Here is a 70,842-nt window from a genome sequence, read left to right on the forward strand (position 1 = left end):
CCCAACAAGTTTGTTATAGCGATGAGGATGTTGACAGTGGAACAGAGGTGTCATGGTTAGATGAAGTTTTCATGTCCTTAGATGATGATCTTGATGAGACAAGCCAACCTAATTAATTTATTAGCTTCAATATTGTATATTATATCACTTTAATATTAATTAGGATCTTTGTACTTGAAGTTTTAATTTCTGAGTTATAATTATTTTGAGAACCATATAATTGGAGAGTCTCTAGTACATGCAAGAGTACAAAGATGAGTTTCAATATATAAAGTAAGCACATAAATAAATGCACAATGATCAATCTATAGATGGTAATGGATATCCACTCACACTAATAGTAGTCACATATGATATCTTTTCCGTTAAATAAAAAATAATCATCTTATCTTATTAATATATGTGCGGTTGCAAAACAAATATTTAGCAAGTATTTACAGATATTATTTTTTAAATAATAAAACATCTATGTGTAAAATTTATTTATTTTCTTTCAATATCTATGTAGAATATGTAATCCACTTTTGTCAACACCAAAAATAGTAATAAATAAAAATACTAAAATATTAGTATATAATTAACATGTATTGCAAAATTTCATCATAAAAGTATTAACAAATTAACACATAAACAAAATTTAGTAATTTTATTAGTTTATCGATGGATACATATACACGAGCATACATACTATTACATCCATATCCATATTTATATTCATTAACCGACAATTAGTCAAAATATCAATTTATTTTATCAATATTTATCAATTGAATTACCGTTTTATATTCATTATAAATTTTATATACAAACACCCGTAGACTCATAATAATTTTGTCATTTTTATTTACAACTAGGGGTGGAAATAGGCTAAATCAGACTTTAAAATGTCTGAGTATGGCTTACATTAATTTTTTAGGTTTAAGTCTGTCCTACGACCTATCATAAGTTTTTTTTTTCGACATATTTTTAAAAGTCTAACCTGACAACCTATTTAAAAGCATTATTCACATTAAAATATTTAAATGTTATATTTTATTTTTTAAAAAAAAAAGACTTAACTAAACGTTTATATACAAAGAAAATTAATAAAATTATAATTAAATCTAATAAAATAATAACTAACAATTCTCCAATGCAACAAGATTTCAAGAAAAAAAAATGAACCTATAATTAACGAACTCTAAAAAGTCCTTCAAAAGACTACAAATAAAACAAAATAAACTCATTATTACCTCTAAAAAAAAACTTAGACATATTTAGTAATAATATAATTAATATTATTATCAACTTTAAAATACTTCTAAAGAGACTGCACTTATTTTATGCATTTTTTTACTATTTTTTTTTTACAAATTCACATATATTGTTTTGATTTAAGATTTATTTTTATTTATGAAACCTAAAATTAGAACAAGTTCAATGGAATTTCCAGAAGATTTTTAAACGATTTTTCAAATGCTAACTTTACTAAAGAAATACAAAGATAAAAGAAAAAAAAAATTTAAAGTAGTAAATATTGAAATCTTACATTTATCATAAGAGTCTTGAACCGATTCAATAGGACTTTTGTTTGTCCTGTTTTCTTAGTCGATTATAATTGTAAACAATAAACAATTAAAGTTTATAAGTTTTATATACTAATAATATACATAAAGGTACAAATAAATAATATTAGTTTTTTTTAAAAATAATGTTGTTAACGTACCTCTTGGAATTGAAAAGAACAAAGGAGGACAATTGGTAATAAGTTCCATAGTATAATAATCAAATAATTAGTAATTCAAGTAGGATACAGGAGAAGAAAATGAGGGGAGAATATGAAACGACTATTGAGTAATAGTATAATTGATAGACTTTATCTATCTGTCATTAAAATAATATCACAACTATGTTTTGGATATCTCAAAATAAGATGTTCCAAATTGCTTTCATAACAGATACTTACAGTTCAATTTCAATCCTTCAACCAACTAGATAAATCACCATAAATATAATTGTCATAAGAGGTAAGAGCTAGCATATAGCCAATCATAACACACTCACACACTCATAAGTAGTAGTCACATCTCATAAAATATCCATTTGCAAAATCACTTCATATGCAATTGGAAAGAGACTAGGGTCATCAAAACACAAAACACAATATATCAAAGTATTCATCCTTGTTTTACATAACGGATAAAAACTCATTAAAATTGCCTTAAGGCAACAACTAGCTTTCACATGAAGGCCTCATCCATCATTTTTGGATCCCTTACAAAAATCATGGAACAAAGTATATCCAACTTACATTCGAAATTGGGGTTATTGCACTCATGTATATTACCATCCCCCATCCCTCATATTTAGATAATAAAAAAATATTTCATTTCACTTATCAATTGCATTTTTGCTCTACCATTATTGAGGCATCAATCCATAACAAACCATCATCAACAGAGCTTTAGAGTTGGTACACCCGGTTAAATATTTATTTGCAAAATGGAAGGTTCTCTATATTTTGAAGCAGAAGATTGAAGATTCTTGAATATTGAAAGTCCTAATATGTATCAATTATAACCAAACACTCAAATTTATTTAAATGAAAATTCCAAAATTATGTGAAACACCATTATTGTAGTAAACTCAAAAATTCTTTGAATATATTGAGAAAGAACAAATTTTCTCAATTAAGATTTTTTTTTCCTCATGCAGAAGATTGAATGTTCTTCAATAATTAAGAATGAAAAAATAGATATCTCATTTATAAACATATAGGCAAATATTGTTGGCATGAAATTCCAAAACCGTGTATAAATCCAGTATCCTAAAAACAAATTTCTTTCAAAATATTAATACAAAAAAAGGGTCTTGGGATAGAGCATGTTTGCTCAATTAAAGTTCTATTTTTCTCAAGCAGAAGATTGAATGTTCTTGAATAATTAAGAATGAGAAAATTGGTATCTCAATCATAAATCATACTGGAAAAACAGAGTTGAAATAAAAATTCCAAAATCTTGATACCAAATAGTATCTTGCGTCATAAAATTCTTGAATAATCATAAATGAGAAAATTGATATCTCAATCATAAAGCATACAGGACAAACATTGTTGGAATGAAAATTCCAAAATCTTGATACCAAATAGTATCTTGGAACATATCATGTTTGCTCAATTAAAGTTCTAATTTTTTTTTTCTCAAGCAAAACATTGAATGTTCTTGAATAATTAAGAATGAGAAAATTGGTATCTCAATCATAAACCATACCGGACAAACATTGTTGAAATGAAAATTCCAAAATCCAAATACCAAATAGTATCTAGGGACATAGCATTTTGCTCAATTAAAGTTCTTATTTTTTCTCAGACAGAAGATTGAATATTCTTGAATAATCAAGAATGAAAAAATTGGTATCTCAATCATAATCCATAAAGGACAAACATTGTTGCAATGAAACATCCAAAATCTTGATACCAAACAGTATCTTGGACATAACATGGTTTCCTCAATTAAAGTTCTAATTTTTTCTTAAGCAGAAAATTGAATGTTCTTGAATGATCAACAATGAGAAAATTGGTATCTCAATCATAATCCTTACGGAACAAACATTGTTGCAAAGAAAATTTCAAAATCTTGATACCAAATAGTATATTGTGACATATGATGTTTGCTCAATTAAAATTCTAATTTTTTTTTCAAGCAGAACATTGAATGATCTTGAATAATCAAGAATAAGAAAATTGGTATCTCAATCATAAAGCATACGTGACAAACATTGTGGGAATGAAAATTCCAAAATCATACCAAATAGTATCTTGGGACAATGAATGTTTGCTAAATTAAAGTTCTAATTTTTTTCCAAGCAGAAGATTCAATGTTCTTGAAAAATCAAGAATGAGAAAATTGGTATCGCAATCATAAAGCATACGGGACAAACATTATTGGAATGAAAATACCAAAATCTTGATACAAAATATTATCTTGGGACATATGATGTTTGCTCAATTAAAATTATAATTTTTTTTTAGAGCAGAAGATTAAATGATCTTAAATAATCAAGAATGAAGAAATTGGTATCTCAATCATAAAGCATACAGGACAAACATTGGTTGAATGAAAATACCAAAATCTTGAAACCAAATAGTATCTTGGGACATATGATGTTTCCTCAATTAAAGTTCTAATTTTTTCCAAGCAGAAGATTGAATGATTTTAAATAATCAAGAATGAGAAAATTGGTTTCTCAATCATAAAGCATACGGGACAAACATTGTTGGAATGAAAATACCAAAATCTTGATACCAAATAGTATCTTGGGACATATGATGTTTGCTCAATTAAAGTTCTATTTTTTTTCAAGCAAAAGATTGAATAATTTTGAATAATCAAGAATGAGAAAATTGGTATCGCAATAATAAAGCATACGGGACAAACGTTATTGGAATTAAAATTCCAAAAACATGATACCCAATAGTATTTTGGGACATAGAATGTATGCTCAATTAAAATTCTAATTTTTTATTTCAAGCAAAAAATCGAATGTTCTTAAATAATCAAGAATGTGAAAATTGGTATCTCAATCATAAAGCATACAGGACAATAATTGTTGGAATGAAAATTCCAAAGTCTTGATACCAAATAGTATCTTGGGACATAGCATGTTTGCAAAATTAAAGTTCTAATTTTTTTCAAGCATAAAAGTGGAATGTTATTGAATAATCAAGAATGAGAAAATTGTCATCTCAATAATAAAGCATACAAGACAAACATGGTTGGAATGAAAATTCCAAACTTTTGATACCAAACAGTATCTTGAGACATATAATTTTTGCTTATTTAAAGTTCTATTTTTTTTAAACAGAAGATTGAATGACCTTGAATAATCAGAATGAGAAAATTGGTATCACAATAATAAAGCATTCGGGTCAAACGTTATTGGATTGAAAATTCCAAAAACATGATACCCAATAGTATTTTGGGACATAGAATGTCCGCTCGATTAAAGTTCTAATTTTTTTTTCAAGCAGAAAATTAAATGTTCTTTTATAATCAAGAATGAGAAAATTGATATCTTAATCATAAAGCATACAGGACAAATATTGTTGGAATAAAAATACCAAAATCTTGATACCAAATAGTATCTTGGGACATAGGATGTTGGCTGAATTAAAATTCTAATTTTTTTTAGAGGAGAAGATTGAATGTTCTTTAATAATCAAGAATGAGAAAATTGGTATCTCAATCATAAAGCATACGAGACAAACAGTATTGGAATAAAAATACCAAAAATTTTATAGCAAATATTATCTTGGGACATAAAATATTTGCTCAATTAAAGTTCTATTTTTTTTTCAAGGAGAAGATTAAATATTTTTGAATAATCAAGAATGAGAAAATTGACATCTCAATCATAAAGCATACAACACAAACATTGTTGGAATGGAAATTCCTAAATCTTGATGCCAAATAGTATATTGGGACATAGCATGTTTGCTGTATAAATGTACTAAGTTTTTTTCAACCTGAAGATTGAATTTCCTTGAATAATCAAGAATGAGAAAATTGGTATCTCAATCATAAAGCATATGGGACAAACATTGTTGGAATGAAAATACTAAAATCTTGATACCAAATAGTATCTTGGGACATATGATGTTTGCTCAATTAAAGTTCTAATTACCAAATAGTATCTTGGGACATATGATGTTTGCTCAATTAAAGTTCTATTTTTATACAAGCAAAAGATTGAATGATCTTGAATAATCAAGAACGAAAAAATTGGTATCGCAATAATAAAGTATACGGGACAAATGTTATTGGAATAAAATTCCTAAAACATGATACTCAATAGTATTTTGGGACATAGAATGTCTGCTCAATTAAAGTTCTAATTTTTTTTCAAGCACAAGATTGAATGTTCTTTAATAATCAAGAATGAGAAAATTGATATCTTAATCAGAAAGCATACGAGACAAACATTGTTGTAATGAAAATATCAAAATCTTGATACCAAATAGTAGTATATTGGAACATAGGTTGTTTGCTCAATTAAAATTCTAATTTTTTTTAAAGCAGAAGATTAAATGTTCTTTAATAATCAAAAATGAGAAAATTGACAGCTCAATCATAAAGCGTACGGGACAAACATTGTTGGAATGAAAATTTCAAAATTTTGATACTAAATAGTATCTTGGGACATTGGATTTTTGCTCAATTAAAGTTCGAATTGTTTTCAAGTAGAAGATTGAATGTTCTTAAATAATCAAGAATAAGAAAATTTATATCTCAATCATAAAGCATACGGGACAAACATTGTTGGAATGAAAATACAAAAATCTTGATTCCAAATAGTATCATGGTCCATAGGATGTTTGCTCAATTAAAGTTCTAATTTTTTTTCAAGAAGAAGTAGAATGTTCTTAAATAATCAAGAATGAAAAAATTGGTATCTCAATCATAAAGCATATTGGACAAAAATTGTTGGAATGAAAATTTCAATATCTTGATACTCAATAGTATCTTGGGACATATGATTTTTACTCAATTAAAGTTCTAATTTTTTTTTTCAAGCAGAAGATTGAATTTTCTTTAATAATCAACAATGAGAAAATCAGTATCTCAATCATAAAGCATACGGGACAAATATTGTTGGAATGAAAATACTAAAATCTTGATACTAAATAGTATCTTGAGACATAGGATGTTTGCTCAATTAAAGCTCTAATTTTGTTTTCAGGCAGAAGATTCAATGTTCTTAAATAATCAAAAATGAGAAAATTGACATCTCAATAATAAAGCATACGGGACAAACATTGTTGGAATGAAAATTCCAAAATCTTAATACCAAATAGCATCTTGGGACATAGGATTTTTATTTAATTATAGTTCTAATTTTTTTTTCAAGCAGAAGATTGAATATTCTTGAATAATCAAGAATGAGAAAATTGATATATCAATCATAAAGCATACAGGACAAATATTGTTGGAATGAAAAAACCAAAATCTTGATACCAAATAATATCTTGGGACATAGGATGTTTGCTCAATTAAAGTTCTAATTTTTTTTTCAAGCAGAAGATTGAATGTTCTTAAATAATCAAAAATGACAAAATTGATATCTCAATCATAAAGCATACAAGACAAATTATTGGAATGAAAATTCTAAAATCTCGATACCAAATAGTATCTTATTGGATGTTTGCTAAATTGAAAATTATAATGTTTGCTAAATTAAAATTTTAATTTTTTTTTCAAGTAGAATATTGGATGTTTTTAAATAATCAAGAATGAGAAAATTTTTATCTTTATCATAAAGTATACGGAACAAACATTGTTAGAATGAAAATTCAAAAATCTTGATACCCAATAGTATTTTATAAAAAAAACAACACACAAAATTTTCCTCTCAATTTCTCCTTTTCAATTTATCTATGATACTCAAATCACACATTTTATTTTGTTTCAATTTTTGCATGCAAAACTCATTCATAAATGTTGAATGCACAATTTCCGTTGGTAATAACAATAAGGCATTAATGCATATTTGAATCATGAACAAAAAAAGCATCTAATCCTATACATTGCGATTAGATATAAGAGAAAGTAAAAGTGGTGACAATATATAGCTTAGCGAGATCTACACATATATTATTATAAGAGTTGGTGATTGGATTAAGGAAAAAGAAAGAAAAAAAATGACAGACTCAACAAACACAATTTCTTCTTCTAAGTCACCATTTGAAAAGGTTGTTTTAACATCTATATGGTGTAACACCAGTTTATGAATAGCCGCAAGTGATATAAGCACCCTAATTGATGTTATTCTAGTGACTGGTGAAAAAATGTCGAAGAAATTTATATTTTATCTTTGTCTAAAACCTTTGGCTACAAGGTGTGCCTTGTATTTATTAACAGTTCCATTGGATTTTAGTTTCATTTTCAAGATCCATTTACTACCTATTGTTTTGCAACCAGTAGTCAAGTCTACTTAATGCAAGGTCTTGTTAGACTCTAGAAAATTCATTTCATAGTTTATTGCTTTTTGCAATAAATTTGCATCAAAGATGACAAAACTTCTTAAAGATTTGTAAGATCCTCTTCTAAAGTATAGGTCGCATATCCGGGTCCATAATTTTTAGCAACTCTTACACCTTCGAGTTTTTGTTTCGCATTGTTTGTCGCTTCAAGTGTTTCTTGTCACATTAACTTGACTAGGTTTGCTGCCCCCAATATTTCTCGATTTGAAAGAGAATTTATATTCATAGAAGTCAATATCATTTGATTTTATGATCACGTTCGCATTTAGGTCATAAAACATATACGCTTTATTGTTTACTACATACCCAATGAATACACATTAATAGACTCTACTAGCGAGTTTAATTCGCTTGGGATTGGGGATTCTGACATGTCAGACAGCCCCATGTTCGAAGATAAGACAAATTGTGTTGTCTTTTCCTCATTATCTCATACGAAAATGTTTTGTTTTTAGATTTAGGAACTATATTCAAAACATAGCAAACAGTCAAAATAATTTCTCCCCACCAGTGAAATGCAGTACCAGAGTTAAGCATAAAAGCAACAACTAGTTCAGTATGAGTTATATTCTTTCTTTCAGCTTTACCATTCATTTCAGGTGAATACAGTGCAGTAGTTTCATGTATAATTCCTTGAATTTTATAAAGCTCATTAAATAAACTAGAATCATATTATGTTTCTCTATCACTACGAAACCTCTTAATCTTTTTACTAAATTAATTTTCAATTTCAATTACAAAGATCTTAAACATGTCAAACGTTTCATTTTTATTTTTCATTAGATATATAAAAGTATAATCAGAGCAATCGTCAAAAAAAGTGATGAAATAACGCTTCCCATTTATGATTAATGTCTCATCAAGTTCACATATATCAGAGTATATTAAGTCTAAAGGTTCAGATTCTCTAACTATTGATTTATGTGAATGCTTAGTTATTTTAGATTGACTGCAAAAATCAAATTTTTCAAAATCATTTAAAAATAACTCAGAATTAAACATAAGTTACTTAAGTTTGAAATCAAATGTGTTCACATCACATAGTCTAACATGTCAAAAATTAAAATCACACAATATGTAAACAGAAAGAGACATTTTATTGATTTCAACATTCAAACAGAATGAAACATATTAAATTTCAACATTTAATTTAAATATGTCATGAGTGACGTACCTAAATAGATGATCTCATGAGTTATCTTCTGAATTTTACGGTAGTGTGCCTCCACAAATCTGTCATTGGTCATCTGATACTCTAGGTAACAACTCACAACATACTTATTCAGAACATCTCAAACATCTCTAGTCGTATTGTTGGAACTGTATTAGTCATACAAATCATCAGCAAGTCCATTAAAAATATAATTTTATCATTCTTCTCCCATGGGTTCATTCTTCAGCTTTCTTATCATTTTTTGTTTGCTTCAAACTCAAACAGTTTATTGAAATCAGAGCCAACATTACTAAATCCAACAATCTCTTCGATTGACATAGCAGAAAGAAACGTCGAATTGTTGTTTTTGAGTTTCGAAAAAATGTTTAAAAATCACTTTATGTCATCAAAGATATTATTGGGTTGAGTCGCATACTATCTCGTTCTATTGAAGACGTTTCACAGCACAACCCTAATTGTGCAAGGCAGACTATCAATCACAAAGTCTCTAGGATAAAACAGTTCAGATTCACTGTATCGAAGTTCAACTGCACTATAGTAAATCGTTCTAGAATTATACCATCAATATGGCGGTTAAAGGCACTCTCAATATGACGATTAAAGTCACTCACAATATGGTACTATGACCACTCATAAATTGATGGAACTACGGCATAACAACCGTTTTAGAAACCTATACAAGTACGGTAAAAAAAACGCTCTAAAAATCGAAGTGACTATAGCATAACAACCACTCTAAAAATCGAAGGGACTACGACATAACAACCGCTCTAAAAAACGAAGGGACAACGATACAAAACCGCTTTAAAATATTGAAGGGACAAAACCGCTTTAAAATATCGAAGGGACATAAAGAAATGGGAGAAGTGACTCGTAAATCAATCGAGTAGAATATAAAAAGGAGAAAAGAGAAAAGTGACATAAATTTGATGTATCCATAATGTAAAATATGAAACAACAAAAAGAACGGCATTCTCTCTTTTTTTCTTGGTATATATTTGTAGTCAGTAGCTTAGAAAAATTAGAAGGCCTCAAATAAAATAAGAAAAGCAAAAGAAAGAGAATGCAGAAATCAGCAATAGATGAATCAAGTGTTTTATGAAAAGGTTGAATGATATGCATTAATCTAGCATGTTGGGAAAGTAGCTGCATTACCTGATAGTATACTCAATGTCAAGAACTCAAGTGTCAGGTAAAATGTCCAATTCGACACAAATTGAATGGATTACAGAATTCAAAATCCTTCAACTGATAAATTTGACAGCATATTCAAAGTTCTTAGAGTGTACGCTAGCACATGCAAATTGCCAATGTATGCATTCTTCCAAAACACAAAACCCAAACTATTCATCATTTGGTAGCTGCAGGTTCTTTTTGTAGTCTATCTTTCAGTTTTCACATGGTTCCAATTCTCTTGTTTCATCACATATGACAAATATATATCTATCTATCTGTCATTAAAATAATATCACAACTATGTATTGGATATCTCAAAATAAGATGTTCCAAATAACTTTCATAATAAATCTTGCAATCAAAAACATTTAGAGATAAAAACAGCTCCTGAAAATATTTGATAATGTCAAAAATACCAGTCTAGTTACGACAATCAAACAATAACAGATACTTCCAGTTCAATTCCAATGCTTCAACCAACTAGATAAATCACCAGAAATATAATTGTCATAAGAGGTAAGAGCTAGCATATAGCCAATCATAACACACACTCATAAGTAGTAGTCACAGCTCATAAAATATTCATTTGCAAAATCACTTCATATGCAATTGGAAAGGGACTAAGGTCATCAAAACACAAGATATCAAAGTACTCATCCATGTTTTACATTATGGATAAAAACTCATTAAAATTGTATTAAGGCAACAACTAGCTTTCACATGAAGGCCTCATCCATCATTTGGATCCCTTACAAAAATCATGGAAAAAGTATATCCAACTTGCATTTGAAATTGGGGTTATTGCACTCATGTAAATTACCATCCCTCATATTTAGATAATCAAAAAATATTTCGTTTCACTTATCAATTGCATTTTTGCTCTACAGTTATTGAGGCATCCATCCATAACAAACCATGATCAACAGACCTTTAGAGTTGGTACACCCGGTTAAATTTTTATTTGCAAAATGGAAGGTTCTCTTTATTTTGAAGCAGAAGATTGAAGGTTCTTGAATATTGAAGGTCCTAATATGTATCAATTAGAACCAAGCACCCAAATTTATTTGAATGAAAATTCCAAAATTGTGTGAAACTCCAATATTGTAGTAAAGTAAAAAATTCTTTGAATATATTGAGAAAGAACACATTTTCTCAATTAAGGTTTTTTTCCTTAAGTAGAAGATTGAATGTTCTTGAATAATCAATAATGAAAAAATAGATATCTCATTCATAAACATACAGGCAAAAATTGTTGGCATGAAATTCCAAAACCGTGTATAACTCCATTATCCTAACAACAAATTTCTTTCAAAATCTTAATACAAAAATAAGGTCTTGGGATAGAGCATGTTTGCTCAATTAAAGTTTTATTTTTTCTCAAGTAGAAGATTGAATGTTTTTGAATAATTAAGAATGAGAAAATTGGTATCTCAATCATAAATCATACTGGACAAACAATGTTGGAATGAAAATTTCAAAATGTTGATACCAAATAGTATTATCTTGGGACATAGGATTTTTGCTCAATTGAAGTTCTAATTTTTTTTTCAAGCAGAGTATTAAATGTTCTTGAAAAATCAAGAATGAGAAAATTGATATCTCAATCATAAAGCATACGGGATAAAAATTGTTGGAACGAAAATTCCAAAATCATGATACCAAATAGTTCTTGGGACATAGCATGTTTGCTCAATTAATGTTCTAATTTTTTCTCAAGCAGAATATTCAATGTTCTTGAATAATCAAGAATGAGAAAATTGGTATCTCAATCATAAACCATACGGGACAAACATTGTTGAAATGAAAATTCCAAAATCCAAATACCAAATAGTATCTTGGGACATAGCATGTTTGCTCAATTAAAGTTCTAATTTTTTCTCAGACAGAAGATTGAATGTTCTTGAATAATCAAGAATGAGAAAATTGGTATCTCAATCATAATCCAAACGGGACAAACATTGTCGCAATGAAAATTCCAAAATCTTGATACCAAATAGTATCTTGGGACATAGCATGGTATGCTCAATTAAAGTTCTAATTTTTTCTCAGGCAGAAGATTGAATGATCAAGAATGAGAAAATTAGTATATCAATCATAATCCATACGGGACAAACATATTTGCAATGAAAATTCCAAAATATTGATACCAAATAGTATTTGGAACATAGCATGTTTGCTCAATTAAAGTTCTAATTTTTTCTCAAGTAGAAGATTGAATGTTATTGAATAATCAAGAATGAGAAAATTGGCATCTCAATCATAAATCATACGGGACAAACATGGTTGAAATGAAAATTCCAAAATCTTGATACCAAATTGTATCTTGAGACATAGCATGTTTGCTCAATAAAGTTCTAATTTTTTCTCAGTCAGAAGATTGAATGTTATTGAATAATCAAGAATGAAAAAATTGGTATCTCAATCATAATCCTTACGGGACAAAGATTGTTGCAATGAAAATTCCGAAATCTTAATACCAAATAGTATCTTGGGACATAGCATGGTTTGCTCAATTAAAGTTCTAATTTTTTCTCAGGCAGAAGATTGAATGTTCTTGATTGATCAAGAATGAGAAAATTGGTATGTCAATCATAATCCAGACGGGACAAACATTGTTGCAATGAAAATTCTAAAATCTTGATACCAAATAGTATCTTGGGACATAGCATGGTATGCTCAATTAAAGTTCTAATTTTTTTCTTAGGCAGAAGATTGAATGTTCTTGAATGATCAAGAATGAGAAAATTGATATCTCAATCATAATTCAAACGGGACAAACATTGTTGCAATGAAAATTACAAAATATTGATACCAAATAGTATCTTGGGACATAGCATGCTTGCTCAATTAAAGTTCTAATTTTTTCTCAAGATGAAGATTGAATGTTCTTGAATAATCAAGAATGAGAAAATTGGTATTTCAATCATAAACCATACGGGACAAACATGGTTGAAATGAAAATTTCAAAATCTTTATACCAAATAGTATCTTGGAACATAGCATGTTTGCTCAATTAATGTTCTAATTTTTCCTCAAGCAGAAGATTGAATGTTCTTGAATAATCAAGAATGAGAAAATTGGTATCTCAATCATAAACCATACGGGACAAACATTGTTGAAATGAGAATTCCAAAATCCAAATACCAAATAGTATCTTGGGACATATCATGTTTGCTCAATTAAAGTTCTAATTTTTTCTTAGACAAAAGATTGAATGTTCTTGAATAATCAAGAATGAGAAAATTGGTATCTCAATCATAAACCATACGGGACAAACATTGTTGAAATGAGAATTCCAAAATCCAAATACCAAATAGTATCTTGGGACATATCATGTTTGCTCAATTAAAGTTCTAATTTTTTCTTAGACAAAAGATTGAATGTTCTTGAATAATCAAGAATGAGAAAATTGGTATCTCAATCATAAACCATACGGGACAAACATTGTTGAAATGAGAATTCCAAAATCCAAATACCAAATAGTATCTTGGGACATATCATGTTTGCTCAATTAAAGTTCTAATTTTTTCTTAGACAAAAGATTGAATGTTCTTGAATAATCAAGAATGAGAAAATTGGTATCTCAATCATAAACCATACGGGACAAACATTGTTGAAATGAGAATTCCAAAATCCAAATACCAAATAGTATCTTGGGACATATCATGTTTGCTCAATTAAAGTTCTAATTTTTTCTTAGACAAAAGATTGAATGTTCTTGAATAATCAAGAATGAGAAAATTGGTATCTCAATCATAAACCATACGGGACAAACATTGTTGAAATGAGAATTCCAAAATCCAAATACCAAATAATTTCTTGGGACATATCATGTTTGCTCAATTAAAGTTCTAATTTTTTCTTAGACAAAAGATTGAATGTTCTTGAATAATCAAGAATGAGAAAATTTGTATCTCAATCATAATCCAAACGGGACAAACATTGTTGCAAAGAAAATTCCAAAATCTTGATACCAAATAGTATCTTGGGACATAGCATGGTATGCTCAATTAAAGTTCTAATTTTTTCTCAAGCAGAAGATTAAATGTTCTTGAATGATCAAGAATGAGAAAATTGGTATATCAATCATAATCCATACGGGACAAACATATTTGCAATGAAAATTCCAAAATATTGATACCAAATAGTATCTTGGGACATAGCATGGTATGCTCAATTAAAGTTCTAATTTTTTTCTTAGGCAGAAGATTGAATGTTCTTGAATGATCAAGAATGAGAAAATTGATATCTCAATCATAATCCAAACAGGACCAACATTGTTGCAATGAAAATTCCAAAATATTGATACCAAATAGTATCTTGGGCATGTTTGTTCAATTAAACTTCTAATTTTTTCTCAACTAGAAGATTGAATGTTCTTGAATAATCAATCATAAATCATATGGGACAAACATTGTTGGAATGAAAATTCCAAAATCTTGATACCAATTAATATCTTGGGACATAGCATATGCTCAATTAAAATTCTAATTTTTTTTCAAACAGAAAATTAAATTTTCTTGTTTAATCGTGAATAAATGAAAGGGACATCCCAATAAGTCCAAATTCAAATATGTTGCAATGAGAATTCCAAACTTACAGTATCATACGAAAAATTAGTCTTTCAAAAATGTATCATATCAATCATGCAAGTCTGCGTTACAGATCATGTATTCCACCCCATTTTTGAAAAAAGATTTCATCTTGTAGTGATTCACACAGTCTTTTAGGGTTTGATACCCTGTTAAATTTTGATTTACAAAATCACAGGGTCTCTCTTTCTTTTTCTTTTTAAGCTGAAGATTGAATATTTTTTAATACTCAAAAATGAAAAATGGGTATCTAAATTATAACTCAGTTGAGACAAAATTAGTTGGCATGAAAAATTTCAAAATTTGTATAACTGCATCATCGTAACAAAAATAAATGTATTTCAAAATATTGTACCAGATAGGGTCTTGTGACAGTATTGAATGCTTTTGATCTTTCTGTTTCAGTATTTTCTTGAAGAAAAAGAACATGCCAATGATAATAACCGGCACAACGTTAATCAGTGTTATGGTTGAATGAGAGAAAATAAGAGTATGTGTTGTTTATAAAGCCTGTCTTTATGGGCTTTTTATTTTAGTGGAAAGCTGGACTTTGGCCCACTACCGACTTATACTCATATGTTGGTCAAAACAATTAATGGTTAAATAATGTTATCATTATTATTATTATTATTAATTATTATTATTATTATTATTATTATTATTATTATTATTATTATTATTATTATTATTACTATAGTTGTTCTTCATTTGAGAATTTTTAAAAGAATAAAAAAAACTTGTAACAAGGGTGTTGAACTAAAAAGTATTCAATCAAGTTCTCTAAATTTTAAGTAATTTATATATAAATTTCTTAATATTGTTTTTTCTAAAACATAATAACAGAACATATGGAGTGGATCCCAATCCCACATGTGACATGTAGGAATTACCAATTAGGATACACTTGACCTCTTTTGTGCCTCCACTAATTAACTAGCATTATTCATTTAATTAATTGATTAATTAATTGTTCTTAAAATAGAGACTCATATGGACCACATAAAGCCATTGAAATGAACTAGAGTTCCCCCCACTTGGAGTGGACAACCATCAAAACAAAACCAACGTGCACTTCTTTTCGATTCCCCTTTCTCACATTCCAAATTTTCCTCCCCCAAGAAAAAAAACAACACACAAGATTTTCCTCTCAATTTCTCCTTTTCAATTTATCTATGATACTCAAATCACACATTCTATTTTGTTTGAATTCTTGCGTGCAAAACTCATTCACAAATGTTGAATGCACAATATTCCCTTGGTAATAACAATAAGACATTAATGCATATATGAATCATGAACACAAAAAAGCATCTAATCCTATACATTGCGATTAGATATAAGAGAAAGTAAAAGTGGTGACAATATATAGCTATAGCGAGATCTACACATATATATTATTATAAGAGTTGGTGATTGGATTAAGGAAAAAAGAAAGAAAAAAAATGGCAGACCCAACAAACACAACGGTAGCTGCAATGGTATGTTATTCACCAAATATGATAACAACAAATGGAATATTTCAAGGAGATAATCCTTTGGACTATGCACTTCCTGTTTTTATATTACAAGTTATTTTAGTTGTTATTGCCACACGTTTGTTTGTCTTCATTCTCAAGCCCATTCGCCAGCCACGAGTTATAGCTGAAATCTTGGTTAGTTTTTTTTCTTCTTTTTCTATCCCTACAAAAATATATATTTTTTTATATATATGCATGACATTATTATGATCAAAACACAAAAGCTTAATAATAATAATCATGGTGATAATAGTAGAGTTTTTCTTTTTGTTTTTAACCCTATAGTTACCAGCAAAATGGACTCTAATAATTTGGAGTTTAGCGGGGAGATGAATAAAGTCGGACAAATAATTTTTTCAGTCAGAACTCGAACTAGGTTCTTTTTAACGATTTGTCGTTAACTGAAGGTCATTGATCACTTGAGCTCAACCATCAAGATAATTAGTAGAGTTTAATTTATATGCTATGACGTGAGTTCGATCCTTGTAGTTGTACATTTGAAAGGTAGTCCAACTCCGTGCGAAAAACTGAACACCCTGCAACATACTCGAGGATTAGTCTCATATCAGGCCTAAGTCGTGGGGATACTGGAGGGTCAAAGACCCGAATTACGATAGATTAGGAAAAATAATGTTTCAACAAACGCTTAATTAGATCGCATTATTTAGATATGTTATGGATTTATTTTGTAAAATTTTTCATATAGACATGTTTTGTTGTGTGTGCAGGGAGGGATAGTATTGGGTCCATCAGTGCTTGGAAGAAACAAAACATTTGCTGATGCAGTTTTTCCTCTTAGAAGTGTGATGATAATTGAAACAATGGCAAATGTCGGTCTTTTATATTTTCTATTCTTGGTAGGAGTAGGTATGGATGCATCTGCATTGAGGCGCACCGGTCGAAAATCAGTGGCCATAGCAGTTGCTGGTATGATCTTACCATTCGGAACAGGAGCACTTTGTTCAATCTGGTTGGTAAAAAACAGTGAGAAAGAAACAAATGGAGGTTCGTTTGTTTTACTGCTTGGTGTTGTTCTTTCTGTCACTGCATTTCCTGTTCTTGCTAGGATCTTAGCAGAGTTGAAACTAGTAAACACAGAAATGGGAAGAGTTGCACTTTCAGCAGCACTTATTAATGATGCTATGTCATGGATACTGTTGGCTCTAGCAATTGCTTTAGCTGAAAATGATAAAATTTCTCTGGCTTCATTTATGGTTGTGTTATCAAGTGCAGCATATGTTGCTTTTAATGCTTTTGTTGTTAAACCAGTGATCATGTGGATAATAAGGAAAACACCCGAAGGCGAATCGTTTAGTGATTTCTATATATGTTTGATACTAGCTGGTGTGATGATATCAGGTTTCATAACAGATGCTATTGGAACTCATTCTGTTTTTGGAGCTTTTCTGTTTGGTTTGATTATTCCACCTGGACCACTTGGTTGTGCTCTTATTGAAAAGCTTGAGGATTTTGTTTCTGGACTTTTGTTACCTCTTTTTTTTGCTACAAGTGGTTTGAAGACTAATTTGTGTCTCATCAATAATTTTGCCACATGGGCTCTTTTGATCGTTCTTGTTATTTTGGCTTGTATTGGAAAAGTGATTGGAACTTTAATAGTTGCTCTTAGTTATCAAATGTCATTTTCTGAAGGTGCTGCACTTGGCATGCTCATGAACACAAAAGGACTTGTTGAAATTCTTGTTCTTAATATTGGTAGGGATCAAAAGGTATTTATTAATAGTAGCAATTAATGTATAATAGTACTTCTTTCCTCCGTTCCAAAATAAATGGCATTTTAGCATATACAAAAATATTTTTAAAATAAGCGTCATTTTGCTTTTTCAATGTTACATTCATCATTACTTTTCCAACTCTACCCCTAAATTAATCTGAACTCAACTATTTTCAAGTTATTATATTCTATTACTATATACATTTATGACAATAATAATAAGGATAATTTTCTTTCATTTATTTGTAGTTTTGTTAAATTTGTGGGAAAAAACTTAGAATGACATTTATTTTGAAATGAAGGGAGTACTATGATATTGACTGCAACAAACACACGTGATACACGTGTTGATATCAATGAATTCCTTGCAGGTTTTGGATGAAGGAGCATTTGCAACAATGGTGATTATAACTATACTAATGACTGGAATGATTGTACCTGGAATATCAATTATATATAGACCATCAAGAGGAATGATATCTTACAAAAGAAGAACACTTCAAATGTCAAAAAAAGATGCAGAGTTTAGAGTACTTGTGTGCATCCATACTCCTAGAAATGTTCCAACAATGATCAACCTCCTTGAAGCCTCTAATCCAACAAAAAAGTCACCAATATGCATCTATGTGCTTCATATGGTGGAACTTACCGGTCGTACATCAGCATTGCTCATTGTTCATACTTCTCGAAAATCAAATAACCCTGCAGTTAACAGAACTGAGGCACAGTCTGATCACATAATCAATGCTTTTGAAAACTTTGAACAACATGCCAATCATGTATCGGTCCAACCCTTAACTGCAATTTCGCCTTACTCAACAATGCATGAAGATATATGCAGTTTAGCTGAGGAAAAGCGTGTCGCATTCATTATTCTTCCCTTTCATAAACAGCAAACAGTTGATGGTGGTATGGAAGCAACAAACATCGCGTTTCGCACGGTCAACCAGAATGTACTAGCAAATTCGCCTTGTTCGGTTGGAATTCTAGTAGATAGAGGCTTAAATAGTTCGAATCGTTTAATTGCCGATCAAATGTCTCATAACGTTGCGGTATTGTTTTTCGGCGGGCCAGATGATAGAGAAGCATTAAGTTATGGATGGAGAATGTCAGATCATCCAGGAATAACCCTAACCGTAATGCGGTTTGTTCCTGGGGAAGAAGTGTTGATGAATGATAACAATCACAATGCTGATAAACAAAGAGTATTAACAGTTGAAACAGAAGAAGATAATGATAAACAACTAGATGAAAAGTTTCTACATTGGTTTATGATAAGTCATGTGAACGATGATTCAATTGCTTACATTGAGAAAGTGGTTAGCAATGGAGAAGAAACAGTTGCAGCAATAAGGTCAATGGGTGATGTTTTTGGTCTTTTTATTGTTGGAAGAGGTCAAGGAGTGATATCACCATTGACAGCAGGACTCACTGACTGGAGTGAGTGTCCTGAGTTAGGAGCCATTGGTGATTTGATGGCATCGTCTGATTTTGCAACAACTGCTTCAGTGTTGGTAGTGCAACAATATGTTGATGTTAATTCTGAAGATGGGTTGGGAACACCAGTGCTAACAAATGAAGATTATGTTAGTCATCATTCAACTGTTACACCACCAAGGGGGAGTCAATCTGTTTTTCATACAGAACAGTTGTGATAATGAAATAGCTTTAACTAACCTCGCTTCTTTTTGTCATTTTTGAATTAGGTATTCATGCCTAATGATTATTTAATTCCACAACACTTGTACAAAATGTACATACAAATATACGTTTTCATTAATTAATAGAAATATATAATTCCACAACACTTGCACAACTTCATTTTCTTTTTTGGCATGAATAAGAAATATATACTTACACCATCCAACGTCAACGAAAGGCCAATGAAATGGATGCATAAAAAGAGATACATATATGGCTGGCTATCAACCAATTTCAAGTTATCGTACATACTTATTCTCAAAGGACAAAACATGCTGCCAGCCATTTTTTTGGCGTTGAACCTGTCTTAGGTTTGGCCTGTGTTCTTCCATTTAGGCTTAACGAATAGGGCATCTAAACAAGTGATGAATGTTATAGAGATTCAAGAATGGAAGGATTATCCAACGAAGCAGAAAGTTGTTAGAAATTAAAATTTAGATTTGCAATGGAGTGGAACCTCAAAAATGAAAAGCAAAGAACAAGACATGGGTTTTAAGAAAGCCTAGTCTCACCACAGCATCTCTTTCTTAGAGTTGTTTGAAGTTCGAATTATATTGTTAAAGAATGAAGTAATTTACACGCTTTTAGTGCAAGTGTACAGCCAGCAAACATAATATAATATTGTTTATGGAAGCCTCGTTTCAAGAATCTACTATAGTCAATTTTCCTTTTTATAACTTTTCTAAACTTTACTGCACAGCGAAAAAAAATATTTGGTTCACACATTGATTTTAAGGAATAAATGAGAAGTGCTACTTGGCTTGCTAGCAAACAGATTTGTAACAAGGTTTCTGAAGTTCTAGAAAAGCATCACATTTCTATTTCTGCCAGATGAAGAGAATTGGCATCAAGCCATAGTAAATTTCAAATGTCATAAGTATAAAATAGAAAATGGGTAACAAACATGTTATCAATCTAAACAAATTTGAGTAACAACGAGAAGGAGAATGAGAATGGGTACAGTATTAAACCATCAAAATCCCTAGGGTGAAACTCCATAAAAGAAAAAATCACAGTACTTTTACAAAAACTTCAAACTGATGCATATTGCAACTCAGTTAGATTTCACGTGCTGCAAAACAACATTGTATGCTTCGTGCTCTTCACCAAAATCCTACAAAATGTAGATAGTTTTAAGTGTGCATATAGGATGAATAAGACTCCAAACATTTCCATTTTGAATGATATAAGTCGTACCTTGACAACCACGCAGGAGCAGCCAGTTACCTTCCTAGCTTTACCCTCTGAATCAATCTTACACAACTGCAATAAGAGGCACCAAAATCAAGAAAAATGACATGACAAGAATGATAAAGCATAAAAAAGGACCAACACAATAACTAAAAAACATCAACCATTTAAATTTGTGAATTGTATCCATATGGTTGTCCGAAGGAATAGTGCATTAAAATTGGATTAGAGCAAAGCTAAGGGCACTTACACCAGCCCACTCTCCAAGGGTCTTTGCATTTGGAACAGTCAATAAGCTAACATTGTGCTCTGCGCAAAGGGCTTTCACCAACTTGACATAATCAGGTTGGTCACAGTCTTCAGCTAGAACACAGAGTTGAGCAGCGTGCTTCTCAATCACCTTTGCGCTTTCATGAAGACCTCGTGCAAGGCCACCATAAGCCCGGGACTTTCTCAGCACAAGCTGAACAGCAGTCATGATATCCATTGGCTCACCAGGAATAGCAGCCGCAGCAGCAACAACTGGTTCGACTGCAACAACACCTTCTTCACTGTACAACAAAATGTTTCTTAACAGTCAACAACTTCACAAAAAATCTCTTAAATGCTACTCAAGAGACACATGAATAATCACAGTACAACAACAAAATTCTCAATAATCATCAACTTATCAAATAATTGTAAAAGCTATTCAATAGAGAAACACATGTATAATCACTGCACAACAAAAAGTTACTCAATAGTCACCAACTTATCAAACAGTCTCAAAACCTATTTAAGAGAAACACATGGATCAAATCACACTGACAGCCTATAATATTTTTCATCAGCAATTGGGGCCGCATTGGCCAAATTTGACAGCAATTATCCTCATTATCGATCACAACGCGGTCGCGACTTGGAAACCTTGACATTCACTTTGAAAATGTAATATATACGATACAATTAACTGTTTTCTCAAATGTCTTCTTGAGGGATATAGCAGTCAGATCCAAAATATTTCAATAGCAGTCCTTAAATTTTGAAAAACAATACTCTAATGAATTTGAAAGTTTTCAGATATAGTTCATACAAGAGGAAAAAAACAACATGGATCAAACAAAAAGCTGCTAACATAACCCTATAATTACTTTATACACCATAAACTAACAAGCAGAATCTCTCAAACAATATATCATGAAAAGATATCAGAGGGAACGAAGAAAGCGAAAAATTGGCATACCCAGACATATTTGATTGTGGATTTCAATAAAAAAGACTCTACTTTTTGTGTTCCTGCACAAAACAAAAATTAACAAAACAATGAGTTTTTCTTGTGAGAAAAAGTGATGATCGAACCGGTCGAGAGATTGAGGGATTGAAAGTGACCTTGTTGAAGAAGATGGTGCCGCCGAAAAATCCCTAGGTATGATAGTGGTGGTACGAAAACACCAGATAAAAATTGGAAATTTATAAGACAGGGAAACCATAAACCCTAACATTTGGTTTGAAATGTCCCAATTGTCCCTTGCGTTTTTTTTTTTATATCATAATAAAATAATGTATAATGTATAAAATTAAATAGTGTAATTTTGAAACTTTTGCAAAGATACTAATTTTCACAATTAACGTAAAAAAATGTATACTTTAAAAAAAATGAATTTAAAAAAATTCATATTAACACAGACAATTAATAATAATTTGTGACATTAACAAAATATTATACAATTTTTATGAGTTTATAAATATATATATATATATATATATATATATAATAATTGAAGTGAAATATGTTCAATGGGATGGATAAACAATATAAATTTTTTTTATATTAATACTATATAAATTAAACTATTTACTTAATTCATTTAATTTTAATTCCTTTAATGCATTGAATTGTATCTATCCAAAAAATATTACACCCAAATATAAATATATATACATTTTTTAAATTAAAGATTTTAGACTATCATCATAAAGTTATTTTATGCTAACAATCAATTACGATTCTTCAATCTGTTACATTAGATTAAATATTTTTAAATACAAAACTAAAAAATATAAATATTTATGTAATTGTTTGTTGTGCTGTGAAATTAAGTTGTAGTTGATTACTAGGTAAAATAATTTTATAACTAGTAGTGCATTTTTTTAATCTCTTTATTTTTTTTTAAATTTAAATTTTCAAAGTGTTATTTAAATTTAACTTCACATGATTTGTCTAATAAACTGAACTCTAGCGCTCTTACTCTTTCGTACCCTTGTTTTTCATTGTTTCGGTGTGTTATTTTTAAATTTTTTATTTTGTGTGGTGTTTGTAGTTTAGATTATCAAATCAATTCGATTTAATTGATGATTTAGTCGTTAACACTAAAAATCTAGATATATGAATATTCTAGTTACTTTGATTAGGTCAAAATATTTATAAGTATTTTAATGTTTTATACTATTGATATTAATATCATGAGATTGTTCACGTATTATACTATTGATATTAATATCATGAGATTGTTCACGTATTTATTATTTTTAATTTTTAATGACTTTATAAATTTTATATTATCTTAAATATATTATATTAATTTAAACAAATGAATATCATTTTGTTAATAAAAAAATTATTTTCTTAAAAAAACAATCCTCAGATTTCTTGTAACTTGAGTGTTCTAATTTGGAATTCTCTATTTTTAGTGTATGTATAAATTTTATTTATCAGAAGTTTTCAATAAAATTGGTGATTCTCTTTGGTTCTGTGGATAGATATACTTCCTCTAGTCCATTTTTTTTCAATAAAAAAGGAGAGCCCTTATTTTAAATTTTATTTTATCTTAAAACAATTATTTTAATCTTATGTTTTTTTGTGATGACAAATATTTATAAAGAAAAAACTTAATTAAAATAAAATAATGATTTTATAACTTTGATATGCTTATGATAGACTAAGATGTTGAGTTCCCGTAAGTTAAATCCATCATTCTAATAAAAAAATTGAATTGATGGAGTGTACTTAAGTTCAATATTTAATTTAAATAATTATTGATTATACTTTAGATATTTCAATTTCTTCAAAGAACTAAGAAACGAATAGTCTCATCATATTCAAAATTAAAAGAGAAAAAAGCATAATAAATATTAAACAATTGTGTTAAATTCTTTTTGTTTTACTTTATTCAAATAATTAAGGAATAAAATATAACTCGATGCAGTTGTTGGTGAATATATATTGAATTGATATAAATTTGAGTATTTTTTATTGACAACGGCAGTTCTTATTTAAATGCATCCTCAAAATATTGTTTAGTAGTATATTTTTGTTGACATTTGACTTGACATTGGATTGTGAGAGAAAGGCTTCATAATCATAAATCTTTGTAGTTATGATTTTTATTTTTATTTTGCTTGGGAGTTGGGTAACTATAGTTATGAACTTTTAACTCAGAGTAATCTCTCTTTAAGAAAATTAAATAATACAAAATTTGTTTGATAGTTATCCCATATCAACTGAAATGGAATATGAGCTATTCATGCTTACAAGGTGAGGCACAGAACTCTATCCTTTGATGATATTAGTTGCATGTGGTACTGGTCTTTTGAAAACACAAATAACTAGAGTTGAACAAATACTAGCTTCTGAATTATAAACTATATCATAAATTCTAGGAAATACCTTACAGTGCAACATCACAGATTCACAGAGAACAGCAAAAAAAAAAAAAAATTATACCAAAGTTGATTTACATTTCAGAACAACAAGAGTTAACTAAAGTAGAAAAAAAATGTACAATGAACAAGGGTATACATTTGAAGTTATAATAAATATTTAAACTTAAGAGAAAGTTTTCATATACCTGCCACTGCTATGTATGGGTAAATTAAACAATGCGTATAAATATCATCTAAGGTCTTAAGATAGTGTAATGAAATGCTGCAGAGAACTAATCAAACTTGGAGGCCAGTGCTTTGTGTCTCTAACATATGAAATATCTGTAAAATGAGGATCAAGAAGAGTTGCAATAGTGAACTGGTTTTCAGCAAGCAATGCGGCATGCTTATCTGCATATAAGGCTGCTGCAAGAGCTGCGTGTACTTCTGCTCGAGAAAAAAAGTAGCATTAGAGAAAAGCAAGAATTTTCCTTCTAGAATGAAAAGGCTATGAAACATACAAATCCGGATTGTCTGTGGTCTACAATCTTACGCATTCACGCAACCAACTCATTAGTGGCTGTTGGACCAAGACCCAACAATCTTGCTTTCAAGCTCGGTAGTTTAGATTTTAAAAATTAAAATAAAATCTACATTAAAATCTGAACCGTCTAATCTCGATCCAACTGCCACTGATATGCTGACTGCATGAGTGCGTGGGATTGCTAACTATAGTTAATCCGAATCCTGAAACATACCCGGATACCCTTTTAGTGATATTGAAACGTCTTCCATTTCTGCAATTGCTTCTTCTCTGTCACCAACTTCATATAGGGCCAGTGCTCTCCCTACCCTTGCATACTCTGAGAATGCCAGGTCTTTGTAGCTTTCAATCACCTGAAAAAACCGATAGCATGTATAACCAAGTACGAATCAATCAGATGATTAAACCATAGAATATGCGCATAAACTTATTGACGCTTAGAGTGTGACATGTGATGCCTTGACATAGTTCAGGTTGAGCCACCAAGGTGGATGAGTGGAAATTCCTATGAGAACTATGAAAATCATGAGGCCTCACTGTGAAATTATATATTTCTGTTATCTCTAGTGAATCCAAAAAATTATCAACTTTTACATTAACAGAACAATATTAAATTTGTTTGAAACTGAACTTTAGTAAGTTCCCAATTATTGGCATGAACTTTGAATGACACTCAACTTATAATTGGTTCACAAAATAGTCATTATGTGACATCTTTGCTCAGATGTTCCTGGCTTCCTATTGTGTCTGTTGTTTTGTTCAGATATGGAAAGTAGAAAATTTCAGGTGTACAACAAATCATAGTTGCCTACATTTAGGCCATACAAATACAAGAATTATGAAGATGGTCCTCTACATAATTTTTGGTGGGTAGCAATGCCAGTTTGCTTTTTTGAAATTTGAACAGCTATTGTATACATGCCCTACTGTGGCTGATTGAGTGTGTGTATCTATCTATCAATACATGTGTGTACAAACATATACATATACATCAAGCCATAAACACACATATCGATTGATTGTCCACTCACACACACATTCATATATGTATCTATGCAGGGAAGCGTATAAGTTTAGATGTAAGAGTATCATTATCATTTATAACCATGTGTGGGTTGCTTTTCTTAAATTAAGTGTTAATCATCTATGTATGATTATTTGATCAAGATTAACTCATAGTCTTGCTCAAAATGCTCTCATAATATCTCTCATCTATTTAGGCCACTTATTTCTTACAATTTATAAATATAAACTAGTCATTAGAGGAATATAGAAAGGGGCATGATTTGCATTTCATGTGAACAATGTTGCAAATCACACAAGGAACAATCAACAATGCCACTGACAACCAAACAACCTAATCTTACATAGATAAACAATCAACAAAGTTGAAGAAGAAGAAGAAGAGGAAAAATATTTTCTCTTCAGACAATAATTTCAGTAGTAGCTTAATAGGTAGTAGGTACTACTGTATTAGTAATACTAGTAATAAACTTAACTAGGATAGCAAATATTAATTTCTTTTTGGATTATTCTATTAAAAATTAGGTGGGTCTCCCCCTAAATTGATCTTTCATTGATTCAAGAAGAGTTTGGCAGAGCTTATTTTAGCTTAACTTGGAAGAGGTTAAGAAAACAGCTTTAGGTATGTTTATAAATTCTTTTTAGCTTATAAATACAAGCCCCCCTCCTCCCCCCAGTAACCTAGGTCTTTTTGAATTAACTTATTTCAACTTATCAATTGACGTAAACAACAACTAATGACATATTTATAAATTAGGATAGCTTGCCTGAAAATAATTGTACTTTATTTTAGTTTGTTATAGAAATAATTTATACATAAGCACTTATATAACTTATATAAGCATATAAGTTATAAGCACTTAATTAAGTTATTTATACAAAGAGGGCTAATTAGAGTTTGTTTAGGGTTTACTCTGATAGTCTCATTACCTGTCCCATTATAGAAATAATTTTTACATAAACTCCCATATGATACTAAATAAGGAGGAAAGACCTGAGAAAAGTACTGAAGAGCGCCATTGAAGTCACCTTGAGCCTGCAATTCCCTCCCTTTCTCCAACAATTCCACTCCTAGAGAAACTCTCTGTGAGATTAAAGCACTTGCATCTCTTTCAGAAGGAGTTACTGGGTCATACTCTGTATCACTTTCACCAAAGGCTTGAAAGGGAAGAAAAAGGAAGCCAGAGAGGGGGAGAGATAAAAGGAACAACCGTCTGTTTGGAGTTTGAGCTCTGGAAATGGGTGCTGATGGTTTGGTCTGATGAGAATACTGAATTCTTCTTCTGTTTTTAGGATTACGTAATGGAAGGTGGGAAATGGGTGGTGCTGCTGATGCTCTGCATGCACCTACCATACTTGTCACTTCTGACCAAATATTCTAAGGATTTTTATTCTTTCAATACACACATTTTTTATTTACTCATGAGATATTTTGTTTCATATCTCCTTGACAAATATTTTTAAAAAAATATTGAATTTTGAATTTTGTATTTTGCATGGTCAGTGGCATTTTAAGTTAATTTCAATTAACATTATATTTTAAGGTGTTGGCTTTTTTTAATCGGTTTGATTTTAAAATAAATTTGATTCTATCAGATTTTATTTATTTCGATTTGATTTTTTTTTTTTTATATTAGTTAATATTTAAAATATTTTGTTTAAATATGTTTCTTTTGAAAAACTATTTTTTATGACCATAAAAAGAACATGCATATGTATCTTGGTCAATAATATCAATACTCAAATAAAGTTAATAATGAGTCATTTAGTGTAATAGTTATTTAAAATTACTTTAGAGTAAAGTCCCATGTTACATGCATCGATAATATTTTTGGATCTATTTGAATTTGATTAGTTTGCATCATAAAACCCAAAAGATGATAGTCAATTAGTTAACATGCTTTTGATCCTTTTCAACACATTAAAATGACAACAGACAAATATCCTCATATCAAGCTTATCCAATAACTTCAAATCTTATTATTTGATTATCTTTGATGCTTATCTTCAGCGTTTGCTTGCTTTTATGGTATTGCTCAAGCTCTGCAACATCGACAGTTGGAGCATATCGTTGCTCAGACATTATTATTATATACAATTTGATCTGGATCATCTATTGTGATTTAAAATAAAAAGTTGCACGTCTTCACACGAAATTAAGCGCAAGTCCCAAGAAATTGCAGACAACAATCATCACTATATTACATCTACATATTCAAGTCAAAACAGGAACTTGAAAAATAAAAAATGACCTCCACTTATGCTAAAAGGCTAAAGTAACCAGGAAATTTGTTAGAAACCCAGGAAAATGGATGCAATGCCTTTCTCTTGGAGGCCGTGATTCTTAAAATGCAGCTTCCAAGTGAAGTAGCTTCTTAAAATCAGCAACAACCACCTGTGGATGCATCAGACTGAGGTGGCTTGTCCTTAAAAATGTTATTTTTTACTCCCTTAGAGCCCTCAGCTAAGAGGCTAGGTGTATCAAGAGTCTGCACACAACAAAAGAAAAAAAATCCATTTAGCTATTGTTCATCACAAATTAGAAGAAGGCATTCAATTCTTGTCTCAATTCATTAATTTATTTAATGTCTGTGAAAAATATTCCTTCCCCAAGATGGCACAGGGTCATTTTCTCAATTAAATATCTCTGCCTTCTAACATGCATAGCGAATCTATGCTGCACACTGATTATGGATCAAAATTAGGTTCCCATGTGGGCATATATGTCACTTTACATACCTTCAAAACAAGCTCTTCAAAGCATTGCTGCACATTTACTCGAGTTTTAGCACTGCATTCAATAAAGAGGCAACCATATTCCCTAGCGAAGTCCATTCCCTCTTTCTTTGTCACAACTCTATCACCCTCCTGAAATTACATATATAACCAACACATGGTATTGGTAAGTCCTCAATGGAATGCAAGAAAAAATTAATATCAGCAACAAGCTCCGATATGATGCAGAAGTCAGAACTAGAAACCAATGTGCAATGCAGCAGACCAGCAGCATTCAAGAGTAGAAGCTAGAATTGTAAAACTGAGAGGCCAAAATGGAGCCCAAGCAATCAATGATTTTTATATACTTAAATACAACATAAAAAAGACCAAGTACATTGGATCAAACGAGCTCTCCAATCTCTTTATACATATTATGTGATAAAAACTCCTACAAAGACGTGATACTGAAACGGAAGCTAGAAAAACAATATACCATAGCAGATGAACGAATGAAACTTGTAATAAAATCTTGGGTGTTATACTTCATCCAAAAACACTGTAAACAAACAGAAGTGTCAAAAACACTCCCACCCTCCTTCTGCAGAACTTTCTAAAGTGAAAATATATAAATTGCTTAAAAGGGTTTTAAACTGTTTACCCTGCCAAAATCTCCTAATGATTGCACTCCTAAGAAAACTTAAAAGAAATGGAATGACATTGATTTTGAACAACTTAGGCATGGAAATCCAACACAAACATATGGGGAACAGAGGTTATTTAAGCCAGCGAAAAAATACATGCATAAAAATTTGTATTCTAACATATTCACTGACATGATTTAAATACAAGGGAAGGTTAATACAAGTAAATATTAAGAGACAGTGTGCGACCATAAACGTTTTAAAAGAATACCTTATCTACTTTGTTTCCAACAAGCATCTTCACGCAGTCTTGATTTGTTGAATAAAGGTCTATTTCCTTTGCCCATACTTCAGAGAGATTTGTAAATGTTTCTCTCCGTGTTACATCATAAACTGCAACAGTTATGAGGACAAAATATAAAGATAATCAGTAAATCTAAAACTTAATTTTCAACACACATCAACTTGAAGAAGAGGACATCTCCCAGATCCAAAGACCATTCAACAAATTGCAAGCAAATACAGATATTGCAGTGAATCCCATCACTAACAAATAAAGTCCAGTTTGGCAACTGAATACCATAGATCAATTAGATGAAAGACTAATTCACTGACAAATCAGGTTTTCCAGGATCTACTAGCTGATATTCAAAACAGTGTTCAATGCATAATTTTTCCAAGAAACGCGACCGATTTAAAATCTCACAAGGATACAAATCAATAAAATCTGAATTTGGTAAGAATAGATATGGAATTGGTGTTCTAATAATCAAGATCACCGAGTCACCAAATATTCCCAGTAGAGGTCAGGAAAATGACTTAAAAGGTGTATGATGTGAATTAATAATTTGCAGGAAAGTAGGTAACCCCGTGCTTTAATTTTGGGAGGCAACAAAAAATCTTGGTTTCGGTTGGTGATACAGGGTGGAAGGAATGAAATCGGCTAGTTAGATTTTCAAACATAGATGTCATCTTATTTCACTCTATTCCACCCTATACCACAAATCCAAACATATAGCATGCGACTCCATAAGGATGAAAAAGCTTTGGCCTTAATTCTACTCCGAAAACAACTAACTCAAAACAAATCACATCATACACCATAAGTGGTGCCAGCTTAACAAGAACATGTCAACCCAAATGAGCATTCTATTCTATCCATCAACTGAGAAAATCCTGGTCTAGGTTGTCGTCAAAATTCATCGCATTTCAATTAATGTAATAAATAAATGTATGATTGGGAGAATGCAGAGTAAAAAAAGGGAGAATAGAAACTTGCCCATGATGATTCCTTGTGCTCCTCGATAGTACGAACTTGTGAGTGTTCTAAATCTCTCCTGACCAGCTGCATTATTTAGTTTAAGAAAAAGTACAATATCAATAAAATATGGTATTGGGCAGACAAATTAAAAGGTCTCCATGATTGACATATATACAATTAAGCTCTAATAAACAAGGATTTAAATAAATGTATGAACATAGATAGAAAGTGAAAGTTGAATAAATAAATGAATAGCATACCGGTATCCCAAATGGCAAGCTTGAGTTTTTTACCCCCCATCATGACATATTTGACCTTAAAATCAACACCTGTAGAAGGAGGCACCAAACAATGCATAAACACAAAAGTTAACTTGCTAAATTGCCAAGTGAACTGCGGATCACAGCATGCTTTTTAATAATGAATGAATATATAGCACTAACACTTCAAATTGAAGGCATTTTTTTTGTGTCTGACACAACACCAATTTACTCTATTTTGTCAAATTATTAACGATGTGAATCAATGTTGTGTCTGATGTCCATTTTGGTGTGAGTTATTATAGCTCCATATCACAGTGTGCATACAAATAATAATCAAGAAGGTAATGACTTTGAATATAATAAAATAAAATAAAATAAAAAGAAAGAAAAGGGAGCAACCAATGGTGGGGGAGAGATCTTCGAAATCATCGGAGGTGAATCTGAGAAGAAAACTACTTTTTCCAACACCAGAGTCTCCAATCATTAACAACTTGAACAAATAGTCGAATTCTTGCTGCCCCGAACTCGAATCCATCGTAACCAACTTAGTATCTGATGATTCTGTTAGTTACACACACATTACTATTATATAATATAAATTGATTTTATTTCATGAATAAATATAATACACTGAAAATTGAGATAGGGAATTAAATAGTACTAGTATTTAGTATATATAGTATATAGTATATAGTATAGTACCCAATGAATTAATTTCAGGCAGGCAGCACAGTTGTTGAAAGAAAGGGGCAATCCAATCGAATTGAATCCGGTATCTATTTATCTATCTATCTAACTATTAACGTTCATTTGCTTAACCAACAAGCATCCCTCCAATACTTTAAATCAATACTATTTTTTTTTTTCTTTAAAAAAGGCTAACTTTTAATTATATATTCAAACATAAATTTCAATTGTTTATATCGTTTAACTACGTGATTAATCAGATTTCGTAAATAATTAAATGAATATAATATTTAACAATAATATATTTAAATATCTTTTATTAAAAAATATCTAAAAAGAAATTAGAGATTATAATTTAAATTTAAATTTAAAAATATTTAAGACTTAAAATCAAAGATATTACTATGAAACAATTTATATTTGAAATTATTGTTAGAATGTTTTTAGGATTTATTTTTTATTTTAGGGATATGAAATATTTTTGAATTATTTGGCTCTATATATAAAAATGAATAAATTTTTGAATTAAAAATTTTCTCTGTATCTAATATATTTATGCAAATACACACATACTTCATCAATGACAAAGTATCACCGACTCTCATCAATTGTCTACTTAACCACAATTTTGATCATTAATTGCAAATTATTGTTGGTCCATTTATGTATATTTGAACTTAGAAAATCAGTAGGTTTAAATATAATTTAGATGATTAATAAGTATGTATATTTCAACATCTAAAATTGTGGTAAATGACATTCTAAATTATAGTTAACAACGTCAAATAGTTGGTTCAAATTGCACATCTTGATATATTTATTAACTATTCACCAAATCTAATTAACTATATACTTTAACTATATAATTGTCTATTTTTTTGTTGAAATTTGATGTCAATTTTGTGTGTCAAATGAATAAGTTATTTGATGGGGGGTAATGGATAAAGTAACGGACAAATATAAAACAACATAAAAATAATAATTTTCATTAATATTCAATTTTAAAAAAAATAAATGATAATAAAAGTAAAATATAAAAATGAGACAAAGTGATATATTATAAATTCAAATGATATTTGGAGTACGTTTACCAGAGAATGACTACTATCATACAGCTACACTTTAATTATACAAGCTTATATTTTACGAGTTACTTTGATCATTCAAATTTTACGTTGTTATAAATTAATATGTATTCACCGACGTTGTCTTTTTCAAACAAAAAGATTTGAGAATTGTTTGTTCTGTCGGCAGAAAAGTACATTAGGATTTTTGTATGAAATTCATCATGAATGAGTACTGAAGTCTTACATCCAAAGAAAAAAGTAATAAAGTCGATTCAGATTGCAGACCACATAAACTGCTACACATAGCAGTACCATTTGCCAATGAAAAATATAAGTTTAGCTACAATGCAAATAATTAAAACCACAAACTGCTCAAATATTTTGGACATTCAGTACACTGGCTCTATCAAGTCAATTTTGTTCACGCTTCTGGTCCTAGATGATGGCTTGGAACCAAACCATACACGTATCCAATCTCAAGTAGAATTTCCAATATAAAATGAAAAGTGGGTGTGAATTTTTTTTCCTTCTTCTCTGTCATTAACTAGCAATATACAACATAACCGTTACTACAAACACAAAGTACATTTCCTTTACAATATAATCAAGAAATTGATACAAGCAACAAGGTCTCCCCAGGCCAATGCACTGAGAGCTTAGGGCCCCTCATTTCTTCTTTGATCTGGTTCTAATGTATAAAGAATAGACCAGAATCTTTTAGACACGAGTTTGTGCTTCAGAGTCCAGATTGAAGTGCAACCACATACAACAAGGCATGCTGGGAAAACCTGTATGTATTTACAATCAACTCAAATGAATCTCATTCTTGGAGATCCGCCAGGTGGTGTATGGGCTTTGTATCTAGACGTTTCGTGCCAAGGATCAAGAGTAAATGTTGCATTTGATCTTGCTGGATAAGGTGTGTCATACAAGGTGTTACTATTTTGTCCCATTAATGTGTAAGTTGGATGAGGAGGAGAATAGAAACAGCTCCTATGTTCCGGACCATATCGCAATGGACTTGAAGAGGGAGATACTGGTAAAGATGTGATCATTCTTGTGTGATCTCTAAACAAGAGAATTACAGAATATGTCAGTCCAAATACTATAAAAATGATGAAGTATATATCGAGATGCAAATTAATTAATGCCTTAGTTATATTCAACATCAGGTGGATATTTTACCTTGGACTCCTTATTGCACGTGGAGCTGCAATAGCTGACTTTGTTGCATAGTCTCCATCAAGTGAAGTTTTAGTTCTTCGATTGGAATGAGACTCTAAAACAGGCTGCAAACAGACACAAATAATGAGAGTGCAATCCAGCTCAGCAATAGCGACAGAATCAGAACTTCAAAAACTTTGAAATGATGTCACTCAGTGCAAGGAAAAAGCATATTAGAATCGACTATGTATATATAAAATTTATTACAAATAGTGAAAGAGAGAAAGAAGGAGGTATCTGGTACTAAGAATTAGTAGAATTGGATAAGTGTAAGGAATTGATTGCAAAAGGAAAACCTATTTCTATAAAGCTCCCGTCCTGACAGGTTCACGTCGTGATTTATAATGATGATTGTATATAAATATAACCACAATATGTATGTAAGAAGAAAAGTAAAAGAAATTTCCAAAGAAAATAAATAACGCCAAACACTTTACCGGTGTTCGACTTCCATCAAACATGTAAGGGAAAACATCTCTGGTTGCAGCTTTTGTTGGTGATTGATCTCTAATGAAGGGATGCTCTAGTAATTTATGGGCTGTTGGGCGAGCTAATGGGTCCCGCTGTAAACATAACATAATGAAATTCTTCGCATCATTTGAAAGATGCTCGGGAATTTCAGGCATATCTTTGCTATTCCCAATTTTAAATATTGCAGCTACCTGTCAATCCAACAAAAACAATTTCAGACTTTGATACTCATCAAACAGGACCATACACATTCAGGCTAGTTCTGAAATATTCAATATCTTACCCCTTCATACTGACTCCACGGAGGCTTTGACGCTGCCATTTCAATAAGTGTACATCCCAAGCTCCATATATCAACTGGAAGGCTATAGCCATTTGTATTCATTACAACCTAAGAAAGACAACATTGGAATACAATAATTATGGTGAGATAGAAGAAGAGGGAAGATTGTGCTTACTTTGAAAGAAGTTTTAAGATTTAAGAAGGAAAAAAACTTACCTCAGGTGCCATCCAGTATGGACTTCCTTTGAATGAAAGCATTGAAGCAGCAGAAGTTATCTGTTCCAGAAAAATAAAATGTCAGAAAATCCATCACGGCTCAGAAATCAATCTAAAGAGATATCAACTCAGAAATGCAATGTGTGAGAGTCGTAAGTGTGCTTGCTCTCATGTCAGTCATGTGCATCCATGAGAGAGCAGGGAGATATCTGCTAATTAAGAACTAGTAGAACTGCAATGTTTTAACCTTGAGCAAGATTGTGTTGTTCAACAACTATCAACTAATTCAACATCATGGATGTAACTAAACTATTTTTCTGTGTTAAAAATAAAAATTACGTTTGAAGAGAGCTAAAAGCAATTTTTTGTTTACAGAATTGAATGAACTTACGTGTTTAGCCATTCCAAAGTCTGCTAGTTTGATTTCACCATTAGGATCAACTAGTATGTTAGCCCCTTTGATATCCCTGCCAAAATAAAAACACAGTGATAAATTGAATGAGAATAAAGTAGATTAGATACCAGATTGTAGATTGAGTAGGAATAACCAAATTACCTGTGTACTGTATTTCTTCCATGTAGATACGCAAGTCCAGAGACAATCTGCCTAGTATAATTTTGAATAACAGGCTCCTTGAACGGGCCATATTCCTGAAGTAATTTATGGATAGAACCACCAGAGACATATTCCAAATAAACAGAAAGTGATTCCTCTCCCTGAAAACGTGGCCAACATATCAGATATACACGTGAATATGTCCATTCTTCAATTTTTCTTTTGAGTGTACACAAAACAGTATTAGGTATATACATGGCTTAAACAATTCTAAACTTGGAATCTTCAAGCATACCAGTTCACTCCCATAGTATTGAACAATGTTTGGGTGTGAAAGCTGATTAAGCAAATTTATCTCCTGCAATCAAATGGTGAATGTGTCATTACCTTAGAGACCGTAAAACTACAATTGAACTTACTAAAGTAAAATTCAACGCAACTGTGCTAAGACAAACTGCAAAACTACTATATATGTGTTGAGGCATCATGTTTAAATCTTCATAAAAAATGCTAAAATTACCTGGTTAAGTTGTTTCAGGCACTCTTTTGAATTTTGATCATCACAGCCAACCCTCACTTCTTTAATTGCACACATTTGTCCGTTGTCACTACGATGCATAAAAGTAAAACAAAAATGGTTTCAGTAATTTGTCTAGAATATGGACATCGAGGGAGAGCGTAAAACAGGGTTTATGAAGTACAAGTAGCTGTGCAAATATAGCTCTATTTTAGCATCAGATATGTATTTGTCAATAACAATTAACAAGTGGCATTTCAATATTTGCTTCTTAACATAAACATGTCATATCCTCTTACATTACAAGTCCAAGAGCAGAAACAACAATTCTGACTTAAGAAATCCCACAAATGAAAAATATACATTATACAAGATAAAAAATAAAAATAAAAAAACCGCTTGACCGCATGAGGTTACCCCAAAAGAGTATTGATGTAAATTTCCTTCCATCAAAAGAAGACTAAAAATAATAAAAGCATGTTATTTACCTATTGAATCCCAGATAAACATGCCCAAATGTTCCCCGGCCTAGAAGCTTTCCTTTCTTCCACTTGGACAGGTTAGTTAGAGTGTTTTCAAATGGTCCATTTGGCCGTGTGTTGGAGAGAGCAGAAGAAGAAGGACTAGTAGGAGAGCCTGGTGGAAGAGGCAATGGATGACATTGACTCTTTCCATCATCTTGCTTTCCCGTAGGTGAGTCAAGACTCAAAGCATGCAACCTTGAATGAAGAGGTGATGTAGGGCTAGTGGGTCCTCTTGACCCAGGACCTGGACTTTTTGACCTCACGTTGAACTTCACCTCATCTTGTCCTCTGCACAAACAAACATCATGGATCAGTTAAAGCACACTGAAAACTTCATATTCCTTCAGCTCCTTATATAGTAATCAGTGCTAGAACAAGTGTATAGATAATAAATAAACCCTTGAACATATAAACCCTTGAACTCGTTGTGATTATTCACTAAAAACATTGAGATGGGTATAACTCGCATAAATATCATCTAAAATTAACATATTTGTTCATCAATTTAACCCTAACATATTCAGTTTCATCAAATATGTCAATAGAGTTAGTCTGAAAGGGCTAATTTTAAATTTTAAATTTTAACACCAAATTAATAGAATGAACTAAGAACCCCCAAATCTCCAATTAACCTAATTGACCAATCAATAATTCAAACAGAAAAGACAGAACAGAACGGAAACGATTAAAAGGAAAGAGCGTTCAACGATTACGTTGAAAAACGATGAACGAAAAAATAACCTGTTATTGGCAACGAATTGAGGAGAAATTGGATGATCATCGAAAGAGGTAGAAGAACTGACGCTGGAGCCAGAAACGGAAGGAGATCCCAAAGCTTGATCGGTGTTTGTAGGTAGAGGTAACGGAAGACCTTTCTTCTCAGTGGCGGCGCCGCCATCGTAATCCTTGCTACTCCTCGGTGAATTCCGATTGAAAACCTCGTCGAAACTCTTCGGCTTCTGTTTCTTCTTCTTGTTCTTGTTCTTGTTATTATCACCGCTGCTACACCTTGTTGATGTGATTGGAGATTTCATCATGAAATTGAATTGAAGAACGCCACGTGGTTGTTCATCTTCGTCTTCTTCATCGTTATCGTTGATTTCACGCTCTTGTTTGTTCTTTGAGGATTTTCTACTCCACCACGCCGGCATTTTAAAACGGATATTATTTCTTCTTTTGGAGAAGAAAAACAATAAACAACAGTTATAGCTAGCTAGCTGCAGAGTATGTATGATAAGTGTGTGTTTTTTGAGAGAGAGTGGTTGGTTATGTTATGAATGAATTAATGGGTTATGGGTGTTGTTGTTAGTGTGTGATTTGTAAGGTGAACAAAACGACAAAAGAGGTGGAGCATGGAGGGACCATACATACAGCTAATGAAGAGAGATAAATGATAATAAGGTGAAGTTGGAATTGGATTAGAGATTCATTATTTAGTTGTTTTAATTGATACAGTACATTATATATTTATTAGTATTAATTAATTTAACTTAAAAAAATACTAACTAGTTAGTCAGTGATCAACTATGAATAATAGCTGAAATAATTTTTTTATCGTACTTTATTTATTGATCAAGCTCTAAATTTCTCTGTTTTATTTCCCGGAAACTAAGGTTAAAAAAAAGGAACAGACTAGTGTGTTGTTAACGTCATCAACTTAACAGTGTTATGTTATTGACAACCGTGTGAGTCTCATGGTATATTTATTGTCCCTCGGTTAAAAAACAAAATGGTTTGGTTTGTTTGGTGGCGGTGATGTTGTTGGCTTCTTTATAGTTGTACTATTAGTACCGGTGTGTGTTATTCTGTGTATAGCGAGCTATATGGGGAGAGAAATATATGTGAGAATCTTTCTTATCGTTTCCACGCGCTGGAGCCACCGTGAACACCGAGAAAAGGCCTCACCACTTGATGAAAATAAATCATATACATCGATAAATATTAATTTTATTTAATTAATTGAAAAGGTTTGCTACTTGGTAGTAATACTATATTAAAATTTTGTTAGATTATGTAGTTGATTGACTTGATCCATATGATTCAGTCACGTTAACTATGTCTGCTAGTAGTGATCATTTACTTGGTTTTTGGTTTTTACTTTCCGCTAGCTGCAAGCCAAGTCATGGCCTAAGCGTGTCTATTGGGACATGGATCATGTGGCTGGATTTGGTATTCATGTAGAGAAGAATAAAATAAAGGGTAAGACTAACCAAGATTTATAATCTAACGAGGGACAATTTTTTTTATAACCAAGATTTTATTAAAGAGAATAGAGGAGTTATTCCAACACTTTAAAAAATATATGACCAAATTCAACAACATAGAGAATAATAATTATTCACGATTTTTATGTTAGTTGAAATTTTGAGTGAGTTTTAAGCACCTATATTAGACCATCTATAAATGTGGTTGTGTTAGAATTCATCCTATTTTTAAAGCACATATTATTTTAGATCATTTTTATATTGATAAGTTTATAAATGTGGTTGTGTTAGAATTCTTTTAAAGCACATATTATTTTAGATTATTTTTATATTGATAAGTGACTAAAAGTCATTCAAAATAATAACGATGGTCGACGAAATTCTTCAAAAGTAAAAGTTAATGGTCTTTTGAATTTATACGACTAAAATAATAACTCGATCAATGTAAATTTAAAACATGGGACAAACGATTCTCGTAAAATTATTTTGAACCAACGTCAATTACATCACAATCTCAATTGTAAAGAGAAATATATCGAAAAAATAAATAAACAGGTAAATTTAAATTACAATTAAAATATATAAAAATAACATGAAATTTTCAAATTGAAAAAAAAAAAAAAAACTACAACCAGATCATAATAACACTTAAAATTTTACAAATATGCACCCCTAATACAACTATACCCTCAAAAAATAATATATAACTACCTCATAAAACTCTAAAACAAGAGAGGAATAAATATTCAATGTAAATTTAAAATAGTTTTTAGTGGTGCAAATTAAAATGAAAATCTATAATTATATGTTATAGATTTGAATTCACTTTTAATTTATAATTTCAAATAATATAAGACTATTTTAATATATAAAAATTAAAATAATTTTATACAATTGTAAAATTTCAAATTTGAATTTACTACATAATATTAAATCTAATAATATTTGAATTAATATTTACCTATAAATTTTGAACAATTTAAATGTAGAATTTTGTGTATTTTTAATTCGAAAAGTTGTAATCATGGGGTAGTATTCGGCGTATATATGATGGACAAGTACGTCAGTTATCCCGTCACGATGTATCCCTCACCCACCTCAACGTGACGTACGTCTTTCTCCAAACAAATACTCTACTCTTATCTGTCACTTTTACTCTTCTTTTCTAATTAATCCTTATTATTCTTGTGGTTGCTAATCCTTTTTCTGTATTTTAGACCACTCCTACGTCTGTTTCAGCTTTTTTATTTCATGTATTACGATGTTGTATTTTATTTTTTAGTTTATTATTGGTTTGTTTATCAGCGTGTCTACACATATGTATGAATTAGACATATTTCGGATAAAGCCATAATACTTGTAGAAAATACCGTATAGTAAACAGATATATCACTTACCTGATACATTATTCTCGCATTTTAAATACTTTATATAACAAAAAATAAAACAAGAGTTATATAAGATTATTCTCATTATAATTCTCTAATAAATTGTCATTTAATTTTACTAGAATATTCTAGAAACATACATAAATTTCAATACTACTTAGGATAGGTCACAAAAAATTAGAGAAAAATCTTTAAAGAAAATGAGATCAATAAATGACTATCCCCTTTACAAAGTTTTGGTTGGAACTTGGAAGTGCTACCGTGCATACAAATGAAGTGATAGTATGAGAAAGTAGAAAAATGGTTACTATAATTTTAGTATTTATAAAATTTTAAAATTTGATTTTTAGTTTTTATAAAATATTTATTTTACTTTAGTTTATACCATATTTTTTTATCAATAATTTTAGTATGTGTATCATTTGAATTTTTTAATAATTTTTACGAACATGTTTAAAAAATTATAAATATTTCGCTTATAAAATTTTAGATTTTATTAATATTTTATGAATTAAATACGATTTTTTAAACTTCAAAAATCAAAATAACAAAATCTAAATCTAAAATTGTTGGCTAAAAATATTATAAGAATTAAAAATCAAATAAATAATTTTAAATGAATTAAAAACAAAATTTTATAAAGAACTAAAATATATTTAACTCAAATAATGTCTCCACTTTTTTTCTTTCGTATTCTTTCTCGAGAATATGTTAGACTGTCCGTCAGTGGGATATGGTATGACCTACTTATGACTTGGTATAGCCTACCTATTTAATAAAAATATTAGACTCAAACTATTTTTAAAATACATTTATTTAAATAGGTCAAACTCATTCTTATAAAAAAGTCGATTGGACCTGACAGACCGGTCTATATATATTTTATTATTTATTAATAATATGATTTTCTATTTAAAAGTCTATCAATTAGGCAACCACTCAATAGTCCTTTCATTTTCGGTAGCCGTTCCATATTCGATAGCGATTCTATATTCGATAATCGTTTCATATTCGGTAGCCGTTCAATTAGACAATCACTTAGCAGTCGTTCCATATTTGTTTGAGATATAATAATGGGTGATTTGTTTCAAGAACAAGTTTATTATTTGACATCAAAAATCATTTTTTAGAGTTTAAATGGTGTTTGCTTTAGATTTTTTTAAAGTCATTTGTTAGAAAAATTATTCTTTGTTTAATATATATAGATATGTAAAATATAGCATTTAAATATTTTAATGTTAATAAAACTTTTAAATATACTTTCAGATCGGACCAGACTTTTAAAAAGGTCAGACCAGACAAAAGAAAAACCTATGATAGGCGTAAGTCGAATTTATGCCTAAAAAATTAATCGTAGATCAGCTTTAGGTATTTCAAAGTTTGATCTGACATGACCTATTCCCACCCCTAAAAAATATAATGGGTGGGACGACACAACTTGGGTTCAAATATATACTGATTTAACAAATCATAAATCACAGGCTAAATTACATTTGTGGTTCCTTAACTTAATTTCAGGTAACGTTTTAGTCCTTTATCTTCTTTTTTTTTCGACTTAGTCCTTTATTTTAATTTTAAATGACAATTTGATATTTTGTGTTTTAAAATTTCAACAACGTTATCCTTTTTTAAACAAAAATAAAAAAAAAATTCAATCAAAACTCATAAAATTAATTATATTCTTCAATATAATACAAATTTCATCAAATCCGTAATGTAAATCTTCAAATAAACTCATATTTTCATACTTTATTTGATATTATTAGGAATAAAGGACTAAATCGGGAAGAAAAAACACACATATATATATATATATATATATATATATATATATATATATATATATATATATATATATATATATATTAGTATTTATTTATTTTTATTAGTGTTATATATATTGCATTAATTTATCGAAATAATATATTTTTAATTTTTATAAAATAAAAATATAACTTTGAGTCTCTGAAAAAATTATTATGCATGCAGTTCTAATTCTTACTAAAATGTTAACATATTTTTTTTGAATAATTTTCTTACAAATATATTTACAACATTGTAAAAAATCTCTCCACAACAAACGAGGTCAAAATTTGATTGTTGGTTTCAATTTTTTGAGGGACTATTTAATGCAATCAACAATAAACTCAAAATAAACCTCACTTACATGAAGACCTCTTTGTGGCATTTTATCAAACAGATAAATGGAAGTGCAAAAATGACGACACAAAAATGCAGCATCACATGGAATAAGAGGAACCTTTTGTATCTGAACAATGTCGAAGTTCTTATTTTGATAGTTTTGTAAAGAAAACGAATGGAATGAAGATGGTCGAAATCAAAACTAAATTTTGAAATGTCCATCTTGTTATGAGTTTTAGCTGCAATTGAGAAACTTCCTGTGTTCTCATTTTTATTTCATTTCATTTTTTGTTGTAGCTATGAAAGTTTCAGTCTTACACTCTAAAACGTAAAACTCCATAACGTGAATAATGTGTTATTCTTTAGAAATTAACTTATGCCTATATATACTAATCATTTTAGCAAACATAAAGTGTGAACAACTATTGTTATATGACTTGCATGGTAAAATATTAATAATTGTAATGGTAGAAAATTACTCACAATGGTATCTATACGTAAATAAAGTTTAATGTTAAAGAACTTGAGTACTAAACATGTTTTAACGAAGTGATTAAGTGGTGACGATAAAACGGCGCGCGACACCGGATTGTGAAGCCGATGGTAGAAAAAAAACTAGTAAGTCAAAATCCAAGTTGAAGGGTTCACGATATGGAGGTTAGAGAATATAAATGGGAGGTTTAAAGCGCATAGGTTAGGATAACATGAAGATAAAATGTCGAGTATACGATTTTTTTTTTTTTTTTTATAAATATTTTTTACGTCAGTTTTAAGTCAATTATTAAGTCGTTTACCCAATTAACCGACTTAAACATAAAGAAAGATGAAATATATTAATTTTTTATTTTTATTTTTACATCTCTCTTAAGTCAGTTGCCAATATAACCGTATTAAATATGTTTCATATATTTACAAAATTATCAAAGCCTCATTTTATTAACTCGTTTATACGGGCAATCGACTTAAACATATCTCAGCCTCATTTTTTAAGTATGGTGGTACATAAACGACTTAAGTATTAAACATTCAATTTTATACTAGTGGTTAAGGGGTTTATAAATGTTATCATAAAATTAAACACTCTTTTGATAAAATTTTCGTGGTAGAGATTATCTATAGTTGAGAGAGCACCAACAAATATTTTTTTATAGATGTATGAGATTAAAGATGGTATATTTTGTATTATGGACTATTAGTGATAAACGTGAGAAATTAATTTGATTATTATAATTAAAATTTAATTTAATAAATTTTTATTTTCTTGAAGATATTATGATTTTAATTAAGAAGAAGGGAAGTTAAAGATAAGAGAAGTTGGTAGCAGTTAAAAATGCTTGTATTTGAACCAGGAATAAATTTAACTAGGAGATACTATTAGATTAAATTTAACTAGGAATAAATTCGTTACTTTTTTTATATGAAGTGATTAAAGTAGATGAGCGTTGATAATTTAGTCCTTTTAGTGAGCTACGCATAGATTAGCTGGTAGCAACCTAAAGTACTTGTTTGTAGGTTGGGTTGCGTAGGTGAGGAAATAAATGGTTGTGTCTGCTGTGTACAACAACAATAACACCAGTACACCACCCGCATTACTCATTGAGTTTTGCACATTACACTCCGTCTTGAACGCTACAGAGGACACGTGTGGTGGGCGTGGGTCATTGCAATTTGCAAACCAACTTGGATGACAATGGATGTGTGTCTTCTCAAATGTGTCTATCGCCAAAAATCCATCATCTATCAGTCAACCCATATCCACTTAGATATTTTATGCGCCTAAATTCATGTTTTTCTAATACATTATTGTTTTTTCAGATAATAATTAAAAACAATGTTTTATTTATGACATAGATAAATGATTTTATTTATTAAAAATAATAATAACAATAAAATTGAGATTGATAATCACTGGAAAATATTTGATATATAATATTATTTTATATTTTTTATATCAATTATAAATATTTATTTCTTATTTTATTTAATATTTATTAATAATAAATATTTATCTTATATTTTTTATATATCAATAATAAATATTTTTTTATGTATTTTTGTGTGTATTAAATAAAATATTTATTTTATAATTTTTTATATTTATCACAATAAATATTTATTATGTTTTTTATTATAAATAGATATCTCACGTATTTTATCTTTATTATTTTATTTTGCTACACACTGCAACTAGGGTGTGAATAGGCCAGACTAGACCAGACTTTGAAAGGCCTGAGCCTGATCTACGATTTATTTTTTAGGCCTAAGTCTGACATACGGCCTATAGGCTTTTTTTTCGGCATGACCAGACCTTTTTAAAAGTTTGGCCTGACCTGGAAGCCTATTTAAAAGCCTACTTAAAATAATTCTTAAAAAATATGAAACAAACATCATTTAAACCCTAAAAAATTTAATCAAATAATAGATTTTTTTTTTTTTTTCTGAAACAAATACACTCATTATTACCTCTTAAACAAATATGGAACGATTACTGACTGATTGACTAATTAAACGGCTACCGAATATTGAATGACTACCAAATATAGAACAACTACTAAATATGGAATGCTCACTAAATTTAAAATAGGAAATAATAATAATAATATAATAATAATAATATAATAATTATATATATATATATATAACTTCTTTTAACTATTCATATTTATTAAAAATATTTTATCATTTTTTATGGGTATAATGCGTATTCAGTCCATTCATTCACGTTAAATAAAAGGCATAATGCGTATTTAGGACAACCAATTAAAAACATTCCTTAATAAGCATAGAATCAATTTGACAAAAATCAAATTCAAACTCATAGCTTATATATATATAGGACAGCCTGTCAGGCCTAATAGGCTTTTTTATAAGCCTGAACCTGATTTATTTAAATAAATAGGCTTTAAAAACAGTCCGAGCCTAGCCTTTTTAATAAATAGGTCATACCAAGTCAACCATAAGTAGACCAGACCATAGGCCCTAAGGGACGACATAGCCTATTCTCATCCCTAACTGCAACCTCCAAAGAATACAAAATTAAAATTAAAATTTTAAATAAAAAATACAAACTAACAATTCAAATAAAAAAACTTAATTTGAAAGGGATCACACATAAAATAAAAATAAATAAAAACAGTTATTTTAAGAACTACCGAGAATAAATTAATATTTTAGAAATCTTGAAAAATTACAAATCTCAAACATGAAAGAGAAAGGTATGAAACTTTGATGACAAAGAGAAGGAGGTTGTGTAGCTTTTGTAAAGTTAGAAAGTGTGACTTGAAAAAGTGATTAAGGTTCTACAATAATTACAGTAGGTGTCTAAATAAATTTACATGTGTGTTGATAATGTAGTTGTTTTTCTTTACATTTAGAAAATTGTTGAAAACAAAGTGTCAGCAATATAAACAATTGATAAAATAGTAATTTATACAACATTAACTTTTCTTATGTTATACATAGAATAGTCTAGTTGCTAGCTAATTAATTTATAAAAATAATACTTTTGATTCAAGGAAAAAATGATAAAAATAATACTTTTGATATATGTACTGTGTAAGCAAAACACAATCTATCATTGGCCTTACTATTAATTTATAAAATATGTTGTCTTGTTCTGGGGTTTTTTAAAGGGAATTTTTAACTGACTAAATTTGAAGACTTTGTAATTCTACCTAAAATGTGGGAACAATCAAATTCCCTGCAACTTAGTTTCATGCGCCCCCTCACATTCAATATCGCATTCGACTCTTCTCTCTCGCGTGATATCTCTATGATCAATTGGTTGCGCTAAGTAGGAACTTTTGAAGAAGGAGCTGTAAATTGGAGAGACAAGAAGGAAGGGGTGAAAGGTGAAAACAAGGATAGGTATATGCACAAGTTGAAGCTTGAAGTTGTGAATTGAATAAAGAGTTGCATATGCATAATTTGACTCATTAATTTTCGTGAGATACAATTTATTGAGAATTTCAATTGATTATTTTAAAAATCAAACAAATTATGTGAGAAAAAATTTAATAAATTATGAGAGAAGAAACTTAAATTAATTACTGTAAAAAAAAAAAGATGAATAACAAATTAATTGATAAGAAACTTTATTTATTTTCATATTTTTGTTATTGTTATAATATTAAAAATTACAATGCTTATAATTTTTAGATAAAAAAAAAAAACAGATGAGATTCTAATCACAAGCCCAATACAGTTAGGCCCATGTTCATTCACTGAAAAAAAAAAATACACATTTCAACAAAAAAAAATATAGCCGCTACCAGTTTGCCCTTGTATCAGAAAAGTTGGAATCACACTCAAACTCAACTCAACTGGCCGGAAAACGCAAAAGCTGGCCGCAAAAACCCGGCGGAGTTAATCTTCGACCGCCAGAATCAGTGAGAAATTCTTCCAGGTTTTCCTTTTTTTTTTTTTATTTTAATTTTCTTCGAATTTTCCTTCCCCTTTCTTATAACACGAGAGGATGCGATTCCTGCGCGATTTGCTCCGCCATAGCCTCCCCTGCAAAACAGAAATGCTTCACAGCAGAGTTCAACTCCGCACCGCGATTCCATCGCTTTAGATTGATAACATAGTTCTAGAATCAATTTTACCTCAAAAAATGAAACCAATTTTAACCGATATTAATTTCATAATATATGTACTTCAAGAGATTTTATTTATTTATTTATTTGAAGTGTTTCAGAAATGCAATTGTTCTGATATTTTTTTTGTTTTGAGTTTTGATGTACAGATATAGACTAGCATCAATCTGAATGGGTTATATTCAATATGGTAGACAAAGTATTGGGAAGATATTTAGATTTAGAACTGCAAGCAATGTGGTTAGAAACTCTATAACATCACAGTTAGGTTATGCAGGCACTGCATTACCCTCATGTTCCCGTTTTCACGGCGGAAAGAGTTTGTATTCCACTTCTTCTGATGCCAGAATAGTGCAGGACCTTCTGGCTCAGGTGGAGAGAGATAGGCTGAGAGAGAAAAATGATAGAATAAGGGCTGGTTTGGATACTGCCGACATTGATGCCGAGAATGATGAGGATTACATGGGTGTGTCCTCTCTCATTGAGAAGCTTGAAAAGGAGAAGCTCAAGGAAACCTCTGAGTTGAATCGATATGAAGATCCGACTGATTCTGATAGTGATGAAGAAGATGGTGATGCCAATCAGAAGAAGTTTGAAGATTTCGAAAAGAAGTTCAAGAGGCATGAAGAAATGCTTCATAATTTCACTGATGCTGAAACGCTTGATGATGCTTTTAAATGGATGCAAAAAATTGATAAGTTTGAGCAAAAGCATTTTAAGCTTCGTAATGAGTATAGGGTTATTGGGGAACTCATGAATCGGCTCAAAGTAGTTACTGAGCAAAAGGATAGGTTCATTTTGCAGCATAAGCTTAATAGGGCTTTGAGATTGGTGCAATGGAAGGAGGCTTATGATCCTGATAACCCTGCCAATTATGGTGTCATTCAGCATGAACAGGTGGGGCCTTCCGCGGATAGCTTGCAACAGTCTGGATTTGAAAAGGAGAATAAAACCGCACAAGGTGATGAAGATGCTGCCGCTGCTGACAACGACAGCGATGAAGAAGAGTTTGATGACATGAAAGAAAAAGACAACATAATACTGGCCAAACTTGAGGCTATTGACAAGAAACTTGAGGAAAAGCTAGCAGAGCTTGAGTATACGTTTGGAAGGAAGGGTAAGGCTCTAGAGGAAGAAATCAGAGATCTTGCAGAGGAGAGAAACGAGTTAACTGAGAAGAAAAGAAGACCTCTTTTCCGAAAGGTAGTTTCACACTTACCTAATTCTCTGATTATGTGTTATGCATCATACTCAGCTTTTTTCATATCAAGTAAGGTTCTTCCAAAATAAACTTGTCTCTGCTTTAAGCAAGTAGGGATGTATCAATCCTTGAGTTTTAGTAGGTTAAAATCAGAGTTGATTTTAAATGAGTTGAAGGGTGGATATACTCTTACTTTCTCAATTTAGAGATAAACTTAGTTAGATATTTACTATACCCAATCTACAAACTTGGTGCAAAACTTTTGTTGGTGCTTTTTGCTTTATTTATTAGCCTAGCTACTTTTTAGTAGAAAAAAACTTATTTTTTCTCTAAGTGTGATGTCAACCTGGTAAACCTACCATAGTGGAGTCAAGGGAAGGTTCGCATCACAACATCCATTGTGGAGGATCAATTGCAGCCAGACTCTTTACCTTGCATTTGCAAGAGGTTGGTTTCATGACCTGAATTGGTAACCTCCAGTCACATGGCAGCACTTCCTGTCTTTGAGTGGTGGGTTACATTCTGCGTGTAACAGGTGCTTCAGGGCTACGGCTTGAGTGAATTTGCTCTTTTGTTTTTCTTCCCCATATCGCATTTAAATTTATGCATTTGAATACCATGTCCTTCTTTGATTGTTCTTTGGGAATTTTGTTCCTTTTCTTTAATGAAACACAATATATTTTGCTTTTCCGACGATGTTGCATTTTTGTAGGCTACTGTTTGTTAAAGTTCTATTGTTTCAAATGTTGCGTACTTTTATTGTGGCTGTGTTTATAAATGTTTATTAACTGTCCCATATTCTTATTTTTGCTTTAATTAAAGCTCACTTATCATTGTTACTTTTCTTTTATAATTGTTTTGGTTGTTGTATATGGTTCCAGGGTTTTGATGTAAAATTGATAAATGTGAACCGAACTTGTAAAGTCACAAAGGTAATCTACAAATACGTCTTTCCTTCTATGTTTTTCCCAGTTGCTGTCATATGTTCTTAGGTTGTTTCAAATCTCATGATCTAGGGAGGACAAGTTGTGAAGTATACTGCTATGTTAGCATGTGGTAACTACAACGGTGTTGTTGGTTTCGCAAAAGCCAAAGGCCCAGCAGTTCCAGTTGCCCTCCAAAAGGTACTGACAATATCTTATTAGGTCTTTCAAGTCATCCTTAAGTTGATTCGGCACCGTATTATTTTTTTCAGTTGTCCTGTTTTCAATGTAGCTAAGTTTTGCGATTTCACTACCCACCATAAGAGATATGGATATACTTTTGCTTCATTTGCAAGCTTATTAAATTATTGATTCACGTTCTTCTGAGATTTTATTTGCAATTATACTGGGCACTGTTCTTTGGTCAATGCTGTGATATTATATTGATATAGGTTATGGTTAGTCTTTGAGATATGTGGTTCATAATTGGTGGGCAGATCTGGGATTTGGTGACTGTGGCACTTCTTCTCTCACCAGAAATGTTCAACAGAAAACATCTGCTTTATGAATCCACAAAACCTTATCCATGTCTTGTGCATTGCACACGAAATTCTTCAAACTTTTCGATTTCAACAATCTTGAAACTAAATGAATTAATATCTGGTTGCTTATTATATATTGTATTCTAAAAATTTCCACTCGTCATCTTTTTATTATTCACAACTCTGAGTTCAGAATGTATATTATCTGGTTTTTTTCTCTATTCTTACTATCTGGTATTTACGTTTGCAACTTTGTAATTTAATATTTTTATCAAAATGAGTTGACTGGATTGTTCAATCACCAAGTGTATTTACTTAGCTATAATCTAAAATCTGGGTTTGAGTAATGTTTTGAATTTTGTTTTTATATTGTGTATTCTTGAGTATTGCCTTTTAAAATAATTGCCAAAACATTAAGCATCGGCAAACTAATATTTTTTTATCTATATCCGTTATGTTTAATGCAGTTTGATATTTTTGGGTTTTGATAGCATATTGAACTAATGGTTTATTTGATTATAATCAGGCATATGAGATGTGTTTTCAGAATTTGCATTATGTAGAGCGACATGAGGAGCACACAATTGCACATGCAATACAAACATCTTATAAAAAGACCAAGGTAATCAATTCCTTATCCTTCTCCCAGTAATCTCCCATTTATCTCATAAAGTTCCCTTCTGCTATGAAAAAATAATTATAAGTATATTGTTCTACATGTCTTTGAGTAATGAATAATGGTGTGCGGCCTGTATGTCTTATACTTATAGCATCTGCATTATTCAATAGGTGTATCTCTGGCCTGCTTCCACTGCAACTGGCATGAAAGCTGGCAGAATAGTCCAAACCATACTGCATTTAGCTGGTTTTAAGAATGTCAAGTCAAAGGTTAGTGATTGACCTAAAAAGCTGAGCATGATCTTCCAATTTTAGTGTTTGCTCTAATTTTCTTTGTCTTCATAGGTTGTTGGTTCCAGAAATCCTCACAATACAGTAAAGGCTGTCTTCAAAGCTCTTAATGCGGTTAGTAAACTCATCTTGCTTATGCTCCTATGCGAGCATTTCAATCAACTTTTACCTGTGACATTTTATTTGACATTGCTTGTTTGTTCCAGATTGAAACACCAAGGGATGTCCAAGAGAAGTTTGGTCGAACTGTGGTTGAGAAGTATTTGTTGTGATGGACGGGATGTGCCGAGCTTAGCGTGCTGCTTGTTGTTTTCCATTGAATATATTTTTGTCCCTTTGATTTCAACTTGCCAAGAAGAATTTGTAGACAGTTTCTCAAGTGCATTTACTTTAGAACATTAGTTGTGGAATTTTTGCCTGTACTGAACTTTTCATTAATTAATTAATGGAAAAGAAAAAATAATTTAGGAACGTTCTCTTTGCTTTATGGGTGATCAATAAAGCACAGACACCTCTCCAAATAGTCGTGTTGCGTTGGTGTCCCAGGATCCTATATTTTTTGGATATCCGTATTATGGTGTCCGTGTACTTGTTATGTTTGGTGTCCATATTGGAGTTGACGGTTCCTAGAATGGTATCTTTACCAAAATTCGTTATCTTTAATGCAATCAAATTATTTTTACTGATGATAGTGGCATCCACATAACATCTCCTATCGACATGAAGTTTCCGCTGGTTGTCATCGATCTCAACATTCTCCAAGGAAAAACCCTTTTTATGTCTATCAAATAGTGTTTCATGCTATGGGTTGGCGCTGCCAACATCACATCCTTAACCTTTGTTCGACAACAACGACTATAACAATAGTGTCAATAATATGTACCTTATTTATTATATGTAGTTTTTATAGTTGTGGTGTTCTCTTGCATCTACAAACTCACCACGTTTAAAACACTGACCCAATTTAGTGTGAAACAAGAACTCATCATATTTGTTCGTTCGTTGGACCAAAATTTGCAAAGGTACGCATGAAAATTTAAAGATTATCTAATTGATAGAGGAAAATCAGTCTTGTGTATCTAACAACTTTCCTTATAGAAAAATGTCAATTTTCCTATGAATATGAAGTTGTTAATGGAAAATAACACTTGACACATTGTATGTTTAATTTCACTTTTATAATTTTTTTGTATTATTAAATATTTTAAATACTTCATTAATCACTAAAATATATGTCATTAATCGTTAAGATGTATGTCATTAATCGTTAAGATGTATGTCATTAATTATTTTTTAAACATATATCTCATTAACTATTAACATATATAACATTAATCACTTTAGAGTACTTTTTTGACCACATTATTTTAAATGGTTAATTTTTTACATTTAAATAGTTAATGAATTATATATTAAATAAGTTGTTAATGATTTATATTTTAATGTTTAATTAAGTTTTTAAAGTGGTTAATAGTATAAGCTTGTATACCAATAACAAAAAATGTTATAATTATAAAAAAAGAAGTTAAAAAAAATATATAAACATATTTGAAAGAATTATATTTATATGGTGAAGAGTATATACAATGTCAAATGTTTGTTCAAATATCATTTTTCATGGATATTTTGTACATCTAGCACAATTATAGATATATATATATATAATAATAATAATGCAAAATCAAATGGTGCATCTTAATAATTCAAACGTAGAAATTTCATTTTAAGACTTATATAAAGGGAATAATCTTAAAACATATTTTCTCATGACTCTATTTTATTTGACTTAATAAATAGTGAAACATAATAATTTTGAAGATATACTTTGACCTATAGGTAAGAGCTTGACCTAAAACACTTTTTTTTTTTCTTTTCTCAAACTCTAGTATTCTTAAAAACTTCTAATTATATTTAAATTAATCAATTTAGATTATAAATTACGGATACAATTTATTCATTTCAAACGTGTATTTAGAGATTGTTGAAAATATTAGAAGTGAGAGAAGAATTCAATTTTTTTACTAAAATCTAAAATACTTTTTTTTTGTTTGAAAAAGAAAAGCCTAAAATACTTAAACAAATATAAAAATAAAATCATTTAGTGCTAGTTTCACCTTCATTTTTTCTTTCTAATTACTCTAAAATAAATTACGAATTTATGTAACCTAAGTCCACTTAATTTTACCGTAAATCTTGTAAAAAAGTGTGTAAACTTGGCTGTTCAATGTTCATAGAAGGAATATAAAGACATGACAAAATTGTTCATTATGAGAGAGTTATAAATAAAAAACGTAAGTGAGTTATAAATCAGGATTTATTATGTAGGTGATGAGTTCTAAATCAGGATTTAAGGGGTAGGAGTCTATCCACTTATAAATAATAATAAACGTAAAGCAGTGTGTTGCATTGCATAAGCTATAAGCAACCAAATGAAAAACGCTTACTAGCTGAAGTCGCTTCTCCAAAGCTTTTTCCTATTTTCGCTTTCTCCTCCTACTCCTCCCTCTTCTCTGCGGAGAAGAGAGGAGAGAGAAAAAAAAAGTTATTTCATTCTATCAAGCCAAACAAAAAGGTAAATCCTCCTCTTCATCTTCTTCTTCTTCTTCCTTTTCTAGGGTTTTCTCTTCCCCCATTGCACACCTCATCCCAACCCCCCGCACATTTTTCTCCACAGGCATTGCTCTCAGACCATCTCCGTTCCCCAATTCCATTCAAATTTCCTCAACTCTTCGCTCTTTTTTAGGTTTCTCGTCGCTCTCTCGAAGAATATCTTTCTTTCGCATTCCGAGGTAATGTTGTTCCGTTTTTGTACATTCTTCATTTGTTTTCTACATCTAGCGTTTCGTATTCCGCATTCGTCTCACTCGTTGTTACTCATTGTATTAATTTTGTGTCTTGCTACGATAATCGTAGTCGTAGATATACTGTTTTTCCCTCTCAATGGTATGTTCACCTGGTAGTGGGAGAATGGAGGTCATGGCAAGGGTTCTGGCCGCAGGAAGTTTCTCTCAAACTGTAGCAGGTAGTAGACGAGACTCTCAGTCATACCTTGTTATCCTTATTGTTACTATAACCTTAGTGGTATTTAACAATATCCTAATTTTAAATTCATGGAAGTATTTTGAATTTCTGATTCGCATCATTTGTCAATGCATGGTCTTGGAAGATGACTTTGCCCGACAGAAGTCAGCTTCTGAGTATATTTATAGACAACTGCGTGATGCAGATGAATCAAATTTGCTCACTGAAGAAGGTTCTCTTTCTCTCTGTCTCTCTCTCTCTCTCTCTCTCTCTCTCTTTCTGGTGAATCAGACTTTTTTCAATCCATGCGTGAATAGTTCCCATTGGAACTTAATTTAATGTTCTTAATATTTTTTAGTTCAGAGGTTTTAGTTTTTTACTTGAGCTGACAGCAGAAGGAGTGTCACCTATTGAATATTAATAATAAGGTTTTTTGTTGTTGTTATGGGTGTGGTTTAGGAGTTATGGGTGTGAAACTGCTTACGGTTGTACTAACATGTGTTATGTGTAGTTTTCACAATTTTGCTATTCTGTTTTAGCTTTCCATTGTTACCTTTGTTTCTACGTCATGCATATAATTCTTAATTTGCATTCCTTTTCCGGGCTTCATTTTTTCAGGTACTGTCTTCATTATATTTTGGGGATACTTAAACCGCTGCTTAACATTTTTTTTTATATATTACAGATATGCAAGTCTATGGTGAGAGACCCATGACTGATCCCCTGCAGCTGGTAAGGTTTTCTTTCTTTTATGCCATTTTTTGTGTGTGCTAGTAGACTAGTAATATGCTTCTTCCCAAGGGCCTCTGTTGAACCTTTCATATGGTTTCTTTATTGGTATTGAGGATTTGCTGAAATTCAATGGATCCATCCTTGTGTTATTGGGTATAGAGATGTATTTATGGCCAAATATTGCTTCCTTATGTTCAATAATTAAGATACCTTAAGTTGCACATTTTGATTTAGTCTTTTGATATAACAACTTCTGTCATTCCTCTTTGTTTTAAATTCTATTGATCACAATATGACCCTCTGCGATTTATATGATATTTGCAGCGAATAATATGATTATATATTATAAACGATGTTGATTGCTTATGCAATGTATGAGTTGAAGCAGAGTACATACCTTATCCTTTTAAGAATTTTAGAGTACAATTTGACTTTACGTCATTACCTTGGCTTTGTATATAAAAATGAACTCTTCAAAATCTTGTGTGAGCCTATACAATTGTTGTATTTGTAATCCTTGCTTTCTGAAATTGATTTATTTATTACAAATGTCTTCATCTGTAGACATTGTCTGCTTGAACTATAATCTGGAATCAATTATTTTACTAATTGCTTGGTGTCCTTTTTGAGGTATGCTGCAACACTTGCAAGAAACCAATCAAGGACAGCCAATTTGCAGCTCATGCAGGTCTGGTGGCCTATTTTCCATTTGTTTTATAACTTTTATTATGTTCTTATTTGTGTGACATTTGAGGTTTGGAACCCATTAATGTGTGGATTTGTCTCATAATCTTATGCTTTCAATATCCTCTGGCTTAGGAAGCTACTCATATTGAATCTTCCTCATTTTTATCTCTTTTATATTTCTCTATCTTGTCAGAACTTTGTAGATCATTAAAGCCTACAGTACAAACTGGCTTGGAGCTTGATGGCAACACAGGGAAACGGAAGCCTCCAAGGAAAGAAAGGAAAAAGTTAACAACTTTTTGTGCGAGTATCCTTATAATAAGAATTAATTAGTCAGTTGCAAACTTTTGAAGATTCTATTATTAATATATAATAATCACAGTTTTTGAAATTTGTATTTAGGACGTCGTGAATGTGATTTCCTCTTTAAAGGGAGTCCTTTAGTGTTTCTCAGTACATTTGAATGTTTGGTTGCTGTAAAATAATCTTTTGTGCCTCATAACCCCTCATAACCAAGCTACTGCAGTTGGGGAGCGGAGACGACCCGGGTTTGTGGATAATATTGACATTGCTGTATCTCAATCCCACTTGAACAGTCAAATCACAGTGACTCCCTTTTCCACTAAGGTTAAAGGTGAAAGCCCTTTTTTAAGTTCTCCTTTTCTCATATTGTGCAATAAGTCTGCTTTTATCTTATACCCTCAATTCGTTTAACCAAAATTTCTATTTGTAGTAAGTTTTCTAAGGTTAATTTCAATTTGTCAATTTATTGTTGGATAGATAATGATATCTTGGTGTTAGACAGATTTCTTAGTTAATTGATGCCAATTCTGTAGCTTGTTGTGTTGGCTTTCACTCTGACCCCACATCCTGAACAACCAAATAAAACCAGCTGTACCCTGATGACGATTTTGATTGAACTAAAACTAAAACCAGCCCTCCCCTATATTATATCCGTGTGCTCCTGGAAAACTATGTCATGCCCTTGTACTGCATAGTTCGAGTTTACCAAAATTGATTTATCTTGCTCACAAGATCATTGCTATATAAACTCAGACTCGGATAGACTCTTGTGAGTCACATGGAATTGCAAGTTTGGGGACAATTGAAGTCTACAACATAATTGTAATTTTCTCTGATAGACCATTGGGTCAGGATGTGTTTTTTTTATTCTTCCAGGTCCAAAGAGTGGAAGGTGTATCTCCGCAAAAGGAAATATAATAAAGGGGAGAATGCTGAGCTGTCAAGTTAGTTAGAGGGGCAAAACATGGAAATAGGGAATAGAGGGAACGTGACTAGTTAGTTATACATTTTTTTGACTTATTTACTCTGTAAAATTGCTGGGTGTATCTCAAAAAATTGTTTTGAGGAGTAGAGCGTTCACTTTCTTGGTGCCTGTTTCTTTTATGGATAATATTGATGCTCTAATCAATTTGAAAACTCAACTTTTGTAGATGCAGCACCTATGTTGGATGATACCGGAATTAAAAGTGGAAACAGAGGTCTCCAAGCTTCAGTAATGTATCCTCCAACAAAACGTCATAAATTGTATGCTTTTTAGTTCATCGCATATTTCTTGTAGTTTGAATTTGAATAAAATGAATTTTAATTCTTTCTTCATGTTCAATACCTTCATTTATCTATTTCTTCATGAATCTTGTCGATACTATTATATAGAAAACTATTTGCAAAGCTAGCAAGAATTTTCTCAGTAATCAATTATTTGAGCTTGGGCTTAAAGTGATTACTTGTCATTTGATCATAGGATAAACTATAACTAATATGACTTGCCCTGTTTGCCATATTAATCTTCATTACTATGTGAAGTTATGTTTGAAATTCAATGTTTCTCCACATTTCTTCTTTCTGCTTTCAAGTAAATTTGTTCTGAATGTTTTATGTCTGATGCAGGATAGCAAGCACACATCTTGATGTACAAGAAAGACATGGGGCAGAGTCTGGGGTGACAAAAACTGTGAGTTTAACAGATGGAATTACTCGTAAGTGTCCAAATTCATGTGCTGATGTCATTTGTTTTTGCCAGGCTTGTCATGAGGGACTTTTTTCTTGTAAATTTTGGCTAATGAATTATCATTTGAAGAAATATATGTTATAATTGTTGTACAAACAATTACTAACTTTTTTCCCATCATATCTCATTGTTTTAGACAGGCTAGAGCATAGGCATGTATTTTGAAAACATGTTAGCATGCAGGATTAGACACATTTGATGCCAGAAATTCCTTTAATTTTAATAATTTAGAGGTGACATGAAAATTAAGATCAACATTTTGATGAAGTACAATTGTGTAATTTGAGTTAATTATATCTAGTTGTTCTGCATTCATAAATTTAAGATTGGTTATAAGCATGTTCCTCTCCATGTGTTCTCAAAGTTGCAAATCTCCCATAAATGTATCCATGGCATCAAATGTAAAAATTAGTTTAATACTTTTAAAATTCTTTATATCTGGACACTGAAGTATATCTAATTTTTTATCGAGAAACTTCATGACAAACACGTATCGTGCTGTACTAGAACGCGACAGAACAGAATCTTGTGTGACAAACTGTGAGTTTAACAGGAAATTACTAGTGAATGTCCAATTTCGTGTGATGAAGTTATTTGTTCTTGCTGAATCATGATGTTTTTTTTCTCTAGGCCAATGACTGCTTTACTATTGCTTACCGTGTGTTCTGACTTGTGTCTTTGGTGTTTGGGTCTTGGCCATGGAAGGAATAACCCAATTATTTTTTCTGATTCCTTAGGGAAGGAATTGATTGAAAAGACTGTTTCAGAACATGGAGACCCTGTTCATAAAAATGTTGGGCAGGTCCATATGCAACACCAGCACGTGACAAAGAATGGTATAAATATGAAGATATTTTTTCAGTTCAACAAGTCCTTAACCTTTCTTAAACTCTTGTGGAATGGAAGCCCATTCCTCAAATACTTATTTCCTACAATTCTTCAGTTTTGAGCAATTCTAAATGACTTCTCATTCTCTCTCTTTCTGGTGTTGGTTCAACACTTGCATGTTTTTGTTAGTTTAGATTTTCCTGCACCTCTTGCTACAAAGATATATTATTCACAAAGGACCAATCGACTGCGTGCTGCTCTTCGTCATATGTACTTTGAGAATTTGAGTGAGGAATTATGTACTGATGTTGCGGGTCCAAAGACATCACATGAAGAGATGGTTCCATTTCAAGATTCATCTCAGGGGGACCCTTCGTTTGAACAAATGGACAGTGTCCTCAACAAAGAGGTATGCCATTCTTCCATATTTGTAATTAAGGGTGATTTGTATTATAGGTTTTAAGCCTGTGACCTAAGTTACATAGCATGTATTTAATTCAATGTTAGATGTTTAAATCAGACAAACATAATTTAATGTTTTGTTGTTGTTGGCTTTAGGTGTAATTTTTAATCCTCTGTTCACATTAAAAACAGAGGAGGAAAGTTATGAGAATTTATTAAGGCCTACTATGTACTGGCAGGCTACAACTTTCTGTCTGAATGCTAAAAAAATGAATTACCTGCCATCCCTTCTCTCCTTCCATCAGAAAAAAGCTAAGTTCCATGCAGATGACAAAAAAACTGATTCGTTATTTATTTTGAAAAACAGAGCCGCTCGGCAATGATGTACTCTGCCCAAAAATCTGATCATATTCGTGCAAAAAGCTCAGAAGTTTGCTTGCTCAAAGCAGGAGGTGTGCCTAGTGGTGGCTTGGCGAATCAGTTTCTTCTTGACAATGTTTCAATGTCTGCAGCAACTCATGTTGGTTTAACAAGAGGCAGTTTTCTTCCGAAGTCTTATTCTTTTGCAAGCAACACAGGTGATCTGTTATTTATTTGTCCTTTTCGATTCATTATCATACTAAGCCACATGTGTCAAGATAACATATGGCACATACTAATTAAAAAAAAATCAGAAATAATCAAACGAATGTTTCCTACTATGTGATTGCTAGTGGATTTCACAGCATTTTGATGCTCCCTGATATGATACAACTAGTTGAAGTGCAAGCTTTGACAAGAAGCAGCCAGTAATGTTAGAATGATATTTTTATTTTGCCGTTAGATAAACCAGAGCATGTGTATCTTGTCATACCTTTATACTCTAAATTTAGGCAATTTTGAAAACAGGAATAAGAGTTTCTATAAGGGTGATGTATTTGTTTTGTAGGAAATCCTCTGGGAACCATGCAACAAACAAATGGGAGTGTTCCTGTTGTTTAGTACACCATTGGTGGGAATTTTTTGGCTAGGTGAAAGTACAGGTAACCGGTAGATTGAGGTTAGGTTTTAGCTCCTTTTTTGAAGCCGATAAAGTAAATTACTCAAATTGTTTATCCTGTCATATGCTTTGTAAATGAAAACTTCTGTTATATAATAGATGGCAAAGAAAATTTTCATTGAGCCAGAATTTCATGCTTCGATTGCTATATTCTTTAATAAGGGTACTTTCTCTTTTCTGTTGGATATTCTTAACCAATATAACAATTTATAATATGATAGTTAAGAGTAGTTTGTGCTATAAATGCAGCAACAGGCCCATTGCCGAACAGATCTGTTCATTCATGATATTACAAGGTACAACTAAAATGGGACAATTGCCAACACAATAAATCGAAGAATTGTATGTCAATATTTTTTCTAAATTAAGGATTGATTATGTGGTGAGATATAATTGAATGATAGGTAAAACAGTTTTACAACTAATACAGTGCTAACCTATCGAAGTCTTAAGAGATAGGTAAGAGTATGTTCGATATTTGGTTACTAATCTACGTACCTTTTTATTTGTGCTAAGGTTCAAGTGGAATTTGGGCCGACAAACCCCACTTGAACAATTAATAGAAGAGTTTGTGAAACTGTTAAATGTGTTGATGTGATCTAGACCGTTGAAAATGTCACTCCGATGAGAGTTTAATTGAAAGTATACATCACGAGTTCGTCCACGCTAAACTTGGATTAGCCTTCTAGGCAATGCTAAAATCAAACATTGAGTTTAACAACCATTGAGAAGTGACTTTTGTTCAAGAATATTTTCGTGAATCACTTTAAGAGGAATAATTTTTAAGCAAAGCAAATATCAATAGCTCATGACTGCCAGATACTCATCACAAAACCCATATTTATCTTTTTCCTCGCTAATAAATTTTATGCAGGTGAGATATCCTGTCCGAGAATTTGATGAGTATACTCCCATGGTTAATTACAAATATGTTCTCACACCTTTACGTTTACCTTTTAACACTTTTAACGTGTTCTCTTTCACGCACTTTCTTCTTCCTCTCTCAATATAGTGAAACATTGATTTTGACATTCTTCACTTTAAATAGGACCGTTTACGTTGAAGAAATATCAAATCTTGCCTTTATGGTATATAATGTTTCCAATATGCACCATAAATCTATTTGCGATGCATTGTTTTTTCGGCACTTATTCACCGTAATAAATATATTTACTGTAGATAAAATTTTCAGCATTTCAAAATATATACCATAAACATTTTTTAGATTTATTATTGTTTCTTAATATATATCTTCAAACCTTAAATGACCAAAGATGAGTAATATGAAGTACAGCAATAATTATGTTTTGAGTGCATGTCATAAATAAGTTATTTGTTTTTTATTTTAGAATCAAATATATTTTTCATCTTTATAAATTTGAAAATGAATTTAAAGGCCATGCCTATGCATCACCAATGCAAAACTATTTTACAAAATTACTTAATTATATTTTAGATTTTATATCAAGCTGTTGTTTATTAAATAAAAAAATATTGTCGTACTAATTAATTTATAACAGATTGTTACTGTATTAATTTGTAACGGAATCAGTTTGTGTTAAAACCTTTCTAATTAATTAAAAAAAGTGGTGATTATACACTTTTTATTTTTGAACAATGATAAAAATTACGTTGATTGAAAATAATACAATGCAAATATGTTAAAATTATAAATGATATGTATACAAACAAACTGACGACATCCATGTTAATAGCATAAATCGACATAATATTTATAATTGTGATAAAACCTATAAATATGACAGAAATAAAATTGAAGTGTCTGAAATACACATACCTTAAGAGCTGCAACATTGAAGACGTCAAAGTCATTGAATTTAAATTTGCACTTGATCAAAGTTAATCTATGAGTCTCTGAACAAAACAAAATTCCTAACAAAACGTACAATCAAACACCACACTGAGACATGAAATCTAACGCTAGAGCAAAACGAGAAAAATTAAATATATACATAAAAAAACACATTCAATTAAAAGAAGGAAAAAAAAAAGTTGGGGGACGGTGATTTTTAGGTTAGTGGATGAAGAGCCGAAAAAAAAAAGAGAAAAGAGTTTGGGGTGACGACTAACTTAATTTGCCGTAAAATAATTACGGGGCCTTTAGTATACACCATATTTTTTAAAAACATAATTAAAGAAAGAATAAAATTTTATTAATCAAAGTAACACTAATGACTAATTTACAATTATCTTTGAGAGAATTTGAATTTGATATCTTTGAGATTACAATATTAGTTGTTCCTAGTGAGTTAACTCCTCAAGTATATAACCTATAATATCCTATAATAATGAATAAAATTAAAATTAAAAAATAATTTTTTTATTTTACTTCAGAAATGCAATACAAAATTATCTCTGTTAAGAATATTAATTTCATTTTGTTTGTCAATGTATTTTTTGGATACAACATAATGTGTATTAATTTATTAATTTGAAACGAGTCGCCTATATATATGAAGAAGACCAGTAAATTTTACATTATAATAGAAAAGGGAAATAAAAATGAGTGCATGGATATTGGATTGTGAAGAGAGGAAGAAAATGGACTTAACTGAATGAATTGCATTGCACCCACGCTCTCACACACACACACACACACACACACACTCTCTCTCTCTCTCTCTCTTTTTCTTCGCCTCCGGAAATGGTGTTCTTCCAGTGATTCTCATCACTCTGACTTCTTTCCATTTTTTTTTTCTTTCCTTTCTCTCTTTCTTCGATCAATCTTCTTGATTCTTCAACCTTCGTCATTTCCTTTTTTGCTCATGAATTTTCTATTTCCCTTCATATTGATCGCGCGATCTCAACAATTTTCAATATCAATAATTCCTTCTGATTCACGAACAATGAATATTGCGCACAGTGCGAACCACGCACGAGAGACTACGCTCCTGCATCATCATCTCAAATATTCGATTTCCTCATTTTGATTTTTTAATTTTTCGCGCCACAAAAATCAGGTAGTACATTCATTCATCCTTAAATTAATTAATTAAAATTAATTAGCCTTTATAAATTTTGAATTATTAACTACACTCTCAACTCAACCGTTCGCTCTGTTCTTAGTTTATCGATAAACCGTTGGCTTCGTTGTTTGATTAATTGATGAATAAATGCAGATCATAAGGTGAATTTGAAAAATGTCAAATCATCATCAAGACACGGCGGGTGCGCAGCCGCATTCGTCGCAGATGAGGAGAGCGCCGTCGAGAAGCGCGGTGACGACGTTCTCGACGGAAGTATTCGACAACGAAGTCGTGCCTTCCTCACTCGCATCCATCTCACCTATTCTTAGAGTTGCTAACGAGATCGAAACCGAGCGTCCTAGAGTTTCCTATCTATGTATGCATTAATGCATCAAAAAATTCATTATATATTTAATGTAACTTCTTAATTTGTTTGTTGATTGTAAAAATAAAAATGAAATGCAGGTAGGTTTTACGCCTTTGAGAAAGCGCACAGGTTGGATCAGAGTTCTAGCGGGCGTGGTGTGAGGCAGTTTAAGACATTGTTGCTGCAGCGATTGGAGAGGGTAACTATCGTTTCTTCTTTTTTTACTTTTCTTCTCTTTTTAATTTCATTTCAAACTGATTTTAAGTTTAGAGAAGAGAGGGAAGGATTGACTTAATTATTAATAACTGATCCTGTGATCCACCAACTAGTTCAGTTTTGTTCACGCAAAATCTTACTATAATTATAACTTTGCATTAACGTACTATTCAATAAGCACTTACAGCAAAATCAAATTAATCGAATCTTGTAATAGCTAGGTATGAAATAATAATACTGAGTAAAAAAAAGTATGAAATATAATCACTTTAAGATTTAATTGATATGCACTTGTATATGTCAATAAAAATAATTGACTTTTATCTAATTGACTTGATCATCTTTTTATTATAACTATTTAAAAGTTCTAAAAAGAGTAATTTGTGATTGATAAATTTAATTAATCTTTAAGTGTATAATTTATTTATAATTTGTAACAATTTTTTATTTTTTTGACAGTGAACAAATTTTTTCTTTTTGACTCAGTGAACAAAAAATTTATAAAGACTTTTTTGAAACTGAATAACTCAAAATTTATTTTAATTATTAAGGCACACTCGTAAATTCATGTAGTAAAGGCTAATTTAAAGTAAGATTTGTTTGGAATACTAATACTAATAGAAATTAATTGAAGCCCGAGCGAGATAGCATGGAGGACACATGATAATTTTCTAGAAAACTTGTTTACTTACCGGTGAGGGAGATGAGAAAAGTACAACAACCACAAAAGTGTCATCTTTCTCCCGTACAAAACAAAGTTTAAGATTTTAGGGCTTGTTTGGGCAGTCGCTGCGTTTATCCTATACACTCATTTTTAGCTTGATAAATTGAAGATTAGTGGTGGATCCATAAATTTCTGCTGGCAGGGCAATGAAATAGTATATATATTTTGATAAAAAAATATTATTATATTAACTTTTATAAAATACATAATTAATTAAACAAACTCAAAATATATAAAATATTTTATAAATTACAATTGTCTTCTACGAGATTTTATATTTTGAAAATATTCAATGATATTTTTATTGTGAACATTATCAAATATGTCACTCTTTATAAATATAACTAACAATCATTTAATCACTTCAAAATCATATAATATATTTTTTAGTTTTCATCAATAATTTAGAAAGATGAGTGATCCATATAAATTTTAGAATTGATCGTCAGATTGAATATCTATGGTAATATAACAACACATAGAAAAAATATTTCTACAAATTTACCATTGTTGAAGAGAAATAGAAGAAAAAAAAATTAAATTGATTAATGTAAAAAAAAGAAATTTAACCTTTAAATATTGCTTGTGAGTTGTGACTTTGGAGAGAATGAACTTTAGTACGTAGACAAAATATAGTTGATGGTGAAGTTAAAAATTTAAATATTAAAGATGAAGTAATAGTATAGTAAGAGGAAAAGACGGAAAAAAGTAGTTGATGATTGTGTTATTATAGAAACATGAGTGTATTAAAAAAATAGAAATGTGAAAAGAGGAAAAATATAATTTTAATTTTTGTGAGTGTATTAAAAAACATGTGATTGAGTAGGTTACTAGGACTAGAACTAGGTAGTTTTCCAGGAACTTAGAAAAAGTTAATACTATTATCAAAATAGATTTTTGTTTTCTTGTGCGGGCGCAAGAGCTTCATTACCACTATATATCTACTCTATCGAGAAATTCTTTTTATCTCTTTAGATTTAATGATTTTCACAATTATCGCACTTTCACAGCTATTTCACCATAATAGTTTTATAAGATCTAAAGACAACTTGTGACATGAAAAATGAGTAGTTTAGATATTTTTTCATAAAATTTCTCTACATCTTCTATACCATTTCATTTATATTTAATCATTTCTTAATTATTCTCTCTTTTAAGTCTTTAACACCTCCTCATTTTTTTTCCATCTTCTCTTCCATTTCACTCTATTTTTTGGTGTTGGAGAGAGATGCATGCCTAGAGAATTTATGTCTTATATTAAAGGTGGGGAGATAGAAGCTAAAAAGAAAAACGAGGAGAGATGACGGAGAAAGAGGAAAATGAGTGAAATGAAAACAATGAGATGATATTCCTCTACACTATTTTTCTCATAAATTATCTTTTACTCGAATTTATTTTCTCTCTTTCTCTCCCTCTCGAACTTGGTGTACAAGACCCATCATGTGGTCTTCATTTTTATTTATTTATTATTTATAAATATACACTAGTAATTGAGTCAAGGTCTAACATATTTTTTTACTCTAACACCACATTTATGCAAAATAAATAAATTAGTAGAATAACATCATGTGACATATATTTTTTTAAATGGCTTAAACAATATTTTTTTTATATTTATTTAATATCTGTTTCGGTGAACATGAATTATTTTCATCGTAGCTTTTATAAATAATTGTAGACTTATTTGTTGAATTCTAATTCTAAATTATATGTAAAGTTAAGGGTACATTGTTAATAAATATTTGATGAAGATATAAAGAACTAAAAAATAATAATTTATTTTAAAATATTTTATATATTTCAAAGTATGTAGAGATTTTATTTTAAGTGTAAATTTATTATTAAATTGGATGAATTTTTTTTATAGAATATATAAATATTAAGAATTATTGAAAATAATGTCTATAATTAAATGTTGCGATAATTTTTGTTGTAGCAAACTTTTAATTGTTACCATAAAAAGGATTAACGTTCATCACTATTAAAAAATAAAAAACGAAAATCAATTAATAAAATAAGGACTAAATCCAAAAATAAACTAAAAATAAAAAAAGAAAAATTATATTTAAGAAAAAAACTCCACATACTAAGAAACATTAAAAGAATCTATAAAGATTAATTCAATTAAAAAAATCCAAATATTATTAAATTAAATATTATATTTTAAATTGGAATCCAAATTTTTTACAATTATATGTTCCAGCTTCCAACTCAAAACTTGGTATCTATGCAAATTTCTTTGTAATTTCATAAGAAGGTACATTGAGAGAAACATTTGTTTTTTGAAAGAACATTTTTCTTTCCTTTCTGTCCTGGTTTCGTTTTCGTTTCGATATCTTTCTCCTCTTAGAAATGGAATTCGATTCCCAATGCGTTGCTGGAACTCTTTTGCGTTCATCGAATGTTCACGGTCAACAAATCATTTTCTATAAGCAGTTCATGTTCATGGTTTACAGAAGAAGAATCATTTGCTTTAATCATTTCCCATTAACTGATTCTAGTATTATTATAGTCAAGTAAACTATAAGCTGAGATAGAAATTGCTTGGAAACATTAACTTTTGTATTTTAAATAATTGTATATTTTTTCCTCAAATTTGGAAAGTGAGTTAAATGTGCCAAATTTGTCCAACACCATACCAGGACAATGCAACTAGTCTTGCCTCTCGGCTTAAGAAAACAGACGCGAGGGAAATCCAGGCTTATTATCAGCAATACTATCAACAATATGTCAGAGCTCTTGACCAAGCGGATCAGGCAGACAGGTAATACTTTCAACAATACTATGCCTCTTTAATTTCTCTTTTGCAATACTAACAACAGTACTAACATTGAAATCCTTTTGCAGAAGCCAGCTCAGCAAAGCTTACCAGACTGCTGGGGTGCTTTTTGAAGTGCTTTGTGCCGTTAATAAGACTGAGAAGGTCGAAGAAGTAGCTCCCGAGGTTAGTCTCCATTTACTTTTTTTTTTTAATTATAAATTTTTTAACCTTTCAAATATAAATCTGGAGGCATTGTTTGTGTTTTGCAGATTATCGCGGCTGCTAGAGATGTCCAGGAAAAAACGGAGATTTATACACCTTATAATATTCTTCCTCTAGATTCTGCTGGGGTTTCTCTGCCCATTATGCAGTTTGAAGAGGTGTTCTTGAGTGACTGATGTTCAATCGTTGCTTCTCTGCCCATTATGCATAGTACTGAATTTTAATTGTTTTCTTTTCTTTTGCTATTAGATTAGGGCTGCTGTTTCTGCACTCTGGAACACTCGTGGCTTGAACTGGCCTAGCTCATTTGAACAACAGAGGCAGAGAGCTGGAGATTTAGACATGCTTGATTGGCTTAGAGCAATGTTTGGTTTCCAGGCATGTATTTTTTACACAGAATATGGGAAGAAAAAGATTTATTGTTGACCAAATTTTTGTGCTGCTTCCTTCAATTGTTAATGTATTTGGTTTATTTGAGCACAGAAGGACAACGTGAGGAATCAAAGAGAGCATTTGATTCTGCTACTTGCTAACTCTCATATAAGGCTACACCCTAAACCCGAGCCTTTTAACAAGGCACGTATATGTTTCTCACTTTCTCCATTTCAGGCAAAAACAAAGCTGAGCCAGTAGTTGAATCAAAAGAACTCTAGTCAATATTTTATCATCATATAGTATAAGGGTACCCTGCTATGTTTTTAGCCAGTAGTTGAATTATCATTCCAGCTCTGTTTTCTTTTTGATTTTATCATTCCAGCTCGATGATCGTGCTGTTGATTCTCTAACGAGAGATCTCTTTAAGAATTACAAAACATGGTGCAAATTCTTGGGACGAAAGCATAGTTTGCGGTGAGATATAACAATATCAGTATCAATTAACATTTGCACTTTTATCTTTTATGGTAAGAAGTGCTTAATGTGTTCTTTTACATAGACTGCCTCAAGGTCAAGCAGACATACAACAAAGGAAGTTGCTTTATATGGGATTGTATCTTCTCATTTGGGGTGAAGCATCAAATGTTCGCTTCTTGCCAGAGTGTCTATGTTACATATTTCACAACGTGAGTACGAGTATAATTGTGCCGTAATGTCTATGCAAATGTAATATAATTGTCTCTTTAGTCTTTTTAAGTTTATTAGTTACTTGTGCGTTTGCTAATAATGGCCAAGTATGGCATCAGATGGCATATGAACTGCACGGTTTATTGGCTGGAAATGTCAGCATTGTCACTGGTGAAAATATCAAGCCTTCTTATGGTGGGGATGATGAGGCATTCCTACGAAAGGTTATCACACCTCTATACCGAGTAATCGTAAAGGTGCGATTTTATCTCTCATGGACATTGTTGTAATTTCTCAGGTGCCTATGTTCCCTGTGATGACATGAAAAATTGTAATAACCATGTTGATTAATACAGGAAGCTAAGAACAGCAAAAATGGAAAGGCTAAACACTCAGCATGGTGCAACTATGATGATCTAAATGAGTATTTCTGGTTTGTTTTCCTTATGGACTTTATTACTGAATTTGACTTGGTTTGTTTCATCATTCAGTGCTTGACTGTTTTTTTTCTTTTTCTTTTGCTGCTGTTGCAGGTCACTTGATTGCTTTTCTCTTGGATGGCCGATGCGTGATGATGGCGATTTTTTTAAATCCGCAAGTGATTTGCCACAGGTTATATTTTAAGAAGTTACTGGATTGATTTTAAAATACTTTATTTTTAATACTTACATAAAATTCATATCAGGGAAGAAAGAGTGCACCAAAAAAATCCAGGAAACTTGGCAAATCATATTTTGTTGAAACACGAACTTCCTGGCACATCTTCCGAAGTTTTGATCGTCTCTGGACCTTTTTTATACTGGGTTTGCAGGTATTTGCGTAAACAAACATGCTAAGTCAATATTCCCTCCTATTGTGGTTACGACAAGTCTTGAGAATTCTTGTTACAGGTGATGTTTATAGTTGCATGGGATGGGACTTCACTGGTGGATATCTTTCAGAAGGATGTTTTATATAATCTGTCCAGTATATTCATCACAGCATCCATTCTGCGCTTACTTCAAAGTATGAAACATTCACTAACGTGCTCTTGTTAGACTTATTAGGGCCACTCATAACCAAAGATTTATATTGATAGTCTGATTATCCTATTTGTGTTAGAAGCTTGACATTTAATTTGTTGGAATTTCATAAGTCATCATATGAGCAATACAAACCTACAAGTCATACGAGAAGCAATGGTAGTTTTGACAAGTTCAATGGAACTCGAGTGTTTATTTAAATGATGCAATGTTATCAGCACTCCTCCTATTCAATTTTGTGTTTTTAAGCATGTGTCAGGTGCTTATGATTTGTTCCTAACATATCCTTCCTTTTAATTTTCACAAGTATTTTTAATCAGAAAATAATTTTGTAAGGACAATTTATAGAAGATCAATCAGCTTTTTTCCCTTAAGGACTTACGTGACCTATATTATTTGGTGATCAATCAATAATTAATTCCTAAAGGTTTTGTAACTAAAGTTTCTAGGAAGATCAATCTATTCATTGCAGATTCTATCTCTGAAATTTACCTCCAAGATAAGATTGAGTATAGAGATTGTTTTCTTCAATGTTAGTGCTCATTTCTATTATTTTTTTACCCTCGCTAATTCATTTTACAAATTTGAATCTTGTTACAATTTATGGCGTTTCTATCTGAAAAGAAAGGATAAGCTATTATTTTCTATAATATTTTTCTTTTTTCTTCTTCTTCTTTTTGATGTGTTGTTGAACTATATTCAAGTTTTTGTGTGTGTGTATATTACTCTCCTGTTTAGATCCTATATTTTTGCTTTAATTTCTGTTCCTCTTTATCCTTAGGTATCTTGGACCTGGTCCTGAACTTTCCAGGCTATCATCGATGGAAATTCACCGATGTGCTAAGAAATGTTCTTAAAGTCATTGTGTGCTGTATATGGGTTATCATTCTTCCACTCTTCTATGTACATTCCTTCAAGGGTGGATCTGAGGGTCTCAAGGATTTGCTTTCTTTTTTCCATCAAATAAAAGGCATTCCACCATTTTACCTGCTGGCAGTTGCATTGTATATGCTACCAAATTTATTAGCAGCTGCTCTCTTTCTTTTCCCAATGCTAAGGCGCTGGATTGAAAATTCAGACTGGCATATAGTTAGATTCTTCTTATGGTGGTCTCAGGTAGTCACGTTTTCTGTTCTGTTACACTTTTAGCAATTTCTCTGTGGTTTTAAATTGAAACTATTTTGTTGGTAATAAGTGGTTTTCAACATAATTGCTTTCTTAAAAAAAACATTATTGCTGGTTATTTTGAAAGTAATGCAAATTGGACCTGAGCCTAGAAATCTGCGGGGAACAGTTTTGTACTTAGTTTTGTTTAAATTGAAAAACATGATATCTGTCATGTTAAGAACATATAGCTAATACTTCCTAATTAGGACTTAGGTAGCAAGAATGATCCGTGAAGTCTGACAGAGATATATTACACACATAATTCATATTTAGTTGGAATTGATACCAAAGCACTCTGTTTAGTCTGTTCAAAGCTTTTTCTTTTTCTCATTCCATAAAATATCTGACTCTACCATGTACAACTTTCTAAAAAAGGCAAGTTTCATTGGTCCTATAATTGAATTATTCCTACCCATTTGGTAGATCATCTGTATAAAATTTTAAACATCAACACAATTTGAAATATAATAAAATAGTTTATAGTTACATTGACATTGATTGCAAAACAGTTTTGGATTTATATGAAATTTTATGGATATGATTTACGTGGTAGGAATTTTCAGTTCAATGATTGATTCAGTGAAAAAGTCAATCAAGAAAAGATTATTCAATGAATTTATATAAATCATTATTCCACCTCTACTCTGGTAATTAACTGTCCGTGCCCGATCAAAGGCTTTCTTATTCTTTGTTGGGTACCTATTTAAGGAACTTTTTGTGGCAACGAATATAGTTGATCAGTTTCCATAAATTTCAGTAATGTTATCCGTGATAAATCTTTCTGTTATGGTATCTACTGGCGAAAATGCTTAAGCAGGAACTTCCCAGCATTCATGACGACAGCATTTATGGTCTTCCAAAGAGTCTAAGTTGTTGCACTAAATTTTGCTTCTAGCCATTTTTATCTATATTTATTTGAATGCTTGAATAATGAGTTATTGACTGTTTGTCTT

The 70,842-nt window shown here is 30.8% G+C and overlaps 9 protein-coding genes across 10 annotated transcripts in view; 5 read left to right on the top strand and 4 right to left on the bottom strand.

Moving 5' to 3' along the window:
* NAC2 (NAC transcription factor protein 2) overlaps window positions 1-245 on the top strand; it is a 1,728-nt gene extending 1,483 nt beyond the window's left edge. Inside the window, exon 3 of the mRNA NM_001279125.1 lies at window positions 1-245. This exon is cut by the window's left edge and continues 61 nt beyond it. Within this exon, the coding sequence (NP_001266054.1) occupies window positions 1-116 (116 nt within the window). The 3' untranslated portion in view covers window positions 117-245.
* Window positions 246-16,324: 16,079 nt separating this feature from the next.
* LOC101488885 (cation/H(+) antiporter 15-like) lies at window positions 16,325-19,937 on the top strand. The gene is made up of 3 exons (XM_004503875.4): window positions 16,325-16,611; window positions 17,205-18,203; window positions 18,580-19,937. Exons 1-3 carry the CDS (start codon window positions 16,402-16,404, stop codon window positions 19,861-19,863), a joined length of 2,493 nt encoding a protein of 830 aa, XP_004503932.1. The 5' UTR covers window positions 16,325-16,401; the 3' UTR covers window positions 19,864-19,937.
* A 769-nt stretch (window positions 19,938-20,706) lies between these two features.
* Window positions 20,707-22,606, bottom strand: LOC101489209 (small ribosomal subunit protein eS12y-like). Its single transcript, XM_004503877.4, has 5 exons — window positions 22,469-22,606; window positions 22,323-22,375; window positions 21,351-21,651; window positions 21,107-21,172; window positions 20,707-21,023 (listed from the first exon to the last, which is right to left on the bottom strand). Exons 2-5 carry the CDS (start codon window positions 22,328-22,330, stop codon window positions 20,964-20,966), a joined length of 435 nt encoding a protein of 144 aa, XP_004503934.1. The 5' UTR covers window positions 22,331-22,375; window positions 22,469-22,606; the 3' UTR covers window positions 20,707-20,963.
* Window positions 22,607-24,686: 2,080 nt separating this feature from the next.
* Window positions 24,687-27,689, bottom strand: LOC101489763 (uncharacterized). Its single transcript, XM_004503878.4, has 3 exons — window positions 27,283-27,689; window positions 25,480-25,618; window positions 24,687-25,168 (listed from the first exon to the last, which is right to left on the bottom strand). The coding sequence occupies exons 1-3, from the start codon at window positions 27,640-27,642 to the stop codon at window positions 24,984-24,986; spliced, it is 684 nt and encodes a 227-aa protein (XP_004503935.1). The 5' UTR covers window positions 27,643-27,689; the 3' UTR covers window positions 24,687-24,983.
* A 643-nt stretch (window positions 27,690-28,332) lies between these two features.
* Window positions 28,333-32,007, bottom strand: LOC101490080 (ras-related protein RABC1-like). The gene is made up of 7 exons (XM_004503879.4): window positions 31,874-32,007; window positions 31,571-31,732; window positions 31,169-31,237; window positions 30,927-30,992; window positions 29,919-30,040; window positions 29,028-29,156; window positions 28,333-28,777 (listed from the first exon to the last, which is right to left on the bottom strand). Exons 2-7 carry the CDS (start codon window positions 31,704-31,706, stop codon window positions 28,670-28,672), a joined length of 630 nt encoding a protein of 209 aa, XP_004503936.1. The 5' UTR covers window positions 31,707-31,732; window positions 31,874-32,007; the 3' UTR covers window positions 28,333-28,669.
* A 1,270-nt stretch (window positions 32,008-33,277) lies between these two features.
* On the bottom strand, window positions 33,278-38,033 carry LOC101490408 (mitogen-activated protein kinase kinase kinase 3-like). The gene is made up of 11 exons (XM_004503880.4): window positions 37,458-38,033; window positions 36,681-37,004; window positions 36,196-36,283; window positions 35,971-36,033; window positions 35,676-35,836; window positions 35,511-35,586; window positions 35,120-35,179; window positions 34,904-35,011; window positions 34,587-34,811; window positions 34,111-34,214; window positions 33,278-33,993 (listed from the first exon to the last, which is right to left on the bottom strand). The coding sequence occupies exons 1-11, from the start codon at window positions 37,865-37,867 to the stop codon at window positions 33,735-33,737; spliced, it is 1,878 nt and encodes a 625-aa protein (XP_004503937.1). The 5' UTR covers window positions 37,868-38,033; the 3' UTR covers window positions 33,278-33,734.
* Window positions 38,034-46,701: 8,668 nt separating this feature from the next.
* On the top strand, window positions 46,702-51,091 carry LOC101490733 (uncharacterized). Of its 2 annotated transcripts, none has more exons than XM_004503882.4 (8): window positions 46,702-46,838; window positions 47,195-48,248; window positions 49,128-49,178; window positions 49,263-49,370; window positions 50,238-50,333; window positions 50,501-50,599; window positions 50,675-50,734; window positions 50,827-51,091. In XM_004503882.4, the coding sequence occupies exons 2-8, from the start codon at window positions 47,217-47,219 to the stop codon at window positions 50,890-50,892; spliced, it is 1,512 nt and encodes a 503-aa protein (XP_004503939.1). In that variant the 5' UTR covers window positions 46,702-46,838; window positions 47,195-47,216; the 3' UTR covers window positions 50,893-51,091. The 2 variants fall into 2 exon arrangements, with proteins under 2 accessions (XP_004503939.1, XP_004503938.1); XM_004503881.4 differs by having other exon boundaries at window positions 46,714-46,855.
* Window positions 51,092-53,072: 1,981 nt separating this feature from the next.
* Window positions 53,073-59,490, top strand: LOC101491263 (uncharacterized). The gene is made up of 14 exons (XM_073370360.1): window positions 53,073-53,192; window positions 53,364-53,409; window positions 53,540-53,642; window positions 53,787-53,873; window positions 54,327-54,373; window positions 55,004-55,061; window positions 55,254-55,367; window positions 55,578-55,694; window positions 56,515-56,608; window positions 56,972-57,060; window positions 57,830-57,928; window positions 58,115-58,329; window positions 58,690-58,900; window positions 59,251-59,490. The coding sequence occupies exons 3-14, from the start codon at window positions 53,561-53,563 to the stop codon at window positions 59,301-59,303; spliced, it is 1,266 nt and encodes a 421-aa protein (XP_073226461.1). The 5' UTR covers window positions 53,073-53,192; window positions 53,364-53,409; window positions 53,540-53,560; the 3' UTR covers window positions 59,304-59,490.
* Window positions 59,491-62,515: 3,025 nt separating this feature from the next.
* LOC101491583 (callose synthase 5-like) overlaps window positions 62,516-70,842 on the top strand; it is an 18,304-nt gene continuing 9,977 nt past the window's right edge. The window contains exons 1-15 of the mRNA XM_073370263.1: window positions 62,516-62,724; window positions 62,814-62,914; window positions 66,298-66,419; window positions 66,503-66,599; window positions 66,686-66,796; window positions 66,888-67,016; window positions 67,122-67,214; window positions 67,396-67,487; window positions 67,573-67,699; window positions 67,820-67,957; window positions 68,057-68,133; window positions 68,234-68,312; window positions 68,386-68,511; window positions 68,591-68,705; window positions 69,504-69,838. Of these exons, the coding sequence (XP_073226364.1) occupies window positions 62,523-62,724; window positions 62,814-62,914; window positions 66,298-66,419; window positions 66,503-66,599; window positions 66,686-66,796; window positions 66,888-67,016; window positions 67,122-67,214; window positions 67,396-67,487; window positions 67,573-67,699; window positions 67,820-67,957; window positions 68,057-68,133; window positions 68,234-68,312; window positions 68,386-68,511; window positions 68,591-68,705; window positions 69,504-69,838 (1,944 nt within the window). The 5' untranslated portion in view covers window positions 62,516-62,522. The remainder of the gene's footprint in view (window positions 62,725-62,813; window positions 62,915-66,297; window positions 66,420-66,502; window positions 66,600-66,685; window positions 66,797-66,887; window positions 67,017-67,121; window positions 67,215-67,395; window positions 67,488-67,572; window positions 67,700-67,819; window positions 67,958-68,056; window positions 68,134-68,233; window positions 68,313-68,385; window positions 68,512-68,590; window positions 68,706-69,503; window positions 69,839-70,842) is intronic.

The sequence above is a fragment of the Cicer arietinum genome, chromosome 6 (assembly GCF_000331145.2).
Source record: "Cicer arietinum cultivar CDC Frontier isolate Library 1 chromosome 6, Cicar.CDCFrontier_v2.0, whole genome shotgun sequence".
NCBI lineage: Eukaryota > Viridiplantae > Streptophyta > Magnoliopsida > Fabales > Fabaceae > Cicer > Cicer arietinum.

Coding starts and splice junctions, on each gene's coding strand:
- LOC101488885 (XM_004503875.4), top strand. CDS start 16,402: ATGGCAGACCCAACAAACACAACGGTAGCTGCAATGGTATGTTATTCA. Junction 16,612..17,204: donor GAGTTATAGCTGAAATCTTG/GTTAGTTTTTTT, acceptor TTGTGTGTGCAG/GGAGGGATAGTATTGGGTCC. Junction 18,204..18,579: donor ATATTGGTAGGGATCAAAAG/GTATTTATTAAT, acceptor AATTCCTTGCAG/GTTTTGGATGAAGGAGCATT.
- LOC101489209 (XM_004503877.4), bottom strand. Junction 21,173..21,350: donor CCCTTGGAGAGTGGGCTGGT/GTAAGTGCCCTT, acceptor CTCTTATTGCAG/TTGTGTAAGATTGATTCAGA. Junction 21,024..21,106: donor GCTCCTGCGTGGTTGTCAAG/GTACGACTTATA, acceptor TACATTTTGTAG/GATTTTGGTGAAGAGCACGA.
- LOC101489763 (XM_004503878.4), bottom strand. CDS start 27,642: ATGGTAGGTGCATGCAGAGCATCAGCAGCACCACCCATTTCCCACCTT. Junction 25,619..27,282: donor CTCTTCAGTACTTTTCTCAG/GTCTTTCCTCCT, acceptor CGGTTTTTTCAG/GTGATTGAAAGCTACAAAGA. Junction 25,169..25,479: donor ATCACTAAAAGGGTATCCGG/GTATGTTTCAGG, acceptor TTTCTCGAGCAG/AAGTACACGCAGCTCTTGCA.
- LOC101490080 (XM_004503879.4), bottom strand. CDS start 31,706: ATGGATTCGAGTTCGGGGCAGCAAGAATTCGACTATTTGTTCAAGTTG. Junction 30,993..31,168: donor GCTTGCCATTTGGGATACCG/GTATGCTATTCA, acceptor TAAATAATGCAG/CTGGTCAGGAGAGATTTAGA. Junction 30,041..30,926: donor AGCACAAGGAATCATCATGG/GCAAGTTTCTAT, acceptor TAACTGTTGCAG/TTTATGATGTAACACGGAGA.
- LOC101490408 (XM_004503880.4), bottom strand. CDS start 37,867: ATGCCGGCGTGGTGGAGTAGAAAATCCTCAAAGAACAAACAAGAGCGT. Junction 34,812..34,903: donor CGTGGAGTCAGTATGAAGGG/GTAAGATATTGA, acceptor TTGGATTGACAG/GTAGCTGCAATATTTAAAAT. Junction 34,215..34,586: donor TTGATGGAAGTCGAACACCG/GTAAAGTGTTTG, acceptor GTCTGTTTGCAG/CCTGTTTTAGAGTCTCATTC.
- LOC101490733 (XM_004503882.4), top strand. CDS start 47,217: ATGGGTTATATTCAATATGGTAGACAAAGTATTGGGAAGATATTTAGA. Junction 49,371..50,237: donor TTCCAGTTGCCCTCCAAAAG/GTACTGACAATA, acceptor GATTATAATCAG/GCATATGAGATGTGTTTTCA. Junction 50,334..50,500: donor CATCTTATAAAAAGACCAAG/GTAATCAATTCC, acceptor ATTATTCAATAG/GTGTATCTCTGGCCTGCTTC.
- LOC101491263 (XM_073370360.1), top strand. CDS start 53,561: ATGGTATGTTCACCTGGTAGTGGGAGAATGGAGGTCATGGCAAGGGTT. Junction 53,874..54,326: donor AAATTTGCTCACTGAAGAAG/GTTCTCTTTCTC, acceptor TATATATTACAG/ATATGCAAGTCTATGGTGAG. Junction 57,929..58,114: donor CCAGCACGTGACAAAGAATG/GTATAAATATGA, acceptor TTGTTAGTTTAG/ATTTTCCTGCACCTCTTGCT.